Source organism: Gambusia affinis, linkage group LG19 (assembly GCF_019740435.1).
Source record: "Gambusia affinis linkage group LG19, SWU_Gaff_1.0, whole genome shotgun sequence".
Classification (NCBI taxonomy): Eukaryota; Metazoa; Chordata; class Actinopteri; order Cyprinodontiformes; family Poeciliidae; genus Gambusia; species Gambusia affinis.
Window position 1 is genome coordinate 22,149,245 of NC_057886.1, and position 50,881 is coordinate 22,200,125.

General features: G+C 39.9%; 4 protein-coding genes across 6 annotated transcripts; all 4 read right to left on the reverse strand.

The window, feature by feature from the left end:
* Positions 1-8,535: 8,535 nt before the first annotated feature.
* On the reverse strand, positions 8,536-12,170 carry rdm1 (RAD52 motif containing 1). The gene is made up of 7 exons (XM_044100149.1): positions 11,769-12,170; positions 11,054-11,233; positions 10,848-10,976; positions 10,606-10,768; positions 10,004-10,102; positions 9,852-9,928; positions 8,536-8,990 (listed from the first exon to the last, which is right to left on the reverse strand). Exons 1-7 carry the CDS (start codon positions 11,865-11,867, stop codon positions 8,916-8,918), a joined length of 822 nt encoding a protein of 273 aa, XP_043956084.1. The 5' UTR covers positions 11,868-12,170; the 3' UTR covers positions 8,536-8,915.
* Positions 12,171-24,625: 12,455 nt separating this feature from the next.
* Positions 24,626-32,129, reverse strand: syngr1a (synaptogyrin 1a). Its single transcript, XM_044100367.1, has 4 exons — positions 31,859-32,129; positions 28,937-29,174; positions 28,713-28,858; positions 24,626-25,220 (listed from the first exon to the last, which is right to left on the reverse strand). Exons 1-4 carry the CDS (start codon positions 31,958-31,960, stop codon positions 25,098-25,100), a joined length of 609 nt encoding a protein of 202 aa, XP_043956302.1. The 5' UTR covers positions 31,961-32,129; the 3' UTR covers positions 24,626-25,097.
* Positions 32,130-32,339: 210 nt separating this feature from the next.
* Positions 32,340-44,152, reverse strand: itga2b (integrin, alpha 2b). Of its 3 annotated transcripts, XM_044100363.1 has the most exons (31): positions 43,940-44,152; positions 42,795-42,922; positions 42,575-42,675; positions 41,548-41,713; positions 41,426-41,475; positions 40,570-40,615; positions 40,154-40,273; positions 39,617-39,661; positions 39,507-39,550; positions 39,346-39,411; positions 39,221-39,273; positions 39,045-39,117; positions 38,503-38,638; positions 38,243-38,425; positions 38,124-38,169; positions 37,824-37,925; positions 36,885-36,940; positions 36,652-36,803; positions 36,377-36,490; positions 36,214-36,281; positions 35,857-35,992; positions 35,682-35,774; positions 35,290-35,369; positions 35,125-35,205; positions 34,944-35,049; positions 34,457-34,612; positions 34,286-34,369; positions 34,013-34,132; positions 33,838-33,939; positions 33,638-33,760; positions 32,340-33,294 (listed from the first exon to the last, which is right to left on the reverse strand). In XM_044100363.1, the coding sequence occupies exons 1-31, from the start codon at positions 44,080-44,082 to the stop codon at positions 33,193-33,195; spliced, it is 3,075 nt and encodes a 1,024-aa protein (XP_043956298.1). In that variant the 5' UTR covers positions 44,083-44,152; the 3' UTR covers positions 32,340-33,192. The 3 variants fall into 3 exon arrangements, with proteins under 3 accessions (XP_043956298.1, XP_043956297.1, XP_043956299.1); XM_044100362.1 differs by having other exon boundaries at positions 36,652-36,940; XM_044100364.1 differs by lacking the exon at positions 43,940-44,152 and adding an exon at positions 43,597-43,680 and having other exon boundaries at positions 36,652-36,940.
* A 357-nt stretch (positions 44,153-44,509) lies between these two features.
* Positions 44,510-46,991, reverse strand: LOC122822026 (aquaporin-1). Its single transcript, XM_044100365.1, is given in 5 exon segments — positions 44,510-45,169; positions 45,475-45,583; positions 45,585-45,778; positions 45,845-46,313; positions 46,876-46,991. Coding segments are annotated over 4 exon segments (903 nt in total). The 5' UTR covers positions 46,280-46,313; positions 46,876-46,991; the 3' UTR covers positions 44,510-45,004.
* Positions 46,992-50,881: the final 3,890 nt, after the last annotated feature.

Below are 50,881 nucleotides of genomic sequence, written 5' to 3' on the forward strand. Positions count from 1 at the left end.
CAAGGTGTTGAGGGGATCCGTTTTGGTGGCCTTAGGATTGCATCTCTGCTTTTTGCAGATGATGTGGTCCTTTTGGCTTCATCGGGACGTGATCTGCAGCTCTCGCTGGAGCGGTTCGCAGCCGAGTGTGAAGCGGCTGGGATGGCGATCAGTGCCTCCAAATCCGAGGCCATGGTCTTGAGACGGAAAAGGGTAGAGTGCCTTCTCCGGGTCAGGGGGGGTGTCCTGCCCCAAGTGGAGGAGTTCAAGTATCTCGGGATCTTGTTCACGAATGGAGGAAGAAGGGAGCGGGAGATCGACAGGCGGATTGGCGCAGCGTCTGCTGTGAAGCGGGCGCTGTACCGGTCCGTCGTGGTGAAGAGAGAGCTGAGCCAAAAAGCGAAGCTCTCGATTTACCGGTCGATCTACATTCCCACCCTCATCTATGGTAGGGTGACCAAACGTCCGTATTTCCTGGGACATGTCTGTATTTCATGTCCTGTCCCAGGCGTCCCAGGATATTTTTAGAAAGTGAGGAAATTTCCTGTTTTTCTGCAGGACCCGGTCCAACGTGTCGTGATTTCTCTCCCACCGTCCCCCCGTCCAACGTGTTTTAGCTTTTTGTTTAAATCATTCTGTAATGAAATACTTTTTTAAATTTTAATTTAGATGGCTGTCAAAGTTACACTATTATTTAGGTGTTTAATTTATAACAAGCTCCTATATCTTGCTGAAAAGTTACTTGTAAGTTAGTTTCAAGTGTACTAAGATATTTACCAAAATTATTTGGTGAGATTTTGTGTTTTTGCAGTGATGTAGGAATTGTAGGAAAACCTGCAGCATGATGGAAACTCATAGTTGGAGAAACATTTCACCCAATCAGGGGAAGTAAAGAATCAACCGTCATGTCGGCTCACGATAACTCCTGTGATGACATGTTGAATCAGGAGTATAAAACTACAGCTGTGGGTTTGTGGAGGATCAGACCAGCGGCTGCAGTCGTCCACTTCAGTCCTGATTGGTTCCAAAAACTTCAGACTGGTCAGAAACCAGACGGTTTGATTCGAGAACCACAGGAACTCTTGAACTCACTGTGGAGGCCAAGGTAATGTATAAATATTCAATTACTGTTAAAACTTATTTGTTTAATTAGTAATTTAATAAGTGCATTTGTTGGGGTTTAGGTAACATTATTATATTGCATGCAGCTAATTTCATAATGTTTGATTGTGAATAAGTGTTTTATTTTAAGTTTGTATGTTTTATTGCAAATGAAATTTTATGTAAAATTTCATGCAAAATTTTATTTGCATAAAATTTTATGTGCCGCCTGCAGTGAAAAGGGAAGATCGACAGAGCCACACGGTTTTTTAATCGTAGTTTGTTTTGTTCTGTGGAAGTTCTTATTTTCCTCTTCAAACACACGAGTAAATCAGCAAAATTAACTTTGTGGTATCACATTACGTTGAAAAACCTTCTGTGTGGATTAATTGTCATCTGTGGACGGATTTCAAGCAGCAACAAAGAAAAAACCAAGCTGGGAGAAACGCGAGTATTTTATAATATTTTATCGAGAAAAATGCTGAGTCATAGTGAATGCTAAGTGCTCTTCTATACAATCCGCATGCTTTTCGAATGAACGAAGGAGTTTTCTGCTGTTGCTATTTGGAAAATTCATGTCATGAACGTTGAAAAAGAAGATACCATGGCTAAAATGGAAGCTAGAGCAGTAAAGGTCACACCTAAAGCTATGGAAAAAAAGTTGCATTGTGCAATTGGTTTACGAAGCGCCAAGTTGGCAAAGTTAACCAACCCATTCAACTCAACACATTCTCACACCCGACTCGTCATATATTGACGAGTTGGGACGCCGTCTGACCATGCGTCACATATTGACGCGAAGGGTATACCCTTCGCGTAAATATGTGACGACTTGGGCAGGTTCCTTCACCGTAAAATTTTGACGATTTTGACGATTTTGGAAGGTCGCATGTTTTACATGGATTATTTACGCGAATGGTCCTCGCAAACACTGCCGACACTTCAAAACCCAAAAATTGGTTAGGTTTAGGGCAAAAATTACGGTAAGGCATCAGGTAAAACCCTTCGCGTCACATATTGACGCGAAAGGGGTACCCCTCGCGTCAATATGTGACGAGGACGGAAGCACCATGCGTCAATATATGACGAGTTGGGTGTGAGAATGTGTTGAGTTAACAGGCACAGTGAATCAGGTGCGACGGCTGATAGAAACTGAAGATGATTTCAGCTTAACTGAAGCAAGCCAGTAAATGAAAGATTTTAATAAACTGTTTGGAGAGTTTTGTGGTTTGAACACAAATGTAAAGGAGCTGGTCCAACTAATATCAGAAGAGGATTTAAAATTAAATCAAGAAAGCTGATTTGGCCCTAAGGCTGATTCTTTCAAGGCTTTTGCTGAGACAGCTTTGGCTTGGATTGACGAGAAGGCTAAGTGCACAGCAGAGGCTAAAAAATGCAACGATGAGATTAATCTATTCGACAGCATATCTAATGCATCTTCGTCGAAACGAAGTCATAAGAGCTCTTCTGAACATGGTTCTTGTGCATCATTGTCTCCATCTTTCACACGAATGAAAGCAGAGTTGGAACGAGCTAAGCTGTTGGTCCACGCATCATCTTTGAAACAGGTTGAAAGGTTTTCTCCAAAAGCGGAAATTGGAGAACTCTTAATTCCACACTGAATACTCAGGTTTCATGAGTAACATCATAGACAAAGGTTATAAAGTGAAATTTCATCATGTTTTATTGTGAATAAGTCTTTTATTGTAAGTTTGCATGTTTTATAGCTTAATTGGCCATTTTGCAATTTATGCAAATGAGGTGTGCCGCGCTGGAACGAAGGTTAGATAGCAGAGCTTCTCTCTGCTATCTAACGCTGCAAGTAAGATCGACAGAGCCACACGGTTTTCCAACCATAGTTTGTTTTGTGAAGTTTATTTAGGATTTACTCACTCTTGTAAAGGATAACGCAAAAAACTGTGGAATAAATTTTTGTTTTGCATCTTTACATCGGAGCGCTGTGGAAGTTATTTTCCTCTTCAAACACGAGTAAATCAGTAAAGTTAACCTTGTGGCATCACACTCACAATCAACCAGACTCAATCCAGTAACAATGTTGACCAGATTCTTAAAATGCTTCCAGATGCAAAGAAGAAGATGCTGATTCTCTAAAAATAATTTCTCTTCTTCTGACGTTCCAGGTGTCATCAGGATGACTTCCTTTACATGTTCGTTCCTCTTCCTCAGCTTCACGTTTTCCTCGTTTGGACTCGCTGATCCCACGGCCCTTAAAGTCCGGATCACCAACCACGCCCGGAACATGTGTACGGTTCCTGTTGACCTAGAGTTGGAACATGGAACGGAGATATAATTTCTGGTTGTTGAGTTTCTGTGATGTCATGAAGCTGTTTGTATTTCCACAGTGAGAGACGAAGCTATTGCCATGTTTAAGGAGCAAGTGGAAGGACAAGAGTTTGAAGGTTTCCAGATTCTGAACTGCGGACTCAGCAAGTAAGAGACTATCTTTACCGGACTCCCACTGACACAAAGTCTGATTGCATTCCACGAACTTACGTGGTGCCATTTGTAAAGCTTTACTTGTAAACTGGCTCCTAGCTAACTTACAGGTTTGGTAGATAAATATTATTTCGCATGCTAAATAATCAACTATCAAATGCAAGTTTCTTTTCTTCTCTTCTGTTCAGTGTGAATATAACTGGGGTCAACATCAATCAAGCTCATCTTTCGTTTGTGGAGAACTATGGCTTCCAGTTCGTGATCCAGAACTTCGACTTTACCTTGAACTTTGACGCCGTATTTCTTAGTTGTAAATTGTAAGTACTCAACCTGTTTACTGCTATTTCAATAAAACATCAGACTCAATGTCCAAACTGGTGGGGAATTCAGTAACATCAGTAAATCAGCAGAACTAATGATGACTTTAGAAAGGAAGAGTTTTAATTCCTCAGTTTACTCAGCAGGGTTTACTCTAAAACCTCAGTGTCAAAGTTCAATCGTGTCCAGCAGTTCTTCGCTTTACGCGACGACAGCCAAAGCAAACCCTATCTGATTTTAGAAAGTTTTGATTGTATTTCTGATCATCATGACTTAAGTGGTCCATTTCTGGTTCTGCATTCATTTAAGGACGTCCCCAGAAATCGTCGTTACAGGAGCAGCCGCCAACATGGAGGTTGGTTTGGCCAGAAATCAAAATGGAGGGCTGAAAGCTGACATGAGGGCCTGCCAGGCTTCAGCTGACCAAATTCAATTTGTTGTAAGAGATCGATTAAGGTAACTGAGATCCAGACTATCTGAAGTAGATTCTGGGTCTGTGATGGTTCTGAAAACTGTATTTTGTTTCCAGGAATATTGAGGAGAGAGCTCGAACACTTGTGACCTTCTTCCTCTCCACTGCGGTTGTTTTCCTTCTTCCTCTTCTGTCTGAACCTGAATGTTGATGAATGACTGCTTAGTGACCAGATATCACAGACTTTAATAATCTTTGAAGCAGCCAGTTTTACCCAGCAGTATGAAGGCTAACAGGACTTTCTCTACTCTCTTATTACAGTTCTGCCCCGTTTTCAGGAGACTTGCTCCGTTTTTGGTGAACAGGAAGCTGAACAAGATTCCAATGGTTGCACCGCTTCCCCTAGACCTGGGCATCAACTTTGACTATACCCTAACCAGAGACATCCAAGTGACAGCTACAAGCCTGGACATGTCTTTCAAAGTGAGCAAAGACTTGCTTTGTTGCTTTTTAGATTTGGGTTAAGATTTTAAACTTACAACCTGCTTGAAATGCAAAAACTTGTAAATTTTGTCTCATATTTAAGATTCAATCAGGTGTGTATAATTAAGAAATGAACAATATGAACACAGATTACCTGGTAATGAGTCCTAATACAGTGGAAGACTTTTTTGTGTCTGGTGTTTTTGTGTCTTGTCCAGCTCTTTCTTTCTCTCGTCAGTCAGGAAGCTTCACTTCCCTTTTACCTTTAACCAAATCAATCGCGCCACTCGGGGCCTCGGTGAACCCCTCGTCTTGATGACTTCTCCTCACTGTTCCCTGATTTCAAAACTTTGCCTGAAGTAGTGCTTGTAATCCCAGTCTGCATGGTGTGGATTCATCCTCCAGAAAAACATCAAAACTCTGAAACATTTGATCATGCAGGTGGGCAAGTCAAGTCCAAATGAACAAGGAAAAAGCTGTGAGACTTCGGGCCACAGGTCAAAATGATGCAACCTATGATGTACCCACCCTCACAGCCAATGAACCAATCAACGTCTGACTTCAAATCAGCCTCTGCCGGTTGTCCTGAGTGGAACCACAGCTCCTGGGGTTCCAGAGAGTGGGGTGGTATCTCAAAAAGGCATATTGTGGGTTGTCTCATGTCCACAGAATCTGGGTAACCTGTCATAGCTGATGCATGCTGACAAGCTATTCCTGTTAGTTTCATGATTACAGATTCAGTGTGTTATGTCCACCAGGGCCTGGCATACAGGGAGAAACAGCCCCCTCCTGTGGTGGAAAAAGTTGTGGAGCCAGTTTTCACGGAGAACACCATGATGGCTTATGTGGGCATCTCTGAATTTTTCTTCAACTCTGCTGCCAAATGCCTCTACGAAGCAGGATTCCTAACGAAAGACTTTGATACGGTAGGTAAAGACATTGTTATGCTGACATGTCCAATCCATAGTAAAGAAAACTAACAACAGTCATTGATGATGTAGTTTTCTTATTTGAGGCTTCAGAATCCTCTTTCTTTTACGGCAGATAGACCCGAAGGCCATGAAGGCTTTAAGATTCAAGCAGTTATTCACAGTAAGTGGAATAAGAGTTATGCAAAAAATACTCCAGTGATGTTCTGAAACAGGTGTATGGATCATTGTTTCCACAGCAACCGTGGAACCTGAACAAACCTCTTAACGCTGAGGTGGTGCTCACAGAAGCACCAACCATCAGCATCACCCAGCGTGACAGTTTCATATTCAACGTGAGAGTCAGAGTTAAGGTCACTGCCCCTGAAACTAGAACGCCCGACGTCCTCTCCATGTCCGCGGTAACGCAAACAGACCCACAGAGATTCATGTGGACCAATGGGGTTTTCTTCTCATCCATCTCCTTTTCTGCTGCAGGTTTGCCCCGGCAGCATAAAGGTTACTATTGAGGGGAATCGTTTCACTTTGCCTTCTAAAGACATCAAGTATGGAAACATGAAATCTCCTCAGATCTTTCAGATAGAGTCTTTAAATTCCTCTTAAGACTGTATTTTTTCTTCTTCAGCTGTAAAATTGTAACTAGCAACAAAGCTAAAGAAGCTCTGGTAAGAACATTTCGTCAGCTACCATGCCCAGACCTCTGTGCAGTAATTGCTGAGTAATGTTTTTTTGTGTGTGTGTTTGTGTTGCTGCTGAACAGACACCTCTTCTGAACTACCTGATGAACAAGAAAGCCACAGAGTTCCTGTCAGGTGAGATGATGGAGAAGAAAAGAACTGACTGACAGTAGAGAGTCTCAGGAGGTCGACACAAAAACAGTTTTCAATCTTAGAAAGACTGGCTTTAATCTTCCAGGAAGTGGCTAGGCCACAGCTTCATTCAAAGTGATGTTCAGACACACCAGACAGGGCAGCTCTGTCCTGGAACCCTTTAAACCGGCCAGGGTCAACATTTCTCCAGACTTTCTAAAGGTCTTCCAGGATATTTCTTTGCAATTTGATTGATTTCCATTAATTTTCAGTTTGGTCCAAGGATTTTAAGTCACTTAACATTGACCTACGACTGATTCTCCCACAGTCGTAGTAAAGTCATGAAATTGAGAGGAACACACACCTCGTTCTCTACCAACCCTGACTTAGACTTTTAGGTCTAAGTCAGGGCTAAATCCCAAAGAAAACACTTTGACAGAGAAAACAGGATTTTAGCTCCAACTCTTCCCAAAGAGCCGTTAGCTGGATAATTTGACGAAGTTGAGGGCAGTCATCAGCCTGTTGCATAAAACATACAGGGTACCTACAGCAGTGTTGTTCAACAAGAGGATGCTGTTGTTGAGACGAAGACCAAAAGAAACTCAAAGACCTTCAGAAAATCAAGACAAAACCTTTAGTGATTTCTTGACCTTCTTAGGTCAACTTCTCAGTCAGACTGATGAAGCACAATGCAAAAACACTTACCAAGTATTTTTAGTTTACTGTTTAGTGCAAATATATTAGTACACAAGACAAAACTAATTGACAGACATCTTTTCAGCTTGTTTTAAACAACTCCTTACTATTTTAAGAAAAAATTCCAGTTTCATTGGCAGATTATTTGACTTACTAGACATTTTTCCCATAAGTGAAATAATCTGCTAATGGAATTTTTTCATCCATTTTAATGAATTAATAACTTAGAACAAGCTCCTACATCTTGTTGAAAAACTGCTAAAGTTAGTTCTGTCTTCTATCAAGTGTGCTGAGGTATTTGCAAAAGAAACCAGACCAAATATACTTGGTAAGATTTTGTGTTTTTGCAGTGGAGATCGATCAGAACTGATCACCAATATCTAAAACGTGGTCAGAATAGTTGGTACCCGTCTGTTAATGACAGAAGGTGACATGAACATGAACTGTGTTTCTGCAGGTTGGTTTGGTGAAGGAGTCGAGCTTCCTCTTCCTCCAGAAATTAACTTCATCCAGGGAAACGTCCGATATGAAGATGTGAGTCTTTCTGGGAAGCTGTTTGTGTTTTTATTTGACATTAATCTGTGACATGTGAATTAATGGCATCAAAAACAGAGAGAGTTCAGATTTACTGATATTTTTCTGTAAAAATATTAAATAATTCTGAGTCAGAACAACAAATTTCTAAATAGCTAATTTATGATCAAACATATTTTGGTTCCACTTGCTCCACTGGCAGATTATTTTACTTAAAACATGGAAAAATGTTTGGTACGTGAAATATTCTGCCAGTGGAATAAACTTTTTCATCAATATTCAAAACAAGCTCCTACATCTTGCTGGAAAGTTTTCGTTTTCCAAGTGTACTAAGATATTTGCACTAGAAACCAAACTACTTGGTAAGAATTTCTGTTTTTGCAGTGTAGCTAAACCCCCAAGTCATTTCTGCTGATAAACTGTTTAAATTGACGATATAGGATTCTGTTTTTGTGTTTCTGTGTGAATTATGAACTTTTCCTGTAAATTTGTTTTGTTCAACAATATTTGACCTAAAACCGTCTCACTTCTGGCTTTATTGTTATTCCAAGTGTTGCAATATATTTGCATTAGAAACTAACCCAAAATTAATTTGGGTTAGTTTTTACAGTGTACTATTCTCTCATAAACAGAGTATTTTAAACTCAACAGACCATCTTCCACATAAAAAACTCCTCAATCCCAGATTATATCATGGTGAACTGATTACTGATTCAATAAAACAAAGTTTGTCGTTTCTGAAACCTTTATTTTAACAAAACAAATATATATTTTCAGTTTCCCTAAACTTAAAAACACAGTGATCTGAAACTATAAATGTTTCTGAAAATGTCCAACCTTTACTCATCTTTCCACTAGTTCCTTCCTGTTATTAATGGTTAACCAGATTCCATGCATCTATCACCGTTCTAACCACTTCCTGCCTGTTGCTTCCTGCATGCAGGGCTACGTAGTGGTGGGAGGAAGCCTGACCTCTACTCCAGCTGGGAGGCAGAGATTGGCAGATAGGGTGAGAGGTCTTGGGAGATAAACGGCTCAGACCAGAACCTTCCTGTGCAGAACCACAGCTTTGTTCAGAAATAAAAACATTCAGCATCTCAGCATCTGTTTTCTGTCTGACACACCTGAGCAGAACCAGCCAATCAGGAAGGCGGCTGGCTGACCTCGGATCAGTCCAAACTGTAATCCTGAGGGAGTCTAAGACACGGTCAGATCCCAGTCTTCATCATCAGCCTCCTCATCATCAGCCTCTGGCAGGGAAAACTCATTCACCTGAAACACACACAGTTAGTATGCAGAGGAGAAACACACACCTGGAATCACACTGAAAAAATAAACACCAAATTTTACCAAAATATTTCTGTCTAGTTTGTAGCGCAAATATCTTGGTACATTTGAAAACAAACAAACAACACAAACATACAATTAACCTTTTAGAAAGACAAAAGAGCTTGTTTTAAATCAGATTCCTTAATATTAATTAAAAAAAACTAGTTCCACAAGCAGATTATTTTACTTCTAAAATTACTTTTTCTATACATATTAAGGAATTATATAAGCTCCTGTATCTTGTTAAAAAGTTACTCGTAAATTTGTTTTTCTGACTCCAAGTGTACCAAGATATCTGCACTACAAACTAGACCAAAAATACGTGGTAGGATTTTGTGTTTTTGCAGTGTTATAATCGAAAAAATAATCAACCCTCATAATGTCCTAAGATCTAAAAACATAACAGATGTAATATGAAACCCAGATATTCTTTTAATTTATATCAATACACTTGAAGTAAGGCAGAGCTACCTTACTAGTCACTTTTTACTAAGATATAGGTGCTTGTTTTAAGCTAATAATTTCTTAAAACTGATATAAGAGTACCATTTCCATTGGCTGAATATTTCAATTATAACTAAATATTGTTCTCTTTATATAAGTGAAATAATCTGACAGTGGAACTAGATGTTTTCATCAATATTAAGCAAATATTTACTTAAAACAAGCTCCTATATCTTGCTAAGAAGTTAGTTATTTAATTTTGTCTTATTTAAAGTGAACTAAGATATTTGCAATATGATCTAAACCCAAATACTTGGTAAGATTTGGTGTTTTTGCAGTGCAGAGGACAGGTGAGATTACCTCCAGGACGTCTTCAGTCTCGTCAGCGTCAAACTGATCTGAGGTCTGTTTCAGCTCCACCATCACCTTACCATTCCCTGCAGCAGCAGATCTGGGATCAGCTCACACACACACACACTCTGTAGTTTTACTGTAACATGAACTCAGTCTACCTAGAAGTATGAGCAGCACGGAGGAGAAGGCCTGGACCAGGGCCTTCTCTCTGACCGACCGCTGCAGCTTGCAGCGTCTCTGCAGGAGGACGTCTGGACCTGGACACAGAGAGACGACAGGGACAGCAGCCTCTGACTCAAAGTTCTGCTCAGACATCAGAGCCAGGGGCGGCCCCAGCCTGGTTGGGGCCCTGGGCCAACATGATTCATCATGACATCACTTAGATTACCATTTACCACACTCCATTTTTATTTTAATGTTCTATTTGAAAAAAATGTTCTTAGATTATAAACAAACATCAAGACACAGATTTCACCCCACAACTCTCAATTAACATATTTTTTTTAATAGAATTGCACTTAAATACAAATTTATTTGCACAAATTTCACAAAAAGTTTTACTCTTTGAGAAATAATTACTTTTGTGATGACAGGCCAACAAGGAATGCTAATCCACCTCCTTTGGTTTTGCCACCTCTCTTACATCTCTGTCTAGCTGTACGGTTAGATTGATGTTGGAGTAGGGGATATGGTTGAACTTCTCTATCTCAGCTCCTATGATCTGGGTTCAGGCAGGTAATCCAACAAGCCGTATTCTCACCTGTACAGTTGAAGGTCTCCTCAACCACTGCGGCTCCTCTGGTTGTCACGCCGTAACGCGGGAAGCCAAGCTTCATCATACAGCCGAACCTTAACCTCTGTCTGGCTCCACCCACATCCTCTTCTTCATCCTCACCTTCTTCTTCATTGGTGAGCTCCTTCAGCTGTTGAGGACACACAGACAGGAAGTGACCTGCTTGCTCTTACTCACCTGGACTAGCAGGTGAGGCATGCGTTTCTCACTGTGATGATATCAGAGGTCCAGCCATTGAAGCCCAGGTAGTGATTGGCCAGATCCAGGCAGCGGGCGTGGCTCAGAGGAGAGTTCCTGCCAGACAGGAAGTGGGGAGTCTGCTTGGAACTCAGCTTCACCTGTAGGAGCAAACACAGGTGAGACAATCAGACGTAACAAACTGGTAACTGCATAATCCAGAGGTGGAAAAGGTCACCTTGAGGGCAGAGTTGTGAAGCAGAGGGCATCCATCTGTGAGTCTCTGGGCGTTGGCAGCGTGAGCAGCAGAGTAGAACTTGATGATGGCGTAGAAACCAGGTGGGTGGAGCGGAGCGTTGGGACACAGCTTCAACAGGTAGAGCGGTCCAAAAGAGGAGAAGACATGATGGAGCTGCTCCTGAAACCACAAACAGCAGATCAGTGTCAGACTAATACGTTGCATCAACAGGATTGGATCTGATTGGCTGCTCTAACACAAAGCTCCGCCTACAGGAAGCTGCTTCCAGAAAACATCCTCTATTTGTCTGTGACATAAACACTGAGAAGATGGAAAATATTTGAATAAAATAAACAGAATTATTACAACATTGAACAAATTAAATATGTGGAAGCCATTTAAAAGTAAGAAAAAACTTGAAAACAAAAAATATGTAATCCTGATTACGTATTTATGAAGAAACTATTCAAAATAAAAATAAACTAAAATATGTAAAGAAAATAAAATGGAAACTAGAGCTCAGAAAAAAATTAAATATTGTCCATAGGAAGAAAAAAAAACAAGAGAAAAAATAAATAAATTAAATCATTTAGAAATTAACTTTACTTTGACTTAAGATATCCACATATTTCTAAACGATAACAGCTGTACCCTCATTCTGAGTTCTGTTGAAACTTCATCCCGTTTCTGATCTTAGTTCTTAGTTCGGACTTACATAAACCTGATCCTGGGTCGGAACCGGAGGGATATCCCAAACGAACACGGTTTTGTTGTTGTCCGTAGGAACCTTGAACTCCAGGATGTCCACCTCCATCCCAGAAAACCCCCACCAAACTCCGTTTAAACCCCAACCGTTTTTAAATCGTTTCCGTTTCAACTGAAATCTGGATTCTCCAAACCGCCATTCGAAGCAAGTTTCTGTTTGAGAGTAACTACCAAATACTTCGGCATTAGGCTTAACTGCTCACACACTCAAATGGAAGAAAAAAATAAAAGAAAGTTAAACTTCTTCTGCCCGAGTATTTTTTTCCCCGGTTTAGTTCAAAATGGCGGGTTTCTGAGTTGAATCCGATGGGCGGGGTCTCGTCGTCACAGATAACCAATCAGACTATAGATCAGACTGTGACGCAGCAGCGCTGTATAAGTAACTTCATGGCTCGTACACAATCATTACTTTTCACTCAATCTCTCTCTCGCTCTGTATATATATATATACATTTTAAACCAAAAATTATATACAGACAAAATAATTACTTTATAGTAAAAGCCCTACAAACTTATTGGCATGCACACAGTTGATAGATTGTTTAGATAGACAGACAGACAGACAGACAGACAGACAGACAGACAGACAGACAGACAGACAGACAGACAGACAGACAGACAGACAGACAGACAGACAGACAGACAGACATATTAAAACATTTAATCAAGTTAATTGCTGGGTCTGTAATTAATTAAAAGCAAATTATGGCATTTAGTTGAAAACTATATCTACAAAATCAGTAACATTTTCAATTCAAAACCCCTTTTTGCTTAAAAATGATTGAATAAATAGACAAATGAGCTCAACAATAAAGATATTTATTATTTTTAATCTGTTATTTATAAACTGCTATTCTAACCATCCAGATTTCAGGTTTTTTAGGAACTCCTGATCATTCATGTAACCTCTTTGACAAAATACTTGGCTCATTTTTAACTTTAACATTTCTTTTAGTCCATGAGTACTCGTAGGTTGAATCGTCTTCTCAGCATCTTCAGCTCCACCGCCAGTATCTGCAAAATGGAGCTACTGGCCATTAACTTACCATGAATCACATCATGCATGCTGAGGTACAGGACTATCTATTTATTTACTGTAATTTGAACTGGAAACAACAAATTCTTTATTAAATTGGGCACAACTTTCCTGCACGGATGATGTTGACTTACTCTGATTGCCCAGTAGGTGGCAGAGTTTGGAGTAAATCATTAAAACATGACCTGGAGGCTGTTCAGATTGTTCTCTCTAGGAAACAACAAGCTGCAGAATCATGATGCTGACGGCTACTAAACGCAGATTTATCCAGAAACATTCTACATCATCTGATCCAAACTTCACCTCAGTCTTCCTGTTGCAGCTGAAGTGGAAACTAGCCATGAGGAGGACTTTCCTCGTCAATTTCTCTACAACTGCAGCTTCCTGCCTTCTCTCTCTTCTGTCTCTGCTTCGGGACTCTATTTCCTGTTGACTGTTGACGCCTCTTCTCTGTAAACCTAAACTGAAGCGCTTGAGGGTTGAACCGCAGTTTTTTACTCTGATTCACAGAGTAAAAACCTGCATGTTTGTGGCATAACTAGCTATACGTGGACAACCGTGTCCGCAAAGCCTGAAAGGAAACATTTACGCAGAGATGATTTAGTTCAGCGTTTCCAGCCTGTTTCTGCGTTTCACTGAGTTTCATTTAGACATGTCATCCTGAAACATCAGGATAGGGGTATTAAATGAGCAATATGCTTTTTAAAAAAAAACCTTTTCAGGGTTTCCCACTACAGGCGGCAAACTCACCAAACACGTCAGCGAGATAGAAACAAGCAGCACGACTGCAGCATGTAGTGGGAAACCCTGAAAAGGTTTTTTAAAAAAGCATATTGCTCATTTAATCCTGATGTTTCAGGATGACATGTCTAAATGTCAAGAGTTTAAAAAAATCACATCAGCAATAAATGACTGCACAAATAATTTTTTTACTTTGTAGGACACAGAATCAAACTACAAATTAAAAAAAAAAAATATTATTTTTTTACAACTCATTAATCAAGTTCTGATAGTTTCTTGAATAAACGTTCAATCATTTCTAAATTTCCTTTTTTCCCTTTCTTAAATATTTAAATTTTAAAAATGCATTATTTATCCATAATGTTCCCCTGTTTTTCAATCAATCAATCAATCAATCAATCAATCAATCAATCAATCAATCAATCAATCAATCAATCAATCAATCAATCAATCAATCAATCAATCAATCAATCAAGTTTAAATTTATAGAACATTTCAGCAGCAAGATTATTCAAGGTGCTTTACATAACAAAAACACAAAATTACAAAGTTATTAGGAAAACATTGTACAGTCAATACTTGAACAAACATTAAATTTTGATGAGTGACATCACCAAAATCATACACATGAAACATGTTGGTCAATGTTTCATTAACTATGGTTCAAAAGCAACTCTAAACAGGTGGGGTTTTAGTTTTGATGTTCATATTTTATTCCAATTAATCAGTATTAAGGAGTGACCTGGATGTGCAGATTGATTTGACGATTCTGGTTCAGCAATAAGTAATTTAAAACGGATCAATAGTTCAGAAAAACAAGTTTGTGTGTTCCTTTCTGTTTTAAAACTCAACACCAGCCCTGTTTATTTTTTATAATGTGCTTCTTAGTGTCGTTTAATAACTTCAAATATGACTTGGGAACAAGTGGAAACTGTGCGTTTTATGCTGACTCATGGTTTCCAAACTGACAGTTCAAAAATTAGTTGTAGCGTCCATGAAGTTGAAATTCCAGAAAGGAGAATTAACATCAATTTAAGCGGCAATCCGTTGAAGATACCAACAGAAACGAACTTCTGATGGTTTGATTCTCATAAAAAAAACACCTCACATCCAACACACTTTAATAAACTGTGATGTTTGGATGGATAAAATGCATTCATGTTGCTAATATTAGCTGTAAATATCATTCATTTTATTGACTTAAGGCTGTAAGACTTAAAGCAGGTTCTACACAACTCCGAAATCCAGTAAAAACTAATAAAAAAAAAAAAATTAAAACATGAGTTTCTAAGCAGATGATACTGTGACTTATTCAACAGAGCATTCTTTGAATCCAGCTGCTGAAATGTTGGATTTCTGCAACAAAAACAATCATAATGTAAGCAAGTGTGGTGTGAGGAATGTTTTAGATGAGCAAATAACTTTATAACATAATACAAAACATAAAAAGTTTATTTTACATAATAAATCTCTTTTAGAAAGGAGAGAAAAAATCTATAAAACTGCTTCATCTTTTTAAACTCTTTAGATGACAGGAGGCTTTTTTTCTGTTCATGAAATGTTTTATTTCTTGTAATTTTATTGCTTAATTGTAAATGATCCCAATTAGGTCAAGTTTAACAACTGCTAACCCTAACCCTAACCCACTAGGGGTTAGGGTTAGGGTTACAGATGAAAATGAACTTATTTTAGCTCATGATATGTATGAAAAAACAAAAAAGATAATTTCATAGAAGAAAATGAGGTTGTTAACTTGTGTTGTTTTTATTTTATGGTATTTACATTATTTATCCTCTGAAAAATAATGATTTATTAACATTTCTTGGCAGAAGGTTTATGTGAAATGAGTTTTGTAATAAGTAAGAATAAGTTTAATGAGTATGGTTTTATTTTAGTATAAGTATGCATTTTCTGTTTAACTTTAAGACCATAGTTAGTCAAAGGAACATCTGATTCAACGTTATTAGGTGCATTTCTGTTTCTGATATGCGTTGCGTTTTGCTAAGTCAGCAGTGCTGGGTAAGCCTCTACCTGCCTGTGGTTTGAGTGGGGGCCGGGTGTTCGTGGTTCAGACCCAGACAGGGGATATGAAAGGGAAATTTCCAAATTTCGACGAATTTTGCGAGTTTCATTTCAGCAGGGCTTTATTTAAGCCACAAGATGACAGCGACGATCATCAGAACCACAACAGCAAGCTGCCAGAGACAGAACCCGATCTTCGAGGACCAGAACCTTCAAAGCCCCTTCAGTCTCCAGAACCAGTAAGTTCTATTCATGCTTTTCAAAATGAACTTTTCATGCAAATAAGCATCACATGTAGTTTTATTTTAGGTTTTTTATTAAGTTATCGGCTAAGATAAAATAATTAATATCAAAGAGCAGAAACAAATTTTTGAATAATTTAAGAAACTTAACTTTAAAAATTAGGTAAGAACAATAAATTAGTGCAATAAATGACTCTGATTCCAATCATGTTAACCTTTGCTTCTTCAATTATTTATTATTTAACATTTTGTCCCAAATGGTGACAGAAATTCTTTAATTTTGCATCATTGAGCTACTTGATACACAAAAAAGTTAATAAAATGTTATTTTGTATAATTTATTTCTTAATTCAAAACAAAGCTAAAAGTAAATATAGTTTTAATTGTACGTTTTTGACATCTTTATCAGTGATGTTTTAAAATGACTGGTAGAGTCTTTATCAGATCGATTTCCTTTTGACATTCTCTAAATGCTTTTTAAAATCTTGGCAGCTTCAGATCGGATCCCGTCTTTTACTAATCTGCAGGTTTTAACGTTACAGTAAAAGAACCAAAACTTTAGTTTTAATAAAACTTATTTTTAGAGAGTGGGGAGCTGTTTCGAACTTTTGGTTCATTTTATTCCAGGTCTGTTTGCTGGTTTGGGCCCAGTTCAAGCAGAAATCCTCTGCAGACCCTTTACAGAGCCACCAGGTCCAGTTGGGTGAATTTCAAATTTCATAGATTCAGCTGATCTTGAAATGCTAGTTAGTACAAACAGCTCAGCATGCTGCAGTGAAGTTTCACTATGATGTAGTCGCTCTTGGAGAACAAACAAGTTCAGAAAAATACTGATGAACTCCCAGTTTACGGAGTGGAAAGCGGATGGTGAACTGGTGATCGGAGCGTGAGTGGATCGGTTTCCACTCTGCGGAGGAAGAACGTTCCTCCACCAGTCGAGGCTCAGCAGCAGGAGCCTCTGATTTAGGTTTCATTTCAGGGCGACTCGATCAGTTTGGGAATCAGTGATGATCTCAGTGACTCACTCGCACCTTCTCGCTTTCAGGCCTTCTTTATTAGTTTCCACTCGGGCCTCGCCAGCTGATGGCGGCGGCTCTGAAACCCGCCGCGCGGTCATGACGAATGTTTCCACGTCGTCGCCGGCGCTCTCTGCCTGTCATTGCCGTGGAAATGCGATCATGGCAAGAGTCGCATTTTTACCCCTACGGCAGCAGAGCGGCGTTGGCGTCACGCCCTTCGCAGGTCACATAGGTCAGGGTCTGTGATGTCACTTCCTGGAGAAGTCGCCATCCTCATGTTGTTGCACTCTAATTTGCAGATGTTAGTGACTCTTCTTTTTGTGAAAAACTCAGAAACATTTCTCCTTTACTTTTTTTCAGGTATGAAAAATTTTAAAAAATTTGTACGGACCCTGAAATTCATTCAACTCTGAACATTTTAATTTGAACATATTTTTTGATTTTATTATCATATATCGTTGCCTTCCTAAAATTATGGCATAAATCGTTTTTTGTTAAAAATTATTTGTTTTTGTTTTGCCTGCCTCATCTTTTGGTGGAAAAAGGTGATGGTTTATTTATTTATTTATTTACTTATTTTTTGCCAAAATCACTTTTGGCGAAAAATTAAATAAATATTTTATGATAAATTCTGAACCAAGTTTTTATGTATTCATTTATTTGTTTTTTTGTTATTTTTTTCTAGATTACTTTTGCATTATAGCATTGCTCTTGATGTACTGTCTATTAATGCAAAATCTGTTGTTTCTTTTATTTTTAAAAGATTCTCAGGTTTGTAGTATGCATTAATCAAACTGAAGTATTTCCAGTTACTCCAGGTTAAATATAGAGTGAAAAAAACATTTCCATATCAAACAAAAACAAGCTTTAAATAAAGTCTTCCCTGTCAACAAAAGCCCTCGTCTGGACCCTGAGGCGGTCTGACTCACCTGGTCCCGATCCAGGTTTCTGCCGTTGTAGTTCTGACTCACTCGGGTCTGATTGGTCCTGACATCCCCACAATTAGCTGCTTCTCTCTTCCAGGTTACCTGAACTCACCTGAAGCTCACACAGAACTCTACTCAGAGCCGACTGGGACCAGAACCAGAACCATGTCGCCCACCTCAGTGCTCCTCTTCCTCCTGCAGCTCTGCTGCCTCCAGATGATGCTGGTCTCCATGCCAACCTGTAAGCTGCCAGGGAAACTGGTCAGGCACACCCACGACCTGCTTGAAGACATGGTAGGTCCACAAGGTTCTGGTTCTCAGTTCAGATCAGAAGAACTTAGTTTCAAATTAGAGGACAGCCTAAACATCTTCTCTCATCTCCATGAGTTAAAAAAGGGGAGTATCACTTTAAATTCTGCAGGGATGCTTTAATAAACAGCACTGCAAAAATGCAAAAGTTTTTTTTTAATAGTTTCTAGTGCAAAAAATACTAGAAGTAACCTTTCAACCTGATACTGGACAAAAAAAATCCTTAAAATTTATTTTAAAAGTACTAGTTCCACTAGCAGATTATTTCTCTCCTAACAAAATGTTTATCTCATGTTATAAGTAAAATAATCTGCAAGTGGAACTATTACTTCCCTATCAATATTAAGGAATTATTAACGCCAATATCTTGCTGAAAAATTACTTGTAAGTTGGTTTTGTTTTATTTCAAGTATTCAAAAATAGCTTGGTACGGTTTTGTGTTTTTGCAGTGAAGAAAGTGTTAAAACTTTTCCCCACTGAACCAGGATGATCCGGATGAAAGAAATCTGAACTTTTCTGTAAATAAAAGCGTTTTTTTTATTTTATTGTTATTACTATTAAATCCTTCTTTCTATGCTCAAGGGGCCGCGACTACCAAGACACTGTCACCAGCTGAGCAGTAACATCCACTTGTCAGACTCGGTCCTTTCTGACGCCTCGAGCCAACACAGCGCGGTAAAGCTATGACCTCACACAGCCGTCCAGCCAATCACAGAGCTGGGTATTATGATGGTTAACCGTGATTGGTTCTCTGCAGTGCCGCTGGTCGTCGCTGGTGGTTTACGAGTGTCTGCGAGAGGCGAATCTTATTTTCACGGAGTATGATGTACCAGAAGGGGACGGCGGACTCACATGGTCCCAGCAGAAGCTAGAAAACTACCAGAACCTGCAGGACCGTCTGGTGGAGGAACATCAGTGTGTGAGTATCAGAGCCCGTGCAGACTGGACCCAAGTAAACCAGATCTGGGATTCAGTTTCACTCATAAGTAATTGGGTTTTCTGTCTGCAGCTGAACACCACGGAGGCTTCGGCGGTTTTGTCGCCATTTTTCCGAAACGTCACGGCTGTTGTTGAGCAGCAGGTAAGCAAACATCTAGTTTCTAGAGTTCATAACGGGTCGTAATCCTACATAACTGAGGTAGGATTTAGAAAAGATAGAACTAAAGTAGCTGGTTCTGAAACTGATAACAGATCTTATTCTGGAATTAGCATTACCATTAACCCCATTGGTATCAGAATCAGAGTACCCAAAATTTCTACTCAAGTGAAAGTAGCAAATCTTCAAAATATTTTTGTTCAAGTAAAAGTAAAAAGGAGCCATCCAAGAAATTACACTAGATTTAAAAAGTATTTGGTAAAAAGTCTACACCAGTTCTGAGTAACTGATCAAATTCTCAACCATTTAATATCTGAAAATTACATCATCAGACTGACCAAAATGGAAAGTTAAGAGAAACTGTTTCTATTTTAAGGATGAAAATGAAAATAATTCATATAAGTGACAAAAAATAATAAAATCAAGCAAAAGAAAATGTTTCCGAATCAGTTTCTTTGAATAAATAAAGGTGTGTGTCTGTGTCTGGTGAACTTTTAGTTAAAACAATTTTACTCAAGTAAGAGTAGAGATACTTCAACTTACTAAAGTAAAAGGTACAGTGTAGTGAAAACACTCCTAAAAGTGCATTTTTTTCAAAAAGCTTAATCAAGTAAATGTAACTAGTTAGTACCCAGCTCTGGGCAGATGGTGCTGAAACTGATGGTTCTGGAGCAGGATTCTGGTTAGTTTGGGTTATTTTTCTGGAACTGTGAATCTGAAAGGTTTCTGTGTCTCCTGCAGGATGGTTCTGCTTGCGGTTGGGAGATTCTGAGGAGCGATCTGCTCCAGGTTCTGAAGTTGGCGCTGCACAAACACCACGGCTGCTTCAACTGGACCAGAGCCCACTAGAGACCGTGCAGTCCAACCTTCCTCACTGATTTCTGTTTACATAGTTTTCAAATATTTAATGTCACAGTATTTATTTAAGTTAATTAATTTATCTATTTATTGTTTGCAAAAAGGAAATATTTTTACACCATTGTGCCAAAAATCTTTGTATTTGTACGTTTTATAATTGTTCAGTTGTTTAATAAAGCATCAAAAAAGAAAAGAAAAATCGGTTTCTGTTTTTCTGTAAAAACCGTTAAAAACAATTTAAAGAGATCATGCCTGATACGGCATTTAAAATGCAGATTAATTAATAATGTGATGAATTTTTGATTAGAGCTGCAGTATGTACACTGTAAAACTAAAAAGATCTCTCAAACAGTAAAATACCAGCAGCTGTGGTTGCCAGACTTTTACCGTATTTATACGGTACCAGTACCGTACATGTACAGTAAAGATTTACCATATTTATACAGCATTCTTTTTACAGTATAACTTTGATGAGAAAAGATTTTTCTACATATTTAATTAAAACTATCTGCACCTCATGAGACAGATGGTCTGTGAAAATATCGATCTCTGCTTTCTCCAACCAATCAGAGCCAGGAGGCGGGTCTTAGCGCTGTCAATCACCCTCCCTGTGGTGCAGATTCCAATCAGCAAACAGAAGGAGAAGTTGTGAACGATGCTCAGTTTTTTCATTTGCAATCTGCTTGTAGTTTTAGTGATGGCAGCAGAAGAAGTGAACGAACCCGTTCAGTCCAGTTGGCCACGCTTCCAGAAGTTAAATTAACATTAACAGCCACCTCGTTTGGATCGGTAAACGAGCTCATACCCTCTGGAGGAAAGCTGTGAGGGAACCTGTTGATACTGAGTGAAAGTGGGCCGATCACTAAGCCTTGTGGAATCCCACATGTGATCTTTGGTTGCAGTTTTGATTTTCAAATGCCACAAACGAGTCCCTCTCTGCCTGATAAGATTCAGTTTAACTCAACAGCAGAAATTCCCGTCAATGTTTCCAACCTATTAGTCAGAATGTTCTGACCAACGGTGCTCAGATCCAGCAGTACCGTCTCTGTTTAAACCGTCTGACCCGCTGAGGTAATGTGGTTCACTGGGAAACATTGAGGTTTATTAACATCACTGCCACATCATTGAAGCACAGGCGTATTTACATTAAAGATCACGGAGCGGGAATGTGGTCGACCACCAACCAACCAGAACCCAGATATGACGCGTTTCTGACTGTCGTTGTCCTAGATTAAATTTCTCCCACCCAGAGTTTGTAACATCGTTTTGAAAAATCCATCAAAGTCTACATTCAGGCATCCTGCATGTTTTAATTCTCTCCCTGGTGGTAGTAACAACCTGTTCAGCAGGTCAATGTTCTTCTAATGAACCATCATTGGATCTGGTTGCGTTAAACCAGGAGGAGAACTAAAACATGCTGGATGTTTTAGTTCTCGAGGACCAACTTTGTAATCACAAATCAAACAGATACATGGATCTCAACTTAAGTTATGAACATGGACATGGATTACCTGGGTGTGTTATAAAAGGTCTCTGGGTTTTGAAATTGATCTGGAAGCTGAATCCACACAACAGCCTCACTGGAGGCTACAGGCAGCAGCTAAAGTTTTGAAATCAGGGAACATCAAATTGAAGCGATCCAGAATCTGCCAGACTCTCTGAGTGCGGAAGGATGTTCTCATTCTGATGTGCTGTCAGCCTCTGGATAGCAAGATGCATTTAGGTCAGATGGGATTGTTTATTTTTACAAATGAGAACGTTTGCTTCTCTGCAAATGTCTTTCCATCTCCCTTTTTTACGTTTTAATTCTTTTTTGCAAACTCCAAAAACCACCTCAAGCAAAAATAAAAACTCTTTTGAAAAATGCATGTTTATTAAAATTTTGCCATTTACATCAATAATTTTTAATGCAATACATCAAAATGCACATTTAAAAAAACCCTGGTAATGAATACAGGCTCTGATGTCTTCCAAAAATTTTAACTTACCATCACAACAAGCAGCCTTTAGCCTGGTAAAAACCAACTCCCTGTTCTACACTCATTTCACGCAGATTGTCTCAGCTATTGAGAAATAATTGCTTGAACTTTGAGGAAGTTTTAAATTTTTCCCAATCAGTGACGTTTGGTCATGGTCTGTAAGGCAAGGTAATTTTATTTATCTAGCACATTTTCAGCAAGGCAATTTAAAGTGCTTTACATGCATTTGAAAAAAATACAAACAAAATAACAAACCAAAGGAAAGAGCAAAAGAAGAAAAAGTAAAAAACTACATATTAGTTCCCCATGTTTAAGAATAAGTGGTCCTTAATTTATAAAGTAATGCGCCAGTTCGACGCTATGAAGCTTACCGGAAATTGCCTGCGTTGTAAACAACCATCCTGCATGGTGAAGAGAGAAATGCAGAGCCAAACAAGATGGCCGTTCATGCTAATTCAGTGTTTGGAAGTATGACCAACATGGACTGAATGGTTTTGTTCATTTGTCTTTGCTGAAAACGGTGCAGAAAAACGTCATCATTCACAACTTTTCCTTCTGTTTGCTGATTGGTTAGGGTAAAAGTTCTACTGTAGACAATCCAGTTCAATGGGAGAAGGTCAGAACTGAGCAGTGAAGAGAAATTAGAATCAAAATCAAATCTTGAATCGATATGAGTTACAGGAAAATTAAATGTTATCCCCATTTTATGTGTCTAGAAATGTCTTCTGTCTTTTTTTTCATTGGTAAAACAACAAACAACCAGGATGTAAACAGTCTGCGTCAGGAGCGACTCACTCACAATCCTACTGCTTTTGGGGAAAACTTTCCCGCTGAGTCATCAAGTTGAGCCTAGACCCCATTAAGGAGATCAGGTGAATCATGCAGCTGACAGATGTGCTCATCTACTGCAGGTATGTTTGTAATTATAACTGCTGCGTTATAACTGCTGCTGACCTGCAGTAGCTCCCTCTGCTAACCGCTAGCTCTTATTTAAAGGTTTGGAACAGGAAGAAGAACACAATGAGGTGCAAACCTGATGGAAACCTCAGCTTGCTTCATATAGATGATAAATTAAACAATAACCCTTAGCTATGACATTGCCACAAAGAGTCCTCAATGGCCACCATCTTCTCCTTCTGATCAACACCAATGCCACATTAATACCAGATCTGATTTTTTGCTGAAATCCGATATTCTTTTTGTTCAAACTACTCATTGAATGCAACTGGAATGAGAGTTTTGTTTTAAATACCCAAAGCGACCCGGACACAGCAGCGCAGTGTTTACAGAATAACTCGTGCTTCCATCTGCTAATCAAAGTTAAAGTTGTTGAGTAATTGAAGTCGACAAAAGATGCCTAGAAAAAGAAATTAACAGCAAAGGCCTTTTGTGGAGAATTGACTGCAACTTCTGTCAGAGCTAAAATTAGAATTATGAGTCATTTATCAGATTTACTGTCTCTGGCTATAAAACATGTCTTGATCCTTCAGACTGCAGATGGTTTGTAAAGAGTTAAATTCTGATTTATTTCCACTCATCGAAGTGGCACAAATCAGTTTGATTTTTTTAAAGTCAATTGTAGGTCAAATACGTGGGGGAAAAAAAAAGTGATTTAGGTCACTTTTGCCTTCTGTGTGAACTAACTGATTGAAACTTTGTGCTGGTCCTCACTTAACTCAAACGCAGAGTTTCAGAAATGCACGACCTCTGACCCAGAACCCAACGCTGCTTCCTGCAGTCGAGTCAGGTCAAAGTTTACATTTAATTCCCATGTCTTTATTTATTTCAAACGGGCAAGAAAAAGAAAAAACTGAAAAAACTTATAAGACTAAATTTCATTCCAACTGACATGCAATTTTACACAATTTTATTTCCTGGCTCTCTCATACATATTTACATAAAACCGTTAAAATCCTCCCACATTAAATGATTCTTCCGTCTTACATTTTCATCATTGTATGTACAATTTTTTACATATTACTATCCATAATATTTTTTTGTTATTTTATTCGTCCATCCTATACAACATAATATCCAATAAGCTCCTTCTGGTACAGTTTTTTAAACTGGTCCATATTTGTACTTTGTTTGTGCTCATCATTTAATCTACTCCATAAATCTACCCCACAGAGTCATAAACTAAAACTCCTTTTGGTTGTTCTTGTATATTGAGGAAGTTGATGTTTTCTTACTTTGAATATAAATCCTACAATTTTTAATTTCAAAAATATTGGATTTGTATGTTGCTAATATGCCACTTGATAGTATTCTGTTTTCTTATATATTGCCCCAAACATCCACACAGTAACTCAAATACAGTACAATGAAAGAATTATCTAAAATCTTACTCAGTTTTGCAGCCTGGAGGTTTTAACTGGGTCAATTTACAGTCTGACTTTGAGTCACAGAACAATAAATCCATAAATGCGTGCAGATCCAGGATTCCTTCTCTTAATCCTGCAGGTCGCAGCACGTTCAGGGAAACAATGAGTGAGCAATATATCTGCTTTACTGCACCAACCACACACTGAGCTCTTGTGAAGCTGAAAGACTGACTACATAATTTAACAGCAGTTTATTTTAACAGAGTACAGCACCATAAAATACAAAGGAGGAGTCACAGAGCAGCAGGAGGCGCTGTGCCTCACAGCAATTCGGTTATACAAAGAAGATGCTCCAAGCATTTCAACACATTATTCTTTCCACGTTTTTCAAAGCAAAACAAAACACTTATTTTCTGAAAGAAAACTAACATTTTCCTCTTTAGAGGTCAATAATGTCCTTTGTTTATTGATCTCACATGGCCATGTGTGGTGTAAAATACCTGCAGATTTACACTTTTATATGAACAAACTTAAAGACCAGAACTTTAACTGTTCTGGGTTTTGATTGGCTGTGGAGACAGAAGCCACGCCTTCAGGCTAAGTGACATCATCAGACTAAACAGTTTATGTCTCCTTCCTATATGCATCAGGACTACATTTCCTGAATTTCACATTAATTCCCTTCAAAATGTAAGCCCCGCCTCTACATCAGGATGTGGGCGGGGCTTTACTCGTATGTGGGCGGAGCCTCCACCGGCTCCTGTAGCGCTGGATCAACGTAGTCCTGGTTGAAAATGACGGTGTCTGCTCCCTGTTTGAACCTGAGGACGGCCAGCAGAGACTGGAGCGCCTGCAGACACACAGAGCAACACGGGGTCAGGTATGAACAACTCAGAGGAAACACGGAAAGAAAACATGTCAGAAAAACAGACAAATTGTTAAAAGGTCTGAAAATGTTAATAGCATGTCCGTAATTAGTAATGGACATTTGAGAAACAACACAAGGCACATGCTAACAGTTAGGCATGCTAGCATGTTTTACTGTTAAGAAAACATGCTAGCATGTAAAACATGCAAGAACAGAATAAAATGATTGAACATTAAAAAGGAGTCTAATATTATGACCAAAACATCATAGCATGAACATGTAGCATGCTCACATGTCTGAGCATGCAGGAAGCGAAGGATGTTAACATGTTAGGAAGAACATTTAAAACATTTAAAAAGGCATAATTACGCAGGACATTAAAGGGGCAGCATTATGTATTTTACAGTCATTTCGAGCCATTTTACATCTTTCAAGTAACCGTTACCATCAGTTGTCAAGATTGTAGCATATATCAAATATCTTAGAAGCAATTTGGCTTTGTAATTTAACTTCTTAAAATTGGGCCTGTCTCTTTAAAAAGTCCTGTTCTTTCTGAAATTCATCACAACATGGCTTTTCTGTTAACCCTTCAACAACGTTTTTACCAACGTTGCTCTGAGAAGTGACTCCTTTAAGAAGCTCGACAGAGGCACAGTTCTACCAGGTGTTTGCTAATTGCTCCTGGCTAGTCTGAAGGAGCTGATTAGGAGAAGGCTGCTCTGTGAGAAGAAAGCTCTTGGAAACTGCAGCCCTGAGAAGGAGATGCACCTTGAAGGTGGCACAACCATTGCACAGCTGAATGGTTGTCATGGAGATTAAATGATTTATCAAACATACATCAAAGAATCAAAGCAACACTCCAGATATATTTTTGATGAGGGAATAGCATTATAGCATCATGTAAAGGTAAAAAAAGTCACATTTACATAATGCAGCCCCTTTCATGTCTTATAAAGAATTCCTGAAGACCTGAAACAAATCAGAAAAACATGAAGCCAATTAATTAAGTTAAAAGCAACACAGACACTGTTGGCATGTCAGAGACAACATGTTACAGGTGTGGCTTACTCTCACAGCTGATCAGAACATGGCAGCACTTCCTGTTGGCCCCAGGAGGAAGGTCATGAGTGGAACCAGAAGCAGGGTTCATAATTTAGGTCATGTGGATCATAAAACATCTTCATACCAGCAATAAATACGACATGAGTGTTTTAACCCAGATGATGTATGCAAAGCAATACATCATCTGACAGTGCTACACGTGAAAAAAAATATCAGAAAAATGAGAGGAACTGCTGCCATAGAGGTAAAGAGTAAAAGATTATTTGAAATGAAGGGAACATTTTAATAACCACTAAAAGTAGAGGAGAAAATTCGGGCTGAGCCATTAACGTGTTAAATTTGATCAATTAATTGCAATAATTTTAACAGACCGAAACCTTTGTGTCATGTTTCCGGTCCGCCGGTAAATCTCACGCAGAAGCGACATCCATGAACAACAGAAATGGAAGATAAAACCGCTTCTCTTGGCCCACTGTGGCTTAAGTTTTGTTTCAAGAAACGATCTGATGGGTCGTTGGAGAAGACTATTGTGTTGAAGTTGTGCTAAAACTGAAACTGAATAGCTATTAACGAAGCTATTCAAGCATCTTAATGCTAAACATCTAGTCGCACCACAGATGTTGTAGACATTTCTAGAGAAGCTCTATAAATAATCAGGAGTTCCTGAAACACTGGAAAGCTGAACTTTGCTCCAATCTAGCAGTTGATTAACTTGAATAACAGATAAATATCTTTATTGTTGAGCTCATATGTCTATATTTTCAATCATTTAGCAGAAATAATGGGTTTTGAATTGAAATTGTTGCTCATGTTATCAAAATATATGGCTTTCGAATAAAATGTGATTAATTGTGATTAACTAATTAATTAAAGGACCTCTAGAAGCTGGATGGATGTGGTCCTGATGGCGCAGAGCAGCAGCAGGAGGAAGAACAAACTAAGGTAAAATGATGGTAAAACAGTGACACCTAGCGGTGGTTGGAAAATAAAACCTTAAAATGATTAACTGGTATCGCAGACAGCAGGAAAAAGCTTCAACTGTTCAGTGGTTTAATCATTATTTCACAACAGAACTTACATGCCAGAATCATATCAGCAACAGTTTACAGATGGTGGAGGTCTAAACTTGTTTCCAACATTAGTTCCCATGGTGACAGAGACAGGTTGATGAAGCTGAGCTCACCCGTCTCTCCCACCACAAGTCTAAATACCTATTAACATGCAATATTTTAAAGACCAGCAGGGGGCGACAGTCTGCAGTTAAACTCAGCATCCTGCTTTACATTTGGAGTCCATGCCTCATCATTCTGTTACCACGGCAACAGTAAGGCACTGTGTGTGACAGAAATTTTAACTGACCAATCAGAGTTCAGACTGAGTTGAGGGAATGAAATGAAATGAAATGAAATGAAATGAAATGAAATGAAATGAAATGAAATGAAATGAAATGAAATTTATTCGAACATGATGCAAATATAAAAATAAAATAGTGCACAGTAACAAGAAGTGCATAAGAAAGAAGAGAAAATACAGATTTTTAGTTTCAGTTAACATATCATGCTCAAAATGGGGTAGGAAGAAGTGAGAACTTATAAACTCCTACCCCTAAACACTTGAGACTTTATAGTCTCAAGCAACGGGGGGAGGATGCTTGGCCCTGATTGGCTGCGAGAAAGAACGGTGAGGCTTTGTTTCAGGAGAGAGGAGGCGTGACAAGAAACAACACGGAACAGCAAGAAACATGGAGCAACGAGAAACAACATGGAGCAACGATAAACATGGAACAGGAAACCGCATGGAAGAATGTGAAAACGAAATGTAGCAACATAAAACAACACAGAACAGCAAGAAACAACACAGAACAGCAAGAAACAAAACAAGAAACACAGAACAACATGAAGCAACGAGAAGCAAGGTGCAACAACAAGAAACAGCATGGAAGAACGTGAGAACAAAGTATAGCAACATAAAGCAACACGTAACACCAAGAAACACATAACCAGAAACGAAACATAAAGTAACACAACAATATAAAGAGCCAATGACACCAACAGAAAAGTAACACGGAACAACATGAAGGAACATATCGACAGGACGTCATCAGAAACATCAGACAAACAGACCAGATAAAAGGCAACATGATAACAGAAGAAAACAAGGGAAAAGGAGAAGAATCAGTTCAAAAACTTGATCTAAATAATCAATTCATGAATGAAAACATGAATAAAGTTGAATACTCAGACAGTCCTGCAGACACGTTGATGTTGATTATCACCAACATATTAATAAACGGACAGAACCACAGTAATAGATCGTAATAGTTAGCTGGTACCGGCACGGTGGTTCAGATGGAGCTTGTATTACCACTATCTGACCAGCAGGTGGCAGCAGACAGACTGTTCTGCTACGTACCCAGGTGAAGATGGAGAAGAAGCAGAAGATGATGGTAGCCCTGGCGGCGTCAGCGCCTTCGTTCAAAGGGTTGTCTTCAGGATTGGAAAACTGCCACTGGTTGGCCAGGAAGCAAAAACCCACAAACCAGATGAGAGACCAGAAAGCTGCGGGAAAACATGCATGATGCATTTAGAAATGAACACAGACATTCAGGCTCTAAAACAGGCCAGGTGGAGTCTCACCCGACACCCCGATGTCCAACATGACGGCCTTCTTCCTGTCCTTCACCCCGCTTATCTGAGGGAAATAAACATCCAGCGCCAGGAAACCGGCGCTGCAGAGGAAACCCAGCGTTCCCATGGCAATGGCGTAGTTACAGGCGTTCTGGTTGCGGTTGAAGATGCAGTACTCCTCCACCTCATCGGGACGGTTGACGTAACCTTCGTTGGCGACACATCCCAGAATCACGATGGAGAAGAGCTGCGGGCAGGGAGGAGGCGGTTAGCTCCGGTACCACTCCAGAACCAGAACTCCCAAATTAAGTGGACGACTTACCTCCTCAGGGTCTGCTGAGGAGGAATTTATTTGATTCAGGTGTAGAGGACAATGGCTGGGGATTGAAACTCCTGGTCTACGGTGGTCTGATGGCAGCGAGGCTAGAGAACCTTAATGTTGATTCTTCCATAAAGCTGCAGTATGTATCTTTTATATAACAAATAATCTGTGAAAAGACCTCCTCGAACCACTATTGCCATCTGAAGAAATGCACCACTCCAGTCAGAAACAACCAATTAGAACAAGGGGGCGGGTCTTAGTGCTGCCAATCAATGCTGAGAAATGTACAGATGGCAGGGAAACAACGTAACATTCCAGGAAAACCATTCTGAATGAATTTTCTGGAAGAATGGAAATGGATAGTTAGCTAGCATGTACTAGCTAATGCTAACCATCATGACAATAGCTAGGTAGGTAACTAGCAATAGCATTCATGGCAGGCTGTGTTATGGTGAACTAGCTGTAGCATAGCAAAGACCACGGGACAGAGTGAGAGTGATTGACAGCGCTAAGACCCTCCTCCTGGTTCTGACTGGTGTGTTTCTGTAGTGAGTACTGGGAGCACTGGGAGAAGGCAGAGGGTTTTCTTACGTGGTCGTTCATTCTACTAATCAAATGCAACAGCAACCAGACAATCAGACCGAAGCAACCGACATTCACAGAATAACGTAAACGGCACACAGCAGTGCATTGTTTATGGAAATAAAAATGGATCTGCTGTGTATTAATTCAATTTAAAGTTTATTCAGCAGTGAGAGCTGACAGTATCTTCACAAAACTTTAACAGGACAAAGGAAGATAAGAAAAAGAAACACAACTAACAGCAACCACCTTTAATGGAGCAACAACTGCAGCTTCTGTAGAAAAGTCTGTTTGGATGTGGAGTCAGAGCTCAGAGCGGTGGGATTTTTTTTTTTAAATTTCCTAATTCTAATTTTTTTTCAGCCATTGTTTAGATCCATTCTGGCAGGTGCAGAATTATGATGCTTGTCTCACATCAATGATGTAAAAGTTGGATTAAGTGCAACATGATTGTTCTGACTGCAGACACTTTGAAAACAATCGAATATGTTTTCAATTTAGTTCCACATATGGAAACAATCAGATTTTTGGGGGCTGAAAAGATTTGAATTGGTTCGCATTGGTCTGTGAATGTAGCCTAAGAGATATTACTTTTTAATACAAATACAAAATCCTAATATTACAAGAATAAAGACTTAACATTAGCAGAAAGACAACAGAGTGAGGTTCTTCTTCTCCTGTTATATTTCCAGACTCCTGATGTGATCATGTGACCTCATCATGTTCTCTCTAAATGTAGCGCTCAGAGTCACATGACTCAAAGAACAAGTTTATGCAAATATTCCAGCATCCCATCAAAGTTCTGCTGGTGTTTATCAGAACCAGTCCGGTCCATCAAAACAGAGAGTCTGAGACAACGAGCTTTTGTTCTAAAAGTCTTGTGCTGAGCCTCAGGAATGTTAAAGCTGGTCTCATGACTGAGTCACACTGACGCTGCAGGAAACTGACCAGCTAACAGAACCAGAGAACGGACCTGCAGTCAGCTCTGCAGAACCACAACAATCATCCAGTCCTGCTGGTTCTGCAGAGGTAATTCACACAACCAGAACTGGTACCAAAACTAGCAAAATACAAGAGGAAACATGAAAAACATCTTGTTATTGCAATATGATATATTGATATAAAAACAATTATAAAAAATTACTGCAAATATGGATGCATTTCACCATAAATATGGAGATAGAAAATATTAAATAATTTTCTTATCAAGTTAACATGAATAGTAATTTACTGGATGCTGCTGCTGCAAGAGGGATGAGAATAATAATGAGTTTATACGTCTAGCTACTATTTTGAACGTGTAAATATACTTTAGTGTTCTTCTCTCTTTCTTGTTTGATTTTATTTTATTTGTGTTTAACTCTGAGTTCTTTTATTACACAGTAAACTCAACTCAACCACAGAAAATATGTTTTTTCAATTCGTTAATCTAAGTTTTTAAATTAATTTTTCTATAATTTAAAGACTTTTAAATATTTACATTTCACAAAAGGACATAATTTATGTTATTGATCCATCCTGATGTTTTCCTGTTTTTACTCCAATTAGCAGAGATTGTTAAATCTGGTACTAACAGATTATTAGGTAAATATCTTATTAGGTAAAGTGTTATTATCATTGTTACCATTATATTACCTGAAAATATAATGAACAACAATATTATTATTTATTACAATCAATTCTGGGACAATTTATCAACCAGCAAAATTAAAATTAGAAGGTCATTCATCTAAAAGAGATAACTAGTTGTCATTTTATCCATCCATCCATCCATCCATCCATCCATCCATCCATCCATCCATCCATCCATCCATCCATCCATCCATCCATCCATCCATCCATCCATCCATCCATCCATCCATCCGCTGATGTTCTGCTGTCCACACTTGTTCACAGATGTTCAGAAACTCTTGGCTTTAGTTTGGACAATTACTCAAACCGACCAATCAGAGCTTGACCTCCCATACCTGACCAATGAAATCCCGCCAGTAAACTTGGGAACCAAATCAAACCATCGTGATCCTCACCCAGCAGAGGATCCTGATGACGGTCTGAGGCTGCCTGATGAAGGTCAGGGGGTCGAAGGCGCCGCCGGCCTTCCCTGCTCCGTACGCCTGGAACCCGTCCATCCACGCTGCCTGCTGACCCCAGAGCAGCTCACAGCGGTTCGGCCTTCCTCCTAGAGTCTGTTCTGAGAGGCTGGCCCCAGTTCACTGCATCAGTTTGGACCAGTTTACCCAGTTGGTCAGGACTTATCTCCTAACTGGTTGTGTTTTCTTCTTCCTCTTGTCTGCTGTTATAAACTGCTCAGTAATCTGCTCTAATCCTCCTCATCCTCCCTCCAGGGTTTTACTTCCCTCAGTACTGTCTGACAGGCTGAGGACTCCGACCAGCTCCACCAATCACACGGGAACATGCATCATGGGTTCAGGTGGTGGGAACAATCACCCAATCAGACTGAAGAAGGCGGAGTTTAACACAACTCAGAGCATGAGTTCATTTACTTTTCTTTTTTTATTAGAAGTTTGTCATATTTTCATGTGTAAATGTTGATATTTGTAGATGGTGCTGCTGTCTCAGTCACTGGGGAAGTTTCCAGTCTGACAGATTCATAATGCCTTTGCTGCTCTTTAAATACAAAAAAATCTGAACGAACTAATTGACAAGAGTTTCTCTCCCTCTGGTGGCCAAAGTAAGAAATACAATTTTTTGTAGTTTTCTCAATTGGTTTGGTGCATATTTCTAATTAAATTTCTTAAAAATGTTATTTAAAACACAAAAACATTTAGTTAACAGTTCCTTGTTCATAAAAAAATTGCATTTTTTTTCAACAACATGCCATTTCTCAGGGAAATTGAATAGTTATTTCCTATAAAATTTGAAGTTGTCATTATAAATAAAAACAGGCTGTGAGAATCTGTCAATTTCATGCATTTTATTATAATTGCCGTAAAATGCAATTAAGAAATTAAAAATTATAAAATGGATGCATGCAAAGTAAAATATGTTTATTTTCTAAATTTTTCTGTATAAACAGTGTCTGTGAGTTTAGTTTGTGACTTTAACATGTTTAATTTGGACTACTCAGTGTTGGATATTAGCACTAGCACACTTGAAATAAATGTAAGATAGAACATATCAGCCTTTATTTTGTGTTGTGACTGAAGAAGAAAGTAAGAGAAGGAAATTAAAACACCAAAAGAGACTCGTATGATGGGTGGCCATGGAAACGAAGAGTGAACCAGCAATCTGAGAGCGAAGGCTTCTGATAGGAGGATCTCTGAGCTCGATTATTTAGGGCTGATCGTTTAAAGCAACAGTGAAACATTTTGTAAGACATTGCGCTTCAGGCGAAGACGTGTTACTGAGTCATGTGACTCTCCTCAGCCAGTTGCTGGTCTCCATCGTCTTCACCACCATCATCCTCATCAGTGGGGGGTCTGGTGCGTCTGAAGAAGCCCAGCTACACACACACACACACACACCCACACACACACACGCACAAAGATGGAGGAAACTTTAATAAGACGGAGGGGTGTGAACTCGTCATGTGGAGAACAACTTAAAACCAATAGTGTGAGTTTCAACTCCATCAGGTTCTGCACCAAAACCTTCAGGTTGAACAGAGGGTCAAAGGTCAGAGCAACAGCTATTACTGAGATTAAACCAAAACGTCCCTGATTCAACCAGAAACTCATTAATTAAACCAAAAAAGGAAACTGACTGACTGACTGACTGACTGTCTGTCTGTCTGTCTGTCTGACTGACTGTCTGACTGACTGACTGACTGACTGACTGACTGATACCTTCCAGAAGATGAAGCAGAGCAGGCAGAGGAGGAGGAGTCCAGAGATAATTGACATGATGATGTAGCCAATAGGAACGGGTTTCTCCCCATCAGGAGGACGCCACACCACACTGAGCTGAGCCTGCGCACACACACACACACACACACACTTTTGGGTTCTGCTGGGTATTATTTATTGATTTAATGGTTATTGATTACCTGTGTGTGTCCACTTGTAAGCAGCACTGGTTGGACTTTTGATGGTGCGCTGATGACATCATAAGAGGCAGAAGAAACAAGGTCATAGTTCAGGTAGGAGGTCTGAAGGACAAAACACACAATGACAACAGAACCCTCACCTGTGTGTGTGTGTGTGGTGTGTGTTCAGACAAACCTCTGTGAGTGCGTGCAAATTAAGCCGAGCTGAGATTTTTACCACGGCGCTAAAGCCCCGCCCCAAATCCATGACATCACACTCAAACCGGACACACCCCGTCTCACTGCTGCTGCAGTTCTGAAACAAACGTAACTCAGCCTGAGATCAGAGAAACACACACCTGTAATATTTATCATTAACCTGAAGGTGTGTTCAAGTGTTCAGAGGAAGGAGTTATTACAGATTAGTGACTTTCATAAAGCGACCATTAAGGAATAAAACTGTTTTTACCACATGGACGGTTTGTCCGAGTGAGTTTGTCTCCTCTTGCTGGATGGGCTGGGAAACTACAGCAAGACTGGAGTTATCTACGAGCTGTAGACAGATGAGAGTAAGACAGGTGAGCTATAGACAGGTGAGGGTTAAGTTCCATTAATAAAAAGAAACATGATGTTGTTTTACCTCTAAAGGCATCACATCTGATGTGTTCAGTGTCTGACAACTCAAGGACTCTTCTGACGGGGTGGAGATGACGTAGAGCAGGAAGTGATGTCGCCAGGTGGAAGGGAAGTCTACGGTCAGTCGGGCGTTGACAGAACTGGGACCCTGATTCCTAATCTACAAACCAGAATCATCAATATCATCAATAACATCAATGTCAGTTGATGAACAACATGTTGAGCTTCACCAGCTGCTGACTGGAGGTTCAGATCCAGCAGAACCTGGACTTCCAGTCCTCAGAGGCAAACCAGCAGAGCTCCTACTGCTGTACCTCATGTTCAGGTCCAGCCTGTCGTAAGACATGACAGAAATGTTCACCTGAAGTCTACCTGAGCAGGACTGATTCTCTGAACTGGATAACCTCACACTGAACCAGTTTTATGAGCTGGGTCCAATGCTGGTCTTGTTTCTTCCAAGTGCTGCTATCATTACCAGATGTTAACCTCACCTCATACACATGCTCCACCAGTGGCCCGACTTCCTCCAGACTTCCAGGGTTACCTACAGGCTGCCAGTCCGGGTGGGGCAAGAGGACATCTGGAGGGACGGATCCCCTGCAGAGACACCAAAACCTTACTACAGTCAATCTGTATATCTGGTGTTAAATCCAAAAAAGTTTCGAGTTATACCCTCTGATCTCTAGTGTGGCCTCTGCCTTCACCTGAACCTTCACTGTCACATGGTTACTGCTGGAGTTCACAGAGTTCTTACTGGTACGGAAAGGTGGACAGAGAGTAAGACAAAGGGATACAAGCTTTCAGCAGTAAACCCAGGGTACCAGGCAGAGTTTGTACCTTCGTATTCTTAGGCTGAAGGTGATGTGACTGTCCACCTCCTCCAGGTTGCCGACGCTGAAGAGGAGACCAGTCTGGACCTGCAGGTAAAGGAGCCATAATCACTAAAGAATTGTTCTATGCCTAGAGTTTCCTCATATAGAGCTTGGTTTGAGTCCAATCCCAGTGGACTGAAGATTAGACTCTGCTTAGCATCATGAGTGTTACAGTGGTTACAGCAGGAGTTAGCAAATCCAAACCTCCAGGTCTGAACTTCTGCATCTTTTAGATGTTTTTCTGCTTAACCACACTTGGTAGATAATTTTATGATTTGAATCAGATGTTTGAAACCTTGCAACCTTTAGGATGAAACTGACCCACCTCTGCTTTAGAGGAATTGGAGATTCACTCACTTTCTGTCTGTGTTTCATTGGGTTCCCGAGGTCACAGGTGACAACAACTGTCTGGTTTTCTTTCCTTTGAACACACACCAGTCGGTTTTCGCCCTGCAAAGTAAAAACAGACAGGATTGTTCTTATTGGCTGTTGAAGCGGTACATTTTCATCAGCATGTGTGAGACCATCTCACCTGACAGCTCTGGAAGTGTGTGTGTTCAGGGAGTTGGACCACCAGCTCGGTCTCATATGCACCCTCGCCATCGTTTGTAGCCGACACCAACAACAACAGGGACTGATCGTCTCCGATCAACACGCTGTCTGATACACTAACATCACACAGCATGAGACACACACAAAACAATATGTCAGCACTTCAGTTCTTTAACCATTATGCAAAAACTGGTCATTTAAATCAGGGATGTATTTATTTGCTGATGATGTAGTTATTTCTGGAGCTGTTCTGTCTTTATGTCTCAGTATTTTGCAGGCTTTCTTCCAATTACTGAAATTCTTAGTGGATTTCCTCATCAATATCCTGTTGACTCACGGTTTAGCACTCAGCTTCAGGTCAGGAATGCAAATGTTATCGTCCCCACAGTCCAGAATCAGCCGGCTCTATAAGACACACAGACACTGTGGTTATCTTTATGTTCACTGAAACTCTGGTCCTGGGTTCAGTTCCTCCTCTGGCAGGAAGTAGGCTGGCTCACCTGGACTGTTGAATGTGTCTGACCATGCAACAGAGCATTCTGGGTAGAATTGAGGAGGCTGATCTCAGCAGTGATGAAGATCGGACTCAGTTTATCCCGAACTTCCTCTTCAGACTAAATACACAAACAGAACAGCATAAAGTTTCTGCACCAACATTACTATAAAACCTCAACCATGTCTCCATGATGTGACGATTCAAAGAACTCAGGTCATTAATCCCACCTGCAGCAGATCCAGGTGTGACTGTGCTCAGGTAGTTAGTTTGTCCACTCACCCTCAGGTATGCTGTGTGATTGGTACAGGCCACGCCCACCTGCCTCTCTACAACCAGCTCCATTGACGTCTGAGGCTGATTGTTTGACAGCAGCAGAGTTCTTCGTGCCATTGGCTGCTTCAGCGTGTCCAGGTGTAGCTCCACCCTTAGAGCTGCCACCACCAGCCAGCAGACAGACAGAATTAGATTACTGATATTAACATATCCTGAAATACCCCTAAAGACACCTTTACCTGTCTGCGGAGGGATTCTGTGACCAGAGACATGGACACACATTCGGACAGCAAAACTGAGGAGATACACCAACAGGAACCCAGAAAGATTTTAAAAAGAATAATATCCTGATGTTTAATGATATGCAGATGACATATGACTTTATACTGAAGCTCATTCGAAGATCTTTAACACTCAGATACCAAAAAATCTCTGCACAAAAAGCTTTTTAGATACTTGAACTGATACTCATATATCATCTTTATGCAGGAATAAACCTCCCATCACCTACTCCAGGGAAGATGAGTTTACATTTTTGTTTCAGAGAAGTTTCAGCTTTATTAGCACTGGTTAGAGTGTAGAAGTGCCTCACTTCATGAACACACTGACTATATGAGTTAAGGGAACATAAAAAGAGACTGATCTTTAGACAATAACTCCTCATCAGATATTCAGGGAATCTAACCATTGATAGAACTGGTGCTTGAAGTAATAGAACTGGTTTCCAGAAGATTCTTGAGGTGGTTTATCTGTTTCTTGAGCCACGCGAGTTTGAAATTTACCTACATCTACATTGGATAGAAATCTCTGAGCTAGATAAGTCCACACATATGTATGCTGAGAGATGCTCAGTTGGCAATTCATGACTCTTGTATCATTAGATTGAACCAAGTCTAAACTGGAAATAGAACTGGGTGAGAAAATCTGACACTGGCAAAGGCCTAACCAATAACAAACGAACTGCTTGTGCTGACAAGTGACTTTGGAAGCTTGGATTGTACTGAACTGTCATGGTTGAAAATTGACTGAGCAGAATTACACCAATCACAATTTTCCCTCAAACTTGAGCAGGAACAACTGGCTATAGAAAGATAGACTTTAGATAAACTGAGTAAAGTTTGTTGTTCTTGGTTTAAAAATTCAAGTCAATGAAAACTCTTGAATAGTTGCTTAATTACCATGAAACTGGTGTGTTTTTGTGATGACACAGTTTAACATCTGGATTCAGGAAGTCTGGCAGCAGTGAGACAGAAACTCTGGACCGGATCACAGCCTGAGACCTGAACACACAAACCCAAAGTTTACTGGAGTGAAGTAGCAACAGTTTTCCTTATGGGGAAGGAGACAACACAACACAAGGGCCTGATCAGCCAATCAACATTGGACTATTGATAATGGTTTATTAAATAATCTTACTCGATGTTAACCGTTTAAAACATGAAGTTCTTTTGTAAAAAATTGAAACTGTGGAGAATCACCTGTAGAGAAAGGCTTGGTCTGCACCCCACGCTCCAACCAGCAGATCTACAAACACACAAGCAGCAGCTGATTATTGATCAGTAATTATTAAACAATAAGCCGGAGCTCCTGAACATACCTGGGTAACCGTTCCCATCGAGATCCACACCTGACCTGAGAGAAAATCCAAACGCTGACCTGCTGCCAGGTAATGGGCTGTTAATAATTTGCGAGGGCGTCGCTGACAGGCCGTTGCTGTTGCCCAGGTAAATAAACACCTGGCCACCTCCTCCATCTGACCATGGAGCCCCAACTGCAACATCTGCACACAGAGGGGTAGTATTGGATTAGCACGCTGAAGCTAGAAGGTTTCTGTTGAAAAGCTGGATACTTGGTTACCTTGGTAACCATCCATGTCCAGGTCACCCAGCACGGAGAGGGCGGAGCCAAACCGGCCATAGATCGACTGACCGATCAGTGATTGGTCAGGCTGTGAGGAGAAGGAGGACTTTTTCTTCTGCAGGTATAAAAGGACCTGAACACAGAAACATTCAGAATGATGGTTTATCCAGAAACAAGCAAAGAAATTCACTTAAAACTCAGCATGTCTGCTGACAAGCTCAATAGTAACAAATGCATTGTTTTGGAGATTTTCCAAGCACATCCCACTGGAAAGGACTATGAGTTAGACCAAGACGTTTCTGGAGAGACTACATGAGAATACCTTGTGATACTCCAGAATGATCTGGAGAGTATCATTACCTGGACGGATGGATGGACGACCGTAGGACATAACTAAGGATTTTTGTTCAAACCAGTCAATGCAAATGAGGTTGAAGACTATTACCTATGAAGCATTTTGAAGTAAAACAGCAAAGACACAGAAAAGCTGACAGACTGAAACATGAGATTTAAGGAAAACTTGGACTCAGTGTTCTGACCTGCCCTCTCTCCTGCAGCTGCCCCATCACTCTGTCCATGAAGAGAGGAGCGCCGATCAGCACATCGTCCAGACTGCACCAGAAACCAACAACACAACCAAAGTCACACCAGAAAATAGATCCAGCCTCCATCTTTTCAGACAAACAGTAAATCTACCAGGTGAGTGTCTTCTCACCCATCACTGTTGATGTCCACCACGGCGACGCTGTGACCAAAGTAGGACGCCACCTGCAGGAGACGGAGACATCTTAGCTCCAGTTCATTAGCATCCAAACAGAGCAGAACAGTTTGAGTTTTCACCTGAGTCCCCAGGAAGGTGTGGTGAACTCTCAGAGAGCCGGCCGTCCTGCCGTCATAGATCTTCACCTGGTAGAGCAGACCAACAGTAGAGTCTCACTGAGCATCGACTTCATCAGAGTCACAGACTCGGTTCATTACACCCCGAACACAGAAAAACTTACTGTTCCTGCCGTGTTCCTGTCATTTGGAACCCCGACCACGTAATCTGGTGAACACAAACAAAAAGGTTAGGTAAAGAAAAATCTCACTAGATTAGATTAGATTTACTCACCTGTTGTGGCGTCTCCGGTCAACAAACCACTGGCCACTGAGTAACCTGACAAACAGACATGTAGAAATAAATTACATTTCATCTGTTTTTATAAGATGATTACAGTACGAGCTGCACAGCAGAGCAGGAAAAACTTTCAGTCAAAAAAACAATTTTTAGCTTTTCTCATGTGACTTTACGCTTCCATAAAGACAGCAGAAGAAACCGTCTTCTGCTAAAAATATTTCTTTGTGCAGTTTTAAATTATCTAGAAAATTCTGTTCTGGTTTGGAAACACTGGTCTCTTTCTGCTTTTTAAAAGTAGGAGATTTGCATAAATATTGTTAGCCCTTCAAAATAAAAGTTGATCAGCACATAAAATACAGTATATTTCAGCCTTTTAATGGTACCTTTGTGAACTTTTTGACAGTTCATAAAAAATCTTACGCCCCTTTACAAAAAAAGTCTATTTAAATACCAAGCTTAACCAATGAAAGATATGTATTTTTCAGAATAAAAGCCCTTTCTCAATGGATTTCAGCATAATGTGTCACTCACCTCGGTAAAGGTCATAACCTCCCTGCTCATTTGACTGGTGGATTCCAGCCACATACTGGATGGGTCCATCGCTCTGTCCACTGTTGATGATGTCACTGACACCCACTGTGATCACCTGACCTGAAATCAGCACTGAGTGTTAAACCTTTTAGAAAATTATTCCACTTAAAGGTGTCCGTCTGACTGCTGGATTTCTGTACCGTTTCATGTTTTTTCATTCATGTTCACTCACAACCAGATGATTAAAATAACTGGTTGTAGCTGTTAAACTGGCGTTCTTGAGGCTATGCTGCTGGATTAACTGCAGATATTTAATTATCCTTATTCACATCATTAAGCCTGAACAGGAAACTTTCCCCAATACAATTTGTAAACTGGTGTAGTTACAATCAACAGCCACCAGAGGTCTCCCTCACCCTGGAAGTAGAAGCTTCCTGGAGCTCCAAGCACCAACCGACCGTCCTGAACAGAGAGGGCTAAAGTTAGCATCATCAGTCCTGTTTAAAGGTTTAGATTCATCCTCCGTTTCTTTATAGTTTCATTCTTGGGAAGCAACATTTTCTTCATAGTTACTCCAATACACAAAAACCGTTTCAGAGTCGAAAAGTTCTTTCCAGTAGATGAATAGCAGAGAGTAGATGAGATGAAAAGCAGCTAAAATCCAAGGACAAACCTACAGAAATCCTTAAAAACTTATGAAACTTTAATTAAGATTACATGAACATCAGAGGTAGGAAGAGAAACCAAAAGTTGTACTCAAATAAAAGCGCCACAAACTCAACATATTTTTACTCAAGTAAGAGAAAAAAGTATTTAGTAAAAAGTCTACTCAAGTAACTAATCAAATTAACAATTATTTGATATTTAAAAATTACATCATCAAAGTATAAAGTACAATGTAAATTTTGGTATTTTAAGGACAAAAATAACAATAATTTATAAGTAACAAAAAATAACAAAATCAGGCAAAAGAAAATGTTTCCAAATCACTTTCAATAAAAAGAACTTATGAAACTTTAACAAAAACTGCAGGTGTGTGTCTGTGTCTGGTGAATTTTTGCTTAAAACGTGTTTGTTTTCATTCAGTTGGTAGAAAATCCAGAAATTTTACTCAAGTAAGAGTAGAGATACTTCATAATAAAACTAGGAAGGTAAAAGTAAAAAGTTCAGCGTAGTAAAAAAAAAAAAACGTAACTGAGTAAATGTAACTAGTTACTACACAACTCTGATGAACGTCTGAATCCCAGAAAGGAAACAGGAAGACCACGTCACCTTGGTGATGTCAGCGCTGAAGCCAACCTCGCAGTAGCGCTGATCGTTTCCTAGACAACAAAAGGCAGTTTCAGCCTTTGAGGCTGTTTAAGGTTTTCCTTCCAGATGTCCGTGTGTCTTACTGTTGCTCCTCTGTTTGTAGTCGTCCTCCATCAAGGCCCCTCTGCAGGGAGAGAAAGGTGTGGCGCTCCTGGTCATTTGGTCCAATAGGAGACAATTTCCTACAGGTGTTTTTCCTGACTCTGCCTCTTTCTGGTTGACGTTCCAATGAAAGAGTGGCGCACACGCCTGGAGGGGGAGAAACACACAGGAAGTCTTTATTTCTGTTAAAAACATCACAAATCACAAGTCCTGCGGAGACGAAGGTGCCAGTCATGTTCTAGTGCAGTGTTTTTCAAAGTTAGGCCGCCGGAGGGCGCCAGGGATCCTCAGAAAGCTGGATGGCAGATGAGAAAAAAAAATGCAATTTCAAAGATATTATTTATAAAGGATATTATTTAAAAAGGTCCAGAAGTAATCATCAGAATCTTCAAAATGAGAGCTGCACAAACAAATGTTTTTGGCTGCACAAACTGGCACAAATGTAGTCGAGTTGATTGACTTCAACTTCGTCTGACTTGAAGAAGGTGTTGGTCTGTTTGACCTTTCATGACATCTGACAACATTTACTAATAACTTTAAAATTATAGCAGCACAAACAAAAAAAATTTGCTGCACAAACAATTTTGTTGGATGGTGGGAAGGGGTTGGTTGACCTTTCGACCTTTAAACTTTCATTAATATCTTCTAGACAAAAGCAGCACAAAATATCTACTAATATCTTTAAAATGACAGTGGCACAAATGAACATTTTTGTTCCACAAACGTTAGATACCAATTCTGATGGAAATTAATAATTGTAAAAATCTAACTGGTAATAAATTCAACATCACATTAATAACGTCATAATTCATTATCTGACAAAAATTTCCACTAAAGACCTCATTGCTAACTAAAATTAGAAGCTAAATTAGAGTAATAATTACTGAATTGTAAATAAAAGTGAGGAAAACAAATGGAAAATGAAATGTTTCTTGTACATATTTTGTGGTATTGTCTGTCAGGAGTTAAAGCCGTTTGGGGGGTCATGATATGGGAAAGTTTTCTCACCAGCAGGTGTGTGCTGCCGACTGAGCGAACCGAAGCTCCGAACCATTGGCCGCTCTTAAAGGAGTGAAACCTGAGACCTGAGAGGCTGCGTTCCTCATCACCTGTGAACGACAGGAGAGTGAGACAGGTGACATCATAACATCAGGTGTAAAAATCAGATGGGTCATTTCTGATCCAAGCAGAAAGACATTTCCTAAAGACATTCTGGGCATAAACTCACCTGTCGGGTCAAAATCGATGATGTCACAGGCTCCATCAGGTGACCAGGTGCACAGAAACACGCCCCCTCCCTCTGTCACCCCGGGCTGGCTGGTGTTGGCTTTGGGAGCTCCAATCACAACGAAGAACCTGCAGAACCAAAACATCTGAGCTTCTTCCAGCCGTAATTTATCTGACTTCACGGTGAGCATCAGCGGTTTGCACGTCTGAATCTTCTCTGTTGTCTCATTCACCCTCCAAACCCAAACAAAGATCTGGTGCTATCACAGTAACACCCAGAGCTAATGCGCTAAATGCGGAGCTAATTCTCCAGTTAGCATTTAATCGTTTTTGCTAGAGTTGAAAACATTTAGCGCACTTAGCTTCCACTAGATTATCATTTCTGGGCAAATTTCAAAGCGCTAATTTACTTGGTTGTTTTGTAAACATTTAGCTGAATAAAGTTCAAAATCTGTGTTGAAGGTTTTGTCACATCAACAGTTTTACAGCAAAGCCTCTAGATGGCGCCATAATTACCAAATAAGTCCAGTGATATGGGACACTTATTGCAGAAACGGAAGTATGAAGATAAATTGGGGACATAAAGTTGGTACAAAAGAAAAAGGATATAACTGATAAAAATTTTTTTTAATTTTTTAGTTTAAATTTTTTCTTCTTCTTTTGGACAAACATTTTAGACCCAATTTAAAGTCCTGTTTATGGTTTGCTTCAAGCCATTTAAGAAACACGGCAAACATGTAGAAGAAAGTGATCTGCTCAGATTAGACCAATGGTAATCTGAGCAGATTAGTGTAAAAACTTACATGATAAACTAAACTAAACTCAGGACAATCGTGGAGAAAACCAATGAGAAGCTGCAGACGACTGGGATCGAGGTCACCTTCTTACCGTGTGTTCTAGATCAAAATATATCAAGTGTTATAGTGGCCTAGTTAAAGTCCAAAACTAAATAAAACTGAAAATCCGTGGCAACACTAAAAAATGAGTTTTTAGCAAAGTATTTCTTTACAAGAGTAGAAATGGGAGAAGACAGCCAGTGGAGACAAACCTCAGAGGATCTTCAGTGAAAATAGCTACAATGTTTCTCCAGGTGTTGTAACTCACCTGAGTTTCAAGTAAACAGATCAGAAACTGTGAAGAACTTACGTGTTGTTGAAGGAGTGGAAGTCGATGGAGAATCCAAACAAACTTCCTGCCGGTCCTCTGAACATCACTGGTTTTTCCAGCAGGTTCAGACACACACTCACCGTCACACACAGCAGCACGCACACACACCTGAACACACACATCTCACCTGTCTGGAGACTGAACCAGAGATGCTTCAACACGCCTTTACACGCCACTCTGAGTGTGTCTGGGTGTCTGTCTGACTGTGTGTGTGTGTGTGTGTGTGTGTCCTGACAGATGACTGACAGCTGGTGGTGTGTGTTTAACGCTCTGAGCTGCTGTTTCCTGCTGATAGAAAATAAAACTAGAAGCTGGCTTATCTGCTGAGTTTAGTTTTCTGTGGGTGGTGAGTTCAGGAACATCCCGGAAAGTAAAGGCTTCTGGGTTGATCTTTTAAAGTACCTAAGAACTTGTTGATAATCCCTTTTATTTCTCAGCCTCTGTTTTGTCGGCCGTTTTAAGCAACAGATTTTCCCCGTATCATGAACAAGTGGAATAATTTAAAAACCAACAACTGTTAAAATTTTAAACAAGAATTGGTTGCTCAGGTTTAAATTTATTAAGGATTTGATCCACACAGGTTCAAAATTATACATACAAGCTCAAATAGAAGCATACATTTTCACTAATATTTGATTAAATGTAGAACCTTCTACTTGCAACAACAAGCTTCTGGATATTTGACAGCTCAGGTTCAGACACACAGCTGACACATCATACATTTGCATAATTTATGCTTATTTTGCAAAATATTCATAGTTGTATAAAATGCTGAAGACATTATAATAAAAATAAAACTAGAAATCATAAAGTTCTGGCCTGCATGGTTGCTGCTTCCTTAAGAACCAGCTGGAGTTGGATTGATGCCTTAATATGTGAGGTAAACAGGTTTAAAAATATCTTTTAGCATCATTAAATGAGAATAAATCTGGACTAGATTAGGGAAAAGACCGGGATGATTTTTAGTCCAGTTCTTTAGAAAGCGTTTGTGATGATGGCAATGATGAAGAGGAGGATCTGCTGCTTCTTCGCTGCTCAGGTGTGTTACGGAAGCTGTGACAGCGCCCCCTGCTGCTGTTTGTCTGTCAGCACATAAAGCTGTTTTAGCTCCGCCCACCAATCTCCAGGGCAGCGCCAGCGCGGCCGCAGCAGCAGGTCGTTGAGGAGGGCGGCCAGACACGCCCCGAGAATAGGCCCCGCCCAGAACACCTGCGGTGGAAGCGATCAATCAGGGATGAGTTAGATGAGTTTGCATTAAGGATGCAAACAATTAAACTTACAATTAACTGTTGATTAATTGTTTATTGCACGTGTGTGAAACTCAAGGCCAAATCTGTCCTGCTGTAGCTTTTCTAATGTTAATGTTGAAGAAAGATGGTTGGCCATCTTTTAAGAAAATAGCAGCTCAATTAATCATTAGTTGATTAATAAGATCAACTTTAGATTGACTCATTAATTGATAACTTGCATCCATGTGGGTGTGTGTGTGTGTGTGTGCCTGCATATACACTGACCCAGTGGTTCCTGAAGTTGAGTGTGACGGCGGCAGGACCAAAGGAGCGCGCTGGGTTCATCCCACATCCTGTGGCGCCGACCTGAAGAGGAAACAGAAGCTGATTGGCTGCTTAAAGGGCCAGCGGACAGGTGGGCGGGACTTACAGCCACCAGGTGACCCAGACTGACAGTCAGGCCGACCAACAGAGGCGTGGCCACCTCAGGCAGAGGGAGCTCTGTGGTTACCATGACGACCAGGACCAGCTGGAGCGTGATGAGCGTTTCCACGGTGACGGCCTGGTGCAGCTGGACGCCAGACGCCAGCTGGACGCATACGGGGCGAGTCAGAGAGGATCATGCTCTATGATTGGCTGTCGGAGGAACACTCACCTGATTCACGGCAGGCGCCACATCTCCCATCAGCCCCAGCAGCAGCGCAGCGGAGGCCACGCCCCCCAGCAGCTGGCCAATCACATACAGCGCTGCCCTCCACAGGCGGAGCCTCAGGGTCAGAGCCATCGCTATGGAAACTGCAGGGTTCAGGTGAACTGCTCCACCCACGGTCAGCGCTACCATGGCAACGGATAGACCAAAGACCAACACAACCTGCAGGGGACACGCCACGAACCCAGAGGGTGGAGGACCCTCAGGGGGACGGCTGTGATTGGTCGGAGCTGTCAACCTCAGGTCAGCCTTTATCAGAACAGCTGATAGGCTGGCAAACAGGAAGAGGGCGGTGCCTACGAACTCCAGCAGGAAGTGATGCAGGCAGGACTGGGAGAGGATGTCCCGCAGGACGAGACGGAGACAACGAGAGACAAACATCACAGCGGCGACTGGACCAGCTGATCACAATCATCTGTGGGGAGAAACCAGAACAGGTAAGAACAAAACAGGTGAGATCCAGGTGAGTCTACCGAGACGACGCCAAGGCTGCATTCACACCAGACCTGCTTGATCCAGTTTGATCAAACTCTGGACCATTTGAGAAAGGCTGGTTCGGTTGGAGAGGTGTGAAAGCGTAATAAAAGCTAACTCTGGTCCGCTTAAAGACCGGTCTCAGTTCGGTTGCTGTGAACTCTGGTGCGGTTTGAATGCACATGTGAACGCCAAGTGGACCAGAGACTGCTCCAAACAACGGAGGAAGTGGACTGCAACGCATTGATGTAATTTCATAAAGAAGTAAAACCTCTTCTTCAGAGGTTTTTGTGGCCTTTCCTTAAGTGGTTCTTGGTGAAGCAGCACCACAGGCAAGAAAGGGAACTACTTTTTTTTTAGCAGCTGCTGAAAATTGTTGCAATTTTGATCCCCAATTGAACCGAATTTACCGGACTAGGTATGAAAATTCCCGTATAATTGATCCAGGTAAATAGAAAAGATTTAGAGCTCCTTATTTTATCAAAATCAGGTTCAGGACTTACCTGTCGGTGTCAGAGAGGTGGATCCCAGGTGTGCTGCTGCAGGTTAACGACGTCTCCAACATCCAGAGGGAGAGTCTCTGTCTTTTATAAAGTTAGTGTGTGTGACGTTGGCTCAACACCACCCACTCAAGGCCAATGGGGCCTCCGTGTGGGCGAAGTCATCACACAGGTAACTTGTTGTTCCTGGATACGTCTCACCTGTCAGGAGAAAAAAAAATCCATTTGTTGAAACATCTTCACTGTAGATAAAACGGACATTTGTTCTCAGGTGGATCTGACTCTAACTCCAACCTTCACCCTCAGAAACCTGAGAAGAAGCACTAAGACTGTAGAGACAGGAAGCTGCAAAGTTTCAAAATAAAACATGTAAAAAGATTTCTAAAAAAACCCCAAAAAAACCCAATAACCCATAAAGCTGCACATGTTGATGTGTTAACTGGAAGCATGGTGGAGGCAGCATCATGATGAGGAGCAGTTGTATTTTGTTTTATTAATTTTTTTTTATTATTATTTCATTCACCAATTACTGCATACACTAAAATAATAAATACCCGGATAATAAAATAAACAGCAGCAACAAAAATAACAAACAGAAAACTGAAAAACAACAAAAAATAAAATAACATTTTCAATTTTAATCAGATTGACTTCCAGAGATGATTGGGACAGCTTGCACTGCAAAAACTAAATCTTACCAAGTATTTTTCTGTAGTCTTTAGTGTAAATATCTTAGTAGACTTTACATTAAGCACAAAATAACTTATAAATAACTTTTCAGCAAGATATTCAGTAGGAGCTTGTTTTAAGTCAATAATTCCTTAATGTTGATGAAAAATAACATAACATGAGAAAATGTTAATAGAACTAGTAATTGTACAAAAATCAATATTAAGGAATTATTGACTTAAAACAAGTTCCTACGTCTTGCTGAAAGTTTTTTAAATAAAGTACTTTTTGTCTAGTTTCAAGCATAGATGTCTTGGTACACTTAAAATAAGGCAAAACTAACTTAAAAGTAAACTTTCAACAAGAGACTGAAGTTTGTTGTAAGTCAGCAATTTCTTAATATTGATTAAAAATGATTAGTTTTAGTGGTAGATTATTTCACTGGTAAAAATTCAAGCTTTAAATGAGATGATCTGCCAGAGGAACCAGTAATTTTTCATCAATATTAAGGAATTGTTGACTTAAAACGAGCTCCTACATCTTGGTGGAAAGTTACTTGTAAGTTAATTTGGTCTTATTTAAGATATTTGCACTAAACTAGACAGAAAATACTTGGTAAGATTTTGTGTTTTTGCAGTGCATTTCTATTAACCTGCTAAAAAAAAAGAAAGGGAGAAATCCTAACAGTTCAAAAAAAAACAACTGCATCTGTAGCAGCATGACTACAGAGACAGCTCCGGATGACCACAGCCTGTCTAACTTTAAGGAAAGTCTAAAAGTGGACAGGATGTCAGCACACAGGACAGAGCTGCTGGTTCTCTGAGGATCAGGTCTGCGGTTTGTCCCCGATTCTTGAATTAAAACCTTTTTCTGTGTCATCGTGTCTGGAGACGAGCCGATGAGCTGCAGGATGTTTCAGCGTGAAAACCCGACTCCGAACAGAGCAGAGGCTTGTTTCACACACACAGAGGAGCTTTAAGCTGCTCAGACACCTGAGAGGTGTGTGAGGCATCCAGCCGTGCGACCGGCTGACATTCAGCAGCGAAGGTGTCGGCAGATCGCCTCAGTCCCTCCATTAGAGACATCTGATGAGTCCTGAGGAGCCGCAGGTCGGCTCAGCTTGGCAGAAACCGAATCCTGAAGGAGCGCGGCCTGATCCCGGAGCGAAGCGCCTCCTGCATTCATCAGAGTTAATCCTCCTCCAGCCTCCAACTGCAACACAGGAGAACCAACTCACAGAGGTAAATCTGACACTTTTCTGTAATTCTCACACATTCTGAGTTAAAATTAATTAAACACGTAAATATTTGACACCCTCCGTGTTGTTTTTGGTTCATTTTTGCAGACATTGGTTTTAGTCTCTTTTATTTATGAATTAATTTAATTATTTTTAGCCATTATTGCTTGTTTTGTTTTTGCCCTTTGAGATTTAAAGTTATAAAGAGCATTATAAATAAAATCTATTATTTTTGTTGTTTTATGATGTGTGCACTTTTAAACCCTGTTACCTTAAGTATTAATTTTTCAAACCTGCATTGTGTTATTTTATGACACATTATAGTGTATTTTAAACAGTGAAATTGTATTTTCTTTAGCTAATCTGTTTAGTCAGAGTGAAGTTTATTTGGACAGCACATTTTAACAATATGGCGTCTCAAAGTGCTTTACACCATAAAACAATTATGAAACAAAAATAACTTCACATTTTGTCAAATGCCATCAACAAAATTATCAACCAAATATAAATTAAATAATCAATCAATGTTTTACTTGTTACTAGCCAAAAGAAACTCTAAACAGTTACGTTTTTTGTTTAGATTTAAAGGAACTCAGTGTTTCGGCTGTTTTGCAGTTTTCTGGAAGTTTGTTCCAGATTTGTGGTGCAGAGAAGCTGAAAGCTGTTTCTCCATGTTTGGTTCTGGTTCTGGATGCAGAGCAGAACCAGAACCTGAGAGGTCTGGACAGGTGCTATGGCAGCAACAGCAGAGCTTTAACGTTTTCAGGTGGCAACCTGTTCAGTGATTTAAATTATCTTATTTTTTAATATTTTAAAACTGTTTTCTGTGTTTCCTACAAATCCCAAAATATGATCATTGTGAAAAGAAGTCACTGGAGGTGGGCAGATTGATCATAAATATCAGTATTGGATCAATACTGGCTTGGTAATATTAATACGTTAATTTCAGATTTCCTCTTTTTTGTATTGTAGTTTCTCAGCTCTACCTCTAAAAAGACTTTGTAGGAAAATGAAAAACTATGAAAACATGAGTAGAGTGGGGGCTGGGGGGGTTCAGGCCCACTACCTGCCACCTTTAGCCGCATCCCTGCTCCAATATGCCTGAACTCTCTTTTTAAAGCTGCAGGATAGAAACTCCGGACCAATGGATGAATGGATCAGAGAAATTGTCCTGCAATTTAAGTTCTGTCCAGCAGAGGGCAGAAGATATTACAACGTTCATATCTGCTGCTCAGCGAACCGCCAGGTTCTGACCCGTTACTAACTGGCAGAGTTGCGTAGTAACCATATTTACCTCAGTAAGTATTTGGAAAATATATTTTTACTACGCTGTACTTTTTACTTTTACTTGAATAAACTTTCTGGATCCTCTACCCACTGTGATTAATGAAGAACAAGCTTGTTTCAACCCGACACAGATGCACACCGTCAGTGTTTAGTTTAAGTTTCAAAAACTGAAACTGGCTTATTGGAAAAGAAAGTGATTTTGAAAAACGTTTGATTTTGTTACTTTGTAATTCTGTTGTTTATGTGAATGATTATTTCCTCACAGCTCTATATTTTGGTGCATCTGATGATGTAATTTTTAAATGACTGATGTTTTGATCAGTTACTCAGTACTTGATTAGTCTCTTTTTTTTTTCTTTTTTTTTTTTGCCAAATTCTTTTTTATTCTTGCTTAAATAATTTCTCTTCTAAATACGTTGAAGTAAAAATACTCTTGAGTACAATTTTTGTTAGTGTACCAACCTAAAAGAGGAGATCGTATCCCCTACTCCAACGTCTTTCTAACCATAAGGCCAGAAAGAGAAGTGGCAAAAGCAAATAAGGTGGACTAGCAGAGCTTGGGAACAACTGATTATGTAATGTAATATATTTTACTGTGGAATATCGTCTCTGCTGCTCAGATACTGAGATGTCAGCATGACATGATGAACATTAGACTTACAGCAACTGTCTTCAGTCAGAGGCTTCTTTAGATTCGTTGGGAGACTGACTGCTACTGGAGACCCTTCCTCCCCATAACGTTATCAACAACGACTTTTTGAAAATATTTGGATGATGTGAGTTATGACAACTTTTAATTTTCTTTGGGATAAATAA

Coding starts and splice junctions, on each gene's coding strand:
- itga2b (XM_044100362.1), bottom strand. CDS start 44,082: ATGTGTGTGTTCAGGTGTGTGTGCGTGCTGCTGTGTGTGACGGTGAGT. Junction 38,639..39,044: donor AGCTGCAGGAGAGAGGGCAG/GTCAGAACACTG, acceptor TTCTGTGTTCAG/GTCCTTTTATACCTGCAGAA. Junction 34,370..34,456: donor CAGATGTGATGCCTTTAGAG/GTAAAACAACAT, acceptor ATCTGTCTACAG/CTCGTAGATAACTCCAGTCT.
- rdm1 (XM_044100149.1), bottom strand. CDS start 11,867: ATGGAGGTGGACATCCTGGAGTTCAAGGTTCCTACGGACAACAACAAA. Junction 10,103..10,605: donor GGAGACCTTCAACTGTACAG/GTGAGAATACGG, acceptor CTCTGTGTCCAG/GTCCAGACGTCCTCCTGCAG. Junction 8,991..9,851: donor AGACTGAAGACGTCCTGGAG/GTAATCTCACCT, acceptor TGTGTGTTTCAG/GTGAATGAGTTTTCCCTGCC.
- syngr1a (XM_044100367.1), bottom strand. CDS start 31,960: ATGGACGGGTTCCAGGCGTACGGAGCAGGGAAGGCCGGCGGCGCCTTC. Junction 29,175..31,858: donor TCATCAGGATCCTCTGCTGG/GTGAGGATCACG, acceptor CCCTGCCCGCAG/CTCTTCTCCATCGTGATTCT. Junction 28,859..28,936: donor GTTGGACATCGGGGTGTCGG/GTGAGACTCCAC, acceptor GTTTTCCCGCAG/CTTTCTGGTCTCTCATCTGG.